Source organism: Gossypium hirsutum, chromosome A01 (genome assembly GCF_007990345.1).
Source record: "Gossypium hirsutum isolate 1008001.06 chromosome A01, Gossypium_hirsutum_v2.1, whole genome shotgun sequence".
NCBI classification, from domain to species: Eukaryota; Viridiplantae; Streptophyta; class Magnoliopsida; order Malvales; family Malvaceae; genus Gossypium; species Gossypium hirsutum.
In genome coordinates, this window is record NC_053424.1 from 33,947,078 (window position 1) to 34,019,166 (window position 72,089).

At 34.9% G+C, this 72,089-nt stretch overlaps 2 protein-coding genes and 2 long non-coding RNA genes across 12 annotated transcripts in view; all 4 read right to left on the reverse strand.

The window, feature by feature from the left end:
- The window catches only part of LOC107916983 (GATA transcription factor 24), a 4,725-nt gene extending 3,583 nt beyond the window's left edge, over positions 1-1,142 (reverse strand). The window contains exon 1 of one of the 2 annotated variants that reach the window (XM_016846371.2): positions 434-1,142. In XM_016846371.2, the coding sequence (XP_016701860.1) occupies positions 434-727 (294 nt within the window). In that variant the 5' untranslated portion in view covers positions 728-1,142. The remainder of the gene's footprint in view (positions 1-433) is intronic. The other variant, XM_016846370.2, reaches the window with a different exon arrangement.
- A 2,775-nt stretch (positions 1,143-3,917) lies between these two features.
- LOC107916559 (uncharacterized) lies at positions 3,918-4,861 on the reverse strand. Its single transcript, XR_001689504.2, has 2 exons — positions 4,567-4,861; positions 3,918-4,280 (listed from the first exon to the last, which is right to left on the reverse strand). It is a non-coding gene; the product is annotated as an uncharacterized lncRNA (long non-coding RNA).
- Positions 4,862-19,078: 14,217 nt separating this feature from the next.
- On the reverse strand, positions 19,079-19,996 carry LOC107917534 (uncharacterized). Its single transcript, XR_001689744.2, has 2 exons — positions 19,730-19,996; positions 19,079-19,445 (listed from the first exon to the last, which is right to left on the reverse strand). It is a non-coding gene; the product is annotated as an uncharacterized lncRNA (long non-coding RNA).
- Positions 19,997-27,344: 7,348 nt separating this feature from the next.
- LOC107916969 (glycine-rich RNA-binding protein 4, mitochondrial) lies at positions 27,345-29,475 on the reverse strand. Of its 8 annotated transcripts, none has more exons than XM_041105256.1 (6): positions 29,318-29,475; positions 28,946-29,148; positions 28,738-28,806; positions 28,553-28,659; positions 27,841-27,906; positions 27,345-27,641 (listed from the first exon to the last, which is right to left on the reverse strand). In XM_041105256.1, the coding sequence occupies exons 2-5, from the start codon at positions 29,040-29,042 to the stop codon at positions 27,856-27,858; spliced, it is 324 nt and encodes a 107-aa protein (XP_040961190.1). In that variant the 5' UTR covers positions 29,043-29,148; positions 29,318-29,475; the 3' UTR covers positions 27,345-27,641; positions 27,841-27,855. The 8 variants fall into 8 exon arrangements, with proteins under 8 accessions (XP_040961190.1, XP_040961109.1, XP_016701839.1 ...); XM_041105175.1 differs by having other exon boundaries at positions 28,553-28,662; XM_016846350.2 differs by having other exon boundaries at positions 28,553-28,662; positions 28,946-29,155; positions 29,318-29,452.
- Positions 29,476-72,089: the final 42,614 nt, after the last annotated feature.

Here is a 72,089-nt window from a genome sequence, read left to right on the forward strand (position 1 = left end):
CTATTTGATTATTTTGTCAGCGTTATACAAATGCATGATATTTTTAATAGAAAAAACTAATATACACCTTGAACAAAGATATAAAAATTAATTTACTCATTTTATAAGTAAAAAAAGCAAAACACAACCCAACTTTTAATCAAAACTTCTACATACTTTTACCAAATTTGGCGTCTCATTTTATCCTTCATATTCAATAAATTTTAGGAACATGGAAGTCTAATTTTTTTTTTTAGTCTTTTCAGTTAACTTGGTTTCATGTCAGACGTCAAAACATTACTTTAAAATACGAGAACCGAAACATAGAAATCTAAAGGCCCAATTTCAAATTTACTTTGCAATAAACAGGATGAATAGCAGGAAAATAAATTATTTTATTGCCAGAAATATTACCAAAGAGACTTTTATTTTTTTTGTGAAAAAGGATAAAAACCTTTTCAGATGTAACAGCAGGGAACACGTAAACTTCTCCTTCAAAGGAGAGAGTAAGCTCGCTAGTTCTCAACGCCCTAACAACGCCTCCACCAGCTGCGCCACCGCCACCAATAACTCGGCCTATTAGTCCCATTCCATGCTCCGCCACATTGACGGAGTTGATATTCGCGTCCTCCACGTCATCCATGGCGTCATCTTCATAGTCTCCATCGTCGTCGTCGATCTGCATCGTCCCTCGCGCGTGCTCCTCAAACGGACGAACCTGAAGTGGCCGTGGATTCGCAGCCGCCATATATAAACAAAGAAAGGCCGCAGGGTTCCAACTGTACCGAAAATGGAAGTCCCGAAGTAACGATTATGAGGTGTTTCATTGAAGAGCCATGCGATGCGTGTAGTCACTACTGGTAACACAAAATTGGCCTTTATTATCTGTTCTTTAATTATATAAGCCCTAACCCTGGATAAAGAATTTCTTAGCTTGAGCAATAATAAGATTTGCAGGGGCGAGAATGAAGTGGTGTTTCCTTGGACAAACTCAATTTTGGAACTTCGAAGATAAATACTTATTCGGATATAAGAAAAATGAAAAGAAAGGGGTGGATGTTGATTGGGTTGTATTTACGGGAGTACGGATGTTGAGGATAAGTTGGTTTGGGGGTAGAGTGGGGTACTATGGACTTTATATACGCTTTGTATCCCTCCAACTTACAATCACCATCTGAAATTTTTGAGTAAAAATATGTAAACGACACCAAAGGTGGCCGCCCCTTCTTTCTTTTTTTTTTTTTTCACGCAACAATCAAATTTTTTAATTTGGTCACCAAATTAATCGAGATTACTTTTTATTGATTCATTTCTATTAAGTGTCGCCAAATATTTGACGGGAAGGTGATGTGGCAATTAAGAAATTAATATAATAACAAATTTAGCCCTCAATTTTTACATATTGTATCGATTTAATCATAATTTTAAAAAATTAACCCTTAAAATTAACAAATGGTCTCAATTTGATACTCAAAATTTACCTTCCTCTTCCACTTCCTCCACCACCACTACTATCATTCCTCAATTTAAAAAATTAACTCTTACATTTATATCATTAGAATTCTAGAAACAAGTAAATTAGCATTTTGTGATAACCAAGTTCTTATGTCACAGGGCTAGAACTTTAGTCTGACAAATCGCGCAGCCTTAGGCGATTTTTTGGGTTTAAATTCGCCTAACTCAGCTTTACTTTTAAAAAATGAGAATTCTTGCAAAATTCTCTAAGGCACCAAAAACAAGACGAAAGTAAACTCGAAAGAGAAATAAGCCATGAACGAACAGAAAAATAGCGCACACCAAGTGTTTAAGTAAATGCTTTCAAATATATTCAAAACTATGAATGGAATAATTAGAAATGAGGGGAAGGCCTCTATTTATAGTTGAGCTCCCCCAAATCCAACGATACATATCGAATTATATCAACGGTTGAGATTAATATCTATCTACAATATGAGAGTCCTAAGGGATTTAAACTCTATAAAATCTTATTTCTTAGAATTTACAATATTTCACTTGATAACTCTAGTTTTACTGGAGTCTTTACTAGGCTAACAAAACTTCAAGTAAATGTGTTTTTCCATGTGTTCCACAAATCGAGCCAATTCAAGTGGGTTGAATAAGCCTCATTTAATCGATTGACCTCCATGGGACGCTCTTTACACATTCGTCAAAGGCTTCGATCAATAGCCCGTGCCAGTTACGCCTTGCGGTAAAAATTATCATTACTTTTGGGATCAAAGTTTGAATAAATTACTTATTTCAGTCTGTATTTTTTGAACTTGAAAGTTATAACTTTACTTAGTATTTGAATTTTGTAAATAGATGATACCCCTTTTGCATAAGGGTTCGAGAAGCATTGACTGAGCTGGATCTTTTTGTAGAGGTGAGAATTACTAGATATATTTTAAAAAATTTCATTGTTATTTCTTATAGAACTATATATTAACCAATGAGAATATATATGATATTATTTAATGATAAATTAGGTTTAAAAAGAAAGAAAAAAAAAGGAAGTTTTTTTTGGATAAAGGCGGAGGAGGTGGAAGCAACGATGGTAGTGGTGGTAGGGGAAGTAGAAGAGGAAGGTAAAATTTGAGGTTTTAATTGAGACCATCTTTAAATTTTGAGGGTTAATTTTTTTAAAATTATGACTAAATTGATATAATATGTAAAAATTGAAGGTTAAATTTGTTATTATATTGATTTTTTAATTGTCACGAAACTTAGAGATTTAACAACACTTAAGGAAAATGAATAAAAAAATAATTGTAGCACCCTATACCCGGCCCAATCGCAGAGCCCAAATATTAGGATGCCACACTACCGTCTCACATCACACATAATACAAATGAGCTCATTATTAAAGAAATGTCTTCCATTCTAACATACGCACAAGTTATGAGTCAATCTTACACTAATCATACTTAATACACGCTAAACATACATCAAATAATCTTATAAATACAACTAACATGCATAGGGTTCATTTAACAAAATTTCAAAACAAATCATGTAGGTATCGATACTAAAACAAAGGTATCGATATTTCCTTAAATGGTATCGATACCAATTGGAAAATCGGTACCAAAACATCATTCTATTCCTCGTCTAAAAATCAAATCCTAGAAAATACCAGTACATTTATTAAAGTACCTATTATTTTACCCCGAGTATCGATATTCGTGATAAGGTATCGATACCGAATTAAATTATTGTCTTCCTACACAACAAAATATCATAAAGGTATCGTTTTTAAAACTCGAATATCGATACCTCAGCTCCAGACACAAAAAAAATACAGCATAATAAGATAAATAATCCATCCCAATCATAAATCATTCAACATGTAACTAATACCTCATTAAATAAACATCAAAATGACCACAATAACAGTTCAATCATTAAAAACATGTTCAAGTAACCAAGCGCTGAAAATAACCCATAAATCCTAAAGCAAGTATAAAATTTGTTAATATCATGCTTAAACTCAGACCAACTCATAAACACTTCTAGTGGTGATGGACGATGAAAAAGGTAACATTTTCAAAACTATAAATATTTGATGCTCCCACTTTTCATAATTGGTTAAAATATGGTATTAATCATTGTAATTATTCAAAATATAAGATTTAGTCTATATACTTTAAAAGTAAAAGTTCCAATCCTCCTGCTTTTTTAATTTAAAAAATTCTAGTCCAATCATTATTGTTGTTTGTAGTTTTTTTGTCAAAATTTGTCAACTTAACATATTTATTTTTTGTCAATCATATGCAACATCATATGAGGGCAATCTAATCATGTTAATTTGGAAAATTTTTACAAAAAATACTAATAATGATTGGACTAAGATTTTCAAATTAGAAAAGTAAAATGACTTAATTTTTAACCTATGAAGTGTAAATGGGCAAATTTGCCCGGGCCCACTAGAAACCCAAATATACAACAATAAATAAATATATATATATTAAAAAAACAGTCCTTTTTTACAGTCCAGTACCCAAAACTAAATACAATGGGCCCGATGCCCCAAGTACCATATACAAACCCAAAACATAACCCCAGACCCAATTAAAATCTAATAACTAAAACCTAACCCAATACCCTAAATGACCCAAGACCCAAATACAGGCCCGGTAGGCCCAGAAAATTACAACCCCAGAACCCTAGAGTTCTTTTTCTCCTGCGCCGTAGCCTTCACCAGGTAGCCAAGCCCCAGCACCCACGTCAGCCACCTCCGTACCCTCGTGCACAGCCCCGTACGCCTCGCGCCAAAGGCCAACGCATGCCAGTGGACACCGTAACTGCGAAAGGAAACAAAAACAACAGCGAATGGAAACAAAGAACGTTTCTATATTTTTGATTTATTTTTCTTTCTTTTCGGCTATAAAAAGCCAAGCTTTTGATCCTTGTAAGGATTACGAACGCCTACACATTTTTACGCAAGATATACGAGCAATACAAAAAAAGCAACCAATATCGGAAGGTGATTTTCCGATCTAAATCTCCGGGCTTTCTTTCTTTGTGATTATTCTCTTGTTTTTTTTATTTTACTTTGAAAGCAAATAAAGTAAAGAGGAAAGGATCTACCTGCACATATGAGCCATTGGAGACCATCTCTTCTTCGTTGAGATCGAAGCTTAAGAGAGGTTTTCGGGCTAAAAATCTTACCTTTTGGGGCGGGGTTTAAAGTAGGAAAATGAAACGACTTCATGGCTAGCTATCTTCCATCGGTTTCAATGGTGGAATGTGGTAGTCAAATGGTCGAACAGAGGGTTACGGAAGTATCGAAATCGGCTGTGTTGAAACCCTAATAATTGGGTTCTCTACTTATGGCTAAAAGGGACAGCAAGCTGCCATTCAATGGCCTTTAATTTTAGGAATTAGACGAAACAGTGCCATTTGGGATATTGAAGGTCCGCGCGTCAACCCGGATAGCAACCCGGATCCGCGCCTTTTCATTCGGAATGGGAAATTTGCGTGCTGGGTCCTCTGTATTAGCGCAAGCCTTCGATTGCGCCTTATGCGCCTTGGTTTTTTTTATTATTTAGGCTTATAATTTGTGCTTTGTTGCAATCTGATCCGCGCCTAAACGCATCATTTTGGGTTCTGGTATATTGCCAGTTTTAGTCCCTTGCATTCGCGCGCGCGTCAAAACTTAGTCCTTTTCCTAATTTCAGCAACTGATTTTATTTATTAATGATCCTTTTAGTTTCATTTTTGTTTCAATTGAGTTTTTTTTTTGTTATTTTCAGCATTTTTATTCTTTGAAACCCTTCTATTTTTGAGACTTACTTATTATTCACCATTTAATATATTATTTTGGAATATTTTATCAAGTTTTGCATAGTTTGTTATTCGTACTTTTATTTATATGTAAATACATCTATACATGTAACTATATATATATGCATATATACATCTATCTATTTTCTTTTAAATTTGTTTGTTTAAACTCCTATATATATATACACTTTATAATAAGGTTACTTTTATTTTACGCATGTTATTAATCTTACATTATTCTATACATATAGTTTCTTTTAAATATATTCTCGTCTTTTATTATATAATCTCTTATAACATGGTTTTTAAATTATTATGGTGTATATATATATATATGTGTTTTTTATTAACACCTATGCTTAATCTATATATATATGTTACTAAATCTATGTATTTATACCCGTAGTTTTCTTTATATATATATATGAGCACGTTCGTAAAACTATTATGTAGTTTATAATAAAATTAATTTAGCCCTATACATAATATTTAAATGTTTTTGCATGTATTTGCCTTTAGATTTATATGTATGTATATGTATATATCTTATTATTAATCTCATGTTTTTTTTACAATAAACTTACGTATACACATATTTTATAAATTTATTTTGTGCATTATGTCTTGTCATATATCTCCACTATTCTTTTGTATTGTATATATTTTAAATTATCGCATACTTTTGTCAACTTTTTAAATAAATTTGTGTTGAAATCATTTTACATTCAATTTAATTCGAATTTTCATTTTCTAATATCTATTTCAATAATTATATATATATTCTTATTTTTATGCAAATCTGTCAATTCATACATTATGTGTTTTATAATATTCATTCTACGATATATATATATTTTAATGATTGCATGTGTCTATTAAGCTTGACATTATTTTACAATAATCTTATACCATGTTGCTTCTTTGAATTGCATTCTATTTTATGCCTCTAATAATTTTATTATGCCATGTATGCCGTCGTTGCATTTTATTCATTATTGCCATGATTAATTGTTCTCCATGCATAATTGAGGTTGAGTCATATTTTCAAGCTAATTATATTTAATTGCTCATTTTCTTGGTTGATCGATATTCTCATTCATCAAGTATGGTATCTCATATGCGCCTATTATCCCATCTCATCGTTTTCATTTGGTTTTTCGAAATGTGGTTTTATAAAATCCAATTTCTAAGATTAATGTCATCTTATTTCAAATCGAATTAATATGTTTTTAAGTATTCATCCAAAAATTCTTCAAAACGAAGACGAAATTTGATGTTCGGTGATTCGCGGAATCGTGCCCTAACGTGTTGGTTGCAATTTCGCATTTGCTCAAAATAATCGAATTTTCCTTTGAAATTTCATTCATATCTTTTAAAATCACTTAAATGAAGATGAGATTTGATGTTTGGCAATTCGCGGAATCATGCCCTAACGTGTTGGGTTGCAATTTCGCATTTGTTCAAAATAATCGAATATCACTTTAAAATTTTACTTGTGTCTTTTAAAATCTCTAAAACGAAGGCGATATGTGATATTTGGCAATTCGCAGGATCGTGCGCTAACGTGTTGGGTAGAAATTTCCTGATTGTTTAAAATAATCAAATATCCCTTCAAAATTTCACTCGGCTCTTCTAAAAATCCTTTAAAACGAAGGCAATACTTGGTGTTTGACGATTCGAGAATTATGCCCTATCGTGCTGGGTTGTGATTTCTCGTTTAGTCAAAACAATCGAATATTCCTTTAGGTTTTCACTCGCTTTTAGAAAACATTCTAAAACGAAGGTGATGTCCAATGTTTGGCGATCTGAGAATCGTGCCCTACTGTGCTGGGTTTCAGTTTTCCGTTGAACTAAATAGTGAACACCCTCTTAAGAGTTTCAAATAAAAATCTTTCGGATGCAAAAACAAGAGGATTTTTAGCAACTGACTTGGGTTGCTCAAACGTTATAAAAAAGAACTACATTTCAAAAAACCTTTTTTAGACATAAGGATAGTATTTGATCGATTCGGTACCAATTTTGGGCGTAGTGAGGGTGCTAATCCTTCCTTATGCGTAACAGACTCCCGAACTCGTTTTCTCAAAAGTTCGTAGACAAAAATCATTGTTTTAATAAACCAAAAATGTTTTATTAAACTAACCCTATTTTTAGGTGACTCGATCACACCAAAACAAAAGATCGGTGGTGACTCCATGCATTTGTTTTCCAAAAGTCGATTTCACCATTTTTCATTAAAATTAAAATTTTTTTAAATTGAGGGATGGTTTCGACAGCTTGGCGACTCCACTGGGGATACCAAGAACTTGAGGGTTGAGCCATAAAAATCGATTATTTATTGTCCTTTTGTTAAAAACGAAAATTTATTTTAAAAATCATGTATCTTTCGATTGCATTTGATTGTATGTTTGTTTTGGTGCGGGTTTTTATAGATTAGCACTGCATTTCATTGCATGACCACTGTGGTCACACCTTCTAAGTAGGAGTAAGAAGTTACGCTTTCGTGAGGTTTTCACCTCCGCATGGGCTAGTGGATTACTTCCGGGGTACATCCGTACCTATGATTTCGTGAGATTTTCATCTCCGCATAGTCATGGGGAAATGTATCCCCCCGAATCGAACTCGATCTATATGAGCCTATAATGGGTGAGGATTAAGGAATCTGCTGGTTCGGGTACCCTTTTTCCTAGAACTAAACCACATATAGTGAACCTTAGGAGCTATCCTTGGGTGAAGCCGCGTCGAGCCTTAGTACTTACCCGTATATGTGTTATGATATCGTTTATGTGCTTGCATTTTATCGCTATTATTTGATACTAACCGGTGTTTTGTTTTGATTATCTTTTTTGCATGACATTGCATATTAAAGGAGACGTTAATCCGCATTCAATTACTAAGTTAGAAAATTTGACATGGAGAATGAATTTCTTAGTAAAGTCGAGGATAATGCGGCCGTTCGTGCTTGGTCGAAGAGGCTATAATCTGAGAGGGGGGATAGCTTCGCAGAAGGGTATGTATCGGAGCTGCAGGATTTCACTCGCGTCAATGTAGTACAGAATGAGCTACAAGAGTTGAGAGACATTTGGCTAGTTGGGATGAAGGGATCAAGCAGTTGTTTTACCAAAACTACGGTGACATATCCTACCTGCTAGACATTAGAGTGGATAAGCATTTGTTCCGAGCCCTGGTGCAGTTTTGGAATTCCGCGTATAAGTGTTTCACTTTTAGAGAAGTGGATTTGGTACCTACTATGGAGGAATACACTACGCTGCTTAGGTGTCCAAAGATTCAGGTCCGGAAGACTTATGCCCGGGTTTTTAGTAATCAGGCTTTCGTGAAGAAACTGATGAGCATTTCTGGGATGAGCGAGCCTTGGGTCACCGCTCGGATTCAGCAAAAAGGAGATAAAAAATGTATCCCTTGGGAAAATTTACGAGATTTGATCTTGACGCATCCAGATGAAAGAAAGAGGGTCGATATATTTGCCTTAAGCATCTACGGATTAGTGATCTTTTCTAAGGTTTTGAGGCACGTGGACGAGGTGGTCATCGACTTGTTCGATCGCCTTGAAAAGGGAATCACACCGGTACCGGCAATATTGGTAGTTAGATGTGCTCCACTATTGATGGTATGGTTTCATGGGCACTTTTGGAATGTAGACAATGTTTCCTATCGAGTCTTTTCCGAAGGTTATTCCCCTTTGAAAGAAGAGGCATCTATACAGAGGAGAGAGGATATCTCGGAGGAGAAGTGGATGGATATTTTTCAGAACCTCAAGGAGGAAGACATCGAGTGGAGAGCTTATTGGATGGTCCCTGACGAGATCATGTACCGATGTGGTAACTTCGATTGGGTGCCGTTGTTAGGAATTTGGGGAGCTACTAGGTATACTCTATTAATAGCCTTGAGGTAATATAAGTCGAGGCATTTTGTACCCACGACCTACGGGCTTGCTCAGAGTGAATTCTCGTTTAAAGGTGCTCACTATAAGAAGAGAGTTCGGGAGTTATCGGATGCTTGGAAGCAAACTTGTTGGATGAAGAGGTTAGCCGTCGGTTCTATGGTAACACCTGAGTACAACGAGTGGTTTAAGAAGAGGATTAATGATAATATTCCTAGGCCAAGCTTCGAGAATGCTCAACCTATCAGGGAACAATTAGAAGTCGCCCCATCAGAATTGGAGATTATAAAGCAAGATTTCGAGAAGAAAAGTTTGGAGCTTGGGAAGAAAATCAAACAATTGGAGGAAGAGAAGATGCACCTAAGGTTAGAGGCTGATGTCTAGAGGTCAGAGGCTGAGAAGTGGAGAAAAGGAAAAACTAAGGCCGAAGAAGATCTAGACAATTAGAAAACGGACTACAAGAAGTTACGCCTATCTATAAGGACTGCGGGCTTAGGTAAGACTTCCGAACAATGGCGCCATGAAATTCGGGAAGAAAAGGCCAATACCGACCGGTGGGAAAGGAAATTTCGAGAAGCTCAAGCACGAAACAAAGATTTGGAGAAAAGTCTGTCAAAAAGTAGAAATGAGCGAGGGGAATTAAGGGCTAGAGTGGCAGAACTTGAGAAGTCCCTACATCAGTACCGGAACCGCAATACTGCGACAGAATTGAGGGCAAGTTTGAGCAAAATACAAGAAATGAAAGGAAGAATAGAAGAGTTAGAGGCGTCACTGCAAAATTGTGAGATGCGGATCCAGTTTTTCGAGGCAAACGAGGATCGTTGGAAGGAGCAGCTTCACCATGCGCAAGACCAAGTCAGAAACAGAGATTACCTTATGGGGGAAGCCATAACCCAGATTCGGGAGGTAGCGGACTACTTGCAAACTTTAGTGGTTCAGGCAGACACACTAAGCGTAAAATATGAGTTGGAGTCGGAGCGCGGGCAGGAGCTGGCCTCATTGCTTAGAAAAATTAGGACTTTGAGTATTAGAGCGAAATTTTATTTGTAACTCGACTTTATGTAAAAGATTTTATTTTCAAGTAAAATTTTCTAAGGGCAATTGAATCAAAATTGATGCCTTCTTTGTATTCATGCATTTGCATTACATCATATTATTATGCATTAAAGGCCATAAGAGTTTTCTAATTAATTAATTAAAAATTATTTCAGTAACCTGGAAACCAACGAAAACCAACGAACCACGCACCCCTACGATACAAGGAAAAAATCAATGGATAAAAGACTCGAAAAATTAGAGCAGATGCAAAAAGACATGCAAGAACAAATGCAGTCTTAGATGCAAGAGCAGCTAGCCAAGATTCAGCGAGAGATGAAAGAGCAAATGATGGAGTTCCAGAGGGAAATGATGAGTCAGTTATCCCAATTGCTATTGGGAGGAACGGATAAGGGAAAGGGCTCCATAGACAAAATTGAAGAAACTAACGAAGATCCTCAATACCCCTCTAGCTTCACTCCGACACATGTAACGATGAAGCTTGAGATTAACCTACCAAAACCATCTGTCACGATCATGCCCCAGCCGGTTTATGCTGGAGCTTCAATACCGATGAACCTCCAAACCGGCTCAGGCTCTAACTTTGTCAACAACTCGAACTATCTGCCTGTTCCCGACTTGGATGAAATTGCTGAAGAAGAAAAGGTGAGGATGGATTCGCAAAAACAATTGGAAGAACGGTGTAGATGGCTTGAGAAGAAATTCAAAGCCTTGGAAAGCGCGGATCATCATCAAGGGATTGATGCCAAGGACCTGAGTTTGGTCCCAGATTTAGTCCTTCCCCCCAAATTCAAAATGCCTAAGTTCGAGAAATACAATGGAACAAGTTGCCCTGAAGTTCATATCACTATGTTCTGCAGGCGAATGACGGGATATGTTAACAATGACCAGCTATTAATCCACTGCTTTCAAGATAGTCTGGTCGGGGCGGCGTCTAAGTGGTACAACCAATTAAGCCGCTCTAAGATTAACTCGTGGAAGGACCTGGCCCAGGCCTTTATGAAGCAATACAATCACGTGACAGACATGACCCCTGACAGAATCACTCTCCAGAAAATGGAGAAGAAATCGAATGAAAGCTTCAGGCAATACGCACAAAGATGGAGGGAGGTGGCCATACAAGTTCAGCCGCCACTTCTAGAAAAGGAGACAACGATGCTCTTTATAAATACCTTGAAGGCCCTTTTTATCACTCATATGTTGGGAAGTGCCACCAAGAGCTTCTCCGATATAGTGATGACGGGAGAAATGATCGAAAATGCCGTGAGAAGCGGCAAGATAGAAGCCGGAAAAAGTACCAGAAAGTCAGTCCCGAGGAAAAGAGACAATGAAGTGAACAACACGAGCACATCTAACAAAGGTTAGCCCAAGTCATTCACCGTAAATCAACCCAATGCGGTGACCACCAATCAGCAAAGCTCTGTAAGACAAGAATCCAACGCGATGGAGAACCCAGAAAGGCCACAATTCACCCCTATACCCATGACATATAGGGAGTTGTACCAGAACCTGTTCAACGCTCATGTGGTGTCCCCTTTCTACCTTAAGCCACTACAGCCCCTGTATCCCAAATGGTATGACACAAACGCCCAATGTGAATACCACGTGGGAATCACTGGGCACTCTATCGAAAACTGCGTTGAGTTTAAAAAATTAGTCGAAAGACTCATTAAGATGGGTATCGTGAGATTTGATGACCCAGCCACACCCAATGTAGCAGGAAACCCACTCCTCAATCATACCGATCAAGGAGTGAATGGGATAAGTGAATGCTTGAACAAGAAGACCAAGTATGAAGTGGCAGAAGTCAGAACCCCGTTGAGGCGGGTATGGAAGGAGATGGCCAAGAGAGGATTGATCGCGTTGGATTCGAAGGAAGAATCTGAAGAAGAGAGAAACTACTATGAGTTTCACGACGGGGTGGGGCATGAAATCCAAGATTGCGTGGAGTTCAGGGCCCTAGTACAAAACATGATGAACAATAAGGAAATAGAATTTTTTGAAGAGACCGAACACCCCGTAGAGGGAAATATATGTGCATCAGAGGGAGGATCAACAGCACAGAATCAAACGACCAATTATCCCGTAGATATCATATCGAGACCCAAAAATAACGAAGTCGGAGTACAAATGTCACCGAGGGTCATAATCCAAAGACCTGCAGTCTTCCCCTATAAAGACAGCAAAAGGTCTCATGAAATTATGATTGTAACGTGATGATACCGGGGAAGGAAAGCCTCGTGGATGCTTTAAAAGAGGGTCAAGACAAGGGCTCCTATACACGTAGCGGGAGACGTTACAATGCAGCAAATGAAGAGGTGCAACCCATAAAAGGAAAAGCCTCAATGACCGAAGAAACGAAAGAAAAAGCAACCAAACCTGTTAACGAGCCAGTTAACGAAGAGGAGGCCAAGGAGTTTTTAAAATTCCTAAAACATAGCGAATACAGCATGGTGGAACAGCTACGTAAACAACCAGCCCGTATCTCGGTGCTGGCCTTACTTCTAGGCTCGGAAGTTTATCGTAGCGCGCTAATGAAGGTCTTAAACGAGACATATGTTACCAACGATATCTCCGTTAACAAGCTAGACCATTTGGTGAGCAATATAAGTGCCGAAAATTATAACTTCTTTAATGATGACGAGATACCACCAGGGGGTATGGGGTCGACTAAAGCTCCGCATATCACCACACGCTGTAAAAGGTATACGCTGCCAGGTGTACTGATTGACAATGGATCGGCTTTGAATGTTCTGCCATTGACCATGCTGAATAGATTACCTATAGACAGCTCTCATATAAAGGAGTCCCAGAATATCGTGAAGGCATTCGATAGCACGGAAAGAAAGGTGATGGGCAGAATCGAGGTACCTCTTCAGATTGGGCCAAACACATATGAGGCGGATTTCCTCGTGATGGATATCAGGCCCTCATACAATTGCTTGTTAGGGAGGCCCTGGATACATTCAGCTGGGGCAGTGCCTTCCTCGTTGCATCAAAAGTTAAAGCTAGTATCGGAGGGGAGGTTGATAACGATCAAGGCTGAGGAGGATATTATTGCAACTGTGAGCAATAATGCACCCTATTTGGAGACAGATGACGAAGCAATCGAATGCTCATTTCGATCTTTGGAATTTGTTAATGCAACATTCATCGCCGAGGGGAGCAAAATTCTGACGCCGAAATTATCCAAAACCACGAGGATGAGCCTTCAACTGATATTTGGAAAAGGGGCCCTACCCGGAAGGGGACTTGGAAGACATCTACAAAGAAGGGTCGAAACGCCAACGCTGAAAGACAAGAGGGACCATTTCGGCTTAGGATTTAAGCCGGATGCGAAACAAAGGAGAGAGGAGCTGGAAAGAAAGCAAGAAAGAAGGAGAGCACGGTTAATGGGGGAGGAAGTCAAGTGGGAGCCAATGACATTCCCCCATATATCGAAAACATTTGTGTCCAGGGGAATCATTCATCCCGAGAGACACACCAATGACGAGAGCTATAGAAGAAAGGCTGGAAAGCTTGGACATCAACGTTATATGCAAAGAGGAGACTGGAAGAGGAAATTTGTTGGGTATTTGCCCCTACACGCCTGGAAGTGTTCTGGACAACTGGACTGCGGAAGAGATCCCTGTAGTTTTTAGAACGAATTCAGAGTAATGTCCCAAACACACTTAGTGCTCTAGGCCTAGGAGTAATAAGAATCTTTTGTGAAATAGGCCGATGTTTAAAAACGTTATTTCAATAAAATGCACGGTTATTATCATTTTTGAGCAAATGTTCTCTCGTCCTCTCAATTTCATTCATAACCATACAAATGATTACTTTCAGATTCTTTGATTCTTGAAACATTCTCCTAGATATTCTTTTATTCTTCATTCATAATCATACCACGGAAATAAATGTTTCAAATTCTTTTGATTCTTTGTACCTGCCTTCATCCTCATAACAGGTCCCCAGATATTAATGATACGAGTGACACTGTTAGCGACTCAGAATTTCCTTTCGAGCAAGATGTGTGTATGAATGATTCTCAGGATTTTGAAGATGACCAAGGCTGTAACCTATCTCCTAATTTGTTGAGGATGGTAGAACAAGACGAGAAACAAATCCTACCTTACAAAGAATTAGTTGAAACTGTGAGCTTAGGAGAAGGACAAGAGGTGAAGATCGGAACATGTATCACTACGGAGATAAAGCGAGACCTCATTGAATTACTTCAAGAATTCAAAGACGTCTTCGCATGGTCATACCAAGATATGTCCGGGTTGGACACTGACATCGTGGTACACCGGCTTCTCATAAAGGAATAATGTAAGCCAGTTCAGCAAAAACTCTGAAGAATGAGGCCCGATGTTTTGCTAAAAATAAAAGAAGAGGTTCGAAAGCAGTTCGACGCTGGATTTCTAAAGGTAGTAAAATACTCAGATTGGGTAGCCAACATCGTCCTCGTCCCTAAGAAAGATGGAAAAGTGCGAATGTGTGTGGACTACAGAGATTTGAATAAAGCCAGCCCAAAAGATAATTTCCCACTGTCTCATATCGACACCCTAGTGGACAACACGGCAGGACATTCACTGTTTTCATTCATGGACGGTTTTTCAGGATATAACCAGATCAAGATGCATCCTGAAGATATGGAGAAAACCACATTTGTAACCATGTGGGGCACGTTCTGTTACAAGGTGATGCCGTTTGGACTGAAGAATGCGGGGGCAACTTATCAAAGAGCCATGGTAACCCTTTTTCACGACATGATGCATAAAGAGATTGAGGTTTATGTCGATGACATGATCGCAAAGTCTCAAACATAGAAGGAGCGCATTCAAGTCTTGAGGAAATTGTTCTTGAGGTTGAGAAAGTTCCAACTAAAACTTAACCCAGCCAAATGTAATTTCGGAGCCAAATTTGGAAAGTTGCTCGGATTCGTGGTTAGTGAGAAAGCGATTGAGATTGATCCAGACAAAGTTAAAGCCATACAAGAGTTATCCCCGCCGCGCACTCAAAAAGAAGTTTGAGGCTTTCTAGGAAGATTAAATTACATTGCTCGGTTCATTTCACAACTGACCGAGAAATGTGACCCTGTCTTTCGCCTCCTCAAGAAACAAAACCCAGGTAAATGGGATGAAGAATGCCAAAGGGCTTTCGACAAGGTAAAACAGTACTTATCCAATGCCCCGGTGCTGATGCCACCTAACCCCGATAAGCCGTTGATACTGTATTTGGCAGTATTCGAAAACTCCATGAGATGCGTATTGGGTCAGCATGATGAGTCAGGAAGGAAAGAGAAAGCCATTTACTATCTTAGTAAAAAGTTTACGGAATGTGAGGCAAGGTATCCGCCGATAGAGAAGTTATGTTGTGCCCTAATTTGGACAACCCGAAGACTAAGGCAGTATATGTTGTATCACACCACTTGGCTCATATCAAAGTTGGACCCTTTAAAGTACATGATGGAGTCAACAGCCTTGAATGGAAGGATGGCCCAATGGCAGATTCTGCTTTTTGAATTCGACATAGTCTATGTGAACCAGAAAGCAGTAAAAGGAAATGCAATAGCAGACTTTCTAGCCAGTAGAACTTTGGAAGACTACGAGCCTTTGAACTTCGACTTCACGAATGAAAACCTAATGTGTGTTGCTACTACTGAAGAAAGTGCTCTGGAAGAACTTCCTTAGAAATTGAACTTCGATGGGGCATCAAATGCTGTGGGCAATGGAATCGGGGCCGTCTTGGTATCCCCAAACGGAGATCATTATCCATTCACTAGTAAATTGGGTTTTGATTGTACAAACAATATGGAAAAATACGAAGCGTGCATTATGGGTATCCGCGCAGCCATATAATGCAAGATTAAAGTGCTAGAGGTGTATGGGGATTCTGCGCTAGTGATTTATCAACTCAAAGGAGAATGGGAGACCAGAGACCCTAAGTTAATCGATTATCAGAAGCTGGACCTTGAATTGATCAAAGAGTTTGATGACATTGCCTTTCACTACCTTCCACGAGACGAAAATCAGATAGCTGATGCTTTGGCTACCTTAGCCTTCATGATCAAGGTGAACAAACAAGAAGATGTCAAACCCATCCGGATGAGCATTTATGAAGTTCCGGCCCACTGTTACAATATTGAAGAAGACGAAGAGAAAGATGATCACCCTTGGTATCACGATATATTGCAATACGTGAGGAATCGTGAATACCCGGACCAGGCAAGTGAGAATGACAAAAGAACGCTAAGAAGATTGGCCATCGACTATGTCCTAGATGGGGATATCCTGTACAAAAGAAGAAAGAATCAAGTGCTACTAAGATGTGTAGACGCTGTAGAGGCTAAGAAAATCTTGGAAGAAGTCCACGAAGGTGTCTGTGGGACACACGCTAATGGCTTTACAATGGCCAGACAAATTATGAGATTCGGGTACTATTGGTCCACCATGGAAGGAGACTGTGTCAACTATGCTAAGAGATGCCATAAGTGCCAAATCTACAGAGACAAAATTCATGTGCCTCATTCACCGCTGCATGTCATGGTTTCTCCATGGCCATTCTCTATGTGGGGCATGGATGTGATTGGACCAATATCGCCGAAAGCTTCCAATGGGCATCGGTTCATCTTTGTGGTTATCGACTATTGCACCAAATGGGTAAAAGCCGCTTCATATGCTAGCGTGACAAAATCGGCAGTGAGCAAGTTTCTGAAAAAGGAGATCATATGTCGATATGGAATACCGGAGAGGATCATATCTGAAAATGTATTAAACTTGAACAACAGTACGATAGCGGAAGTTTGCAGTCAATTCAAGATCAGACATCACAACTCGTCACCATATCGCCCAAAGATGAATGGGGCAGTGGAAGCAGCCAATAAAAATATTAAGAAGATTGTGGGGAAGATGACCGAGACATACAGAGATTGGCATGAGAAGTTACTATTTGCCCTCTTTGCTTATCGAACGTCAGTCAGAACCTCAACGGGGGCAATCCCTTTCTCTTTGGTCTACGGAATGGAAGCGGTGCTGCCGATCAAAGTGGAGATCCCGTCACTTTGAGTGTTGTCAGAGTTAAAGTTGGACGAAGTAGAGTAGGTCCAGTCTCGATATGACCAATTGAACCTAATTGAGGAAAAGAGGCTAAGAGCTATCCGTCATGGTCAGATGTACCAAAGGCGAATGATGCGGGCTTATGACAAAAAGGTTCGCTCTAGAGAATTCCACGAGGGAGACCTGGTTTTGAAAAAGATCTTTCCCATACAGAAGGATTTTCGAGGGAAATGGATGCCTAATTGGGAAGGGCTTACGTGGTGAAGAAAGCTTTCTCTGGAGGAGCATTGATCCTAGCCGAGATGGATAGTAGAAACTTACCCAATCCTGTAAACTTGGATTCGGTCAAGAAGTATTTTACCTGAAAGAAGAGGGGCCGGAGTGAAAACCTGCAAAGGGCACTTTGAGATTATCAAAAAAAAATGGAGAGGCCAAGGTGAAAACCCGCAAAGAGCACTTTGGAACCAAAGGGGCTTTTGAGTTGAAAACCCGAAAACAGGCAGCTCAAATTTTGAATATGGGGTATATGGTAGTCTTGTCCTTCCAAAATCAATAAGACAGAAGAACAGTACACCTTGGAGCATCAACGAAATATGCAGGATCTCCTGAATACACATTTGGTTCAAATGAGCCTTTGAGAAATAAGAATAGTGAAACTCGTACTGCGATATCTGGGGCACCTTTTTCTCATTTGTTGCACATTATCAGATTCGTTATCCTATGTATTCACATCAAATTTTGCTTAATAAAATTCCATATTGTCCATTATGATAATCTCTTTCGAGCATTTTTGTTGAAATCGTGATTTTTGGACATGTAATATTTACACAAAAGATGTTATGCATATTACTCTGGAAAAGTCTCTAAATGGTACAAGGACCTGAAACAGGGCCACTAGTCAGGACTAACCAGGTTTAAAGTTGGAAAACATTGAGAAAAGAGTAGTCCAAATTATGGCTATTTCTTCAAATTTTCTGTCAGAGATAACGGCTAAGCAAGAAGACGCGATAGCATATCAATAATAGAACCTGGGTGAATTATGAGCGATGATACCTTAAATGTCTAAAAAAGAATCACTCTCATAACATTTCTACATTTATGATCATTCATTTAGTTAGGAGCACTTGGTTCATTCTGATCATAGCATCCTAGTTACTTGACATAAACACCACGTATAGTCAGGGGCATTGGATTCATTTAGATCATGGCACCCTAATTATTTGGCATACACAGATATAGGGAACCCATTCTACACATCATGTCTTTAGAAGACAGTGTAGCGACATTGGCAAATCCCGCAGATCGCGGAGAGCAGATCGAGGATAGTAGATTTGGCATCTCTGTATTGGCGGAGAGCAGATCGAGGATAGCAGATTTGGCATCTCTGTATTGACGGAGAGTAGATCGAAGATAGCAGATTTGGCATCTCTGTATTGGCGGAGAGCAGATCGAAGATAGCAGATTTGGCATCTCTGTATTGGCAGAGAGCAGATCGAAAATAACAGATTTGGCATCTCTGTATTGGCGGAGAGCAGATCGAAGACGACAGATTTGACATCTCTGTATTGACAGAGAGCAGATTGAAAATAACAGATTGGTGTTCCCGAGTTTTCAAGAAGCAAGTTGAGGATAGCCAATTTGACACTCCTGAAGACATCAGAATACCTTTGGGGAAGATGAGGATCAAGATTTTGAGACTTAGCCAGACCAGGCAAATTTGATCCTTTTTATAGTCTTTGCTCTATTTTTGTTGCACGACAACGAGCAAAGAGGGGCAGCTGTAAATGGACAAATTTTCTTGGGCCCACTAGAAACCCAAATATACAACAATAAATAAATAAATATATATATATTAAAAAAACAGTCCTTTTTTACAGTCCAGTACCCAAAACTAAATACAATGGGCCCGATGCCCCAAGTACCATATACAAACCCAAAAACATAACCCAAGACCCAATTAAAATCTAATAGCTAAAAACTAACCCAATACCCTAAATGACCCAAGACCCAAATACAGGCCCGATAGGCCCAAAAAATTACAACCCCAGAACCTTAAGGTTCTTTTTCTCCTGCGCCGTAGCCTTCACCAGGTAGCCAAGCCCAGCACCCACGTCAGCCACCTCCGTACCCTCGTGCACAGCCCCGTACGCCTCGCGCCAAAGGCCAACGCATGCCAGTGGACACCGTACCTGCGAAAGGAAACAAAAACAGCAGCGAATAGAAACAAAGAACGTTTGTATATTTTTGATTTATTTTTCTTTCTTTTCGGCTATAAAAAGCCAAGCTTTTGATCCTTGTAAGGGTTACGAACGCCTACACATTTTTACGCAAGATATACGAGCAATACAAAAAAAACAACCAATATCGGAAGGTGATTTTCCGATCTAAATCTCCGGGCTTTCTTTCTTTGCGATTACTATCTTGTTTTTTTTTTTACTTTGAAAGCAAATAAAGTAAAGAGGAAAGGATCTACCTGCGCATATAAGCCATTGGAGACCATCTCTTCTTCGTTGAGATCGAAGCTTAAGAGAGGTTTTCGGGCTAAAAATCTTACCTTTTGGGGCGGGGTTTAAAGTAGGAAAATGAAATGACTTCATGGTGAGCTATCTTCCATCGGTTTCAATGGTGGAATATGGCAGTCAAATGGTCGAACAGAGGGTTAGGGAAGCATCGAAATCGGCTGTGTTAAAACCCTAATAATTGGGTTCTCTGCTTATGGCTAAAAGGGACAGCAAGCTGCCATTCAATAGCCTTTAATTTTAGGAATTAGACGAAACGGCGCCGTTTGGGATATTGAAGGTCCGCGCGTCAACCTGGATAGCAACCCGGATTCGCGCCTTTTCATTCGGAATGGGAAATTTGCGCGCTGGGTCCTCCATATTCGCGCGAGCCTTCGATTGCGCCTTATGCGCCTTACTTTTTTATTATTATTTAGGCTTATAATTTGTGCTTTGTTGCAATCTGATCCGCGCCTAAACGCATCATTTTGGGTTCTGGTATATTGCTAGTTTTAGTCCTTTGCATTCGCGCGCGCGTCAAAACTTAGTCCTTTTCCTAATTTCATTAACTGATTTTATTTATTAATGATCCTTTTAGTTTCATTTTTGTTTCAATTGAGTTTTTTTTTGTTATTTTCAGCATTTTTATTCTTTGAAACCCTTCTATTTTTGAGACTTACTTATTATTCACCATTTAATATATTATTTTGGAATATTTTATCAAGTTTTGCATAGTTTGTTATTCGTACTTTTATTTATATGTAAATACATCTATACATGTAACTATATATATATGCATATATACATCTATCTATTTTCTTTTAAATTTGTTTGTTTAAACTCCTATATATATATATACACTTTATAATAAGGTTACTTTTATTTTACGCATGTTATTAATCTTACATTATTCTATACATATAGTTTCTTTTAAATATATTCTCGTCTTTTATTATATAATCTCTTATAACATGGTTTTTAAATTATTATGGTGTATATATATATATGTGTTTTTTATTAACACCTATGCTTAATCTATATATATATGTTACTAAATCTATGTATTTATACCCGTAGTTTTCTTTATTATATATATGAGCACGTTCGTAAAACTATTATGTAGTTTATAATAAAATTAATTTAGCCCTATACATAATATTTAAATGTTTTTGCATGTATTTGCCTTTAGATTTATATGTATGTATATGTATATATCTTATTATTAATCTTATGTTTTTTTTACAATAAACTTATGTATACACATGTTTTATAAATTTATTTTGTGCATTATGTCTTGTCATATATCTCCACTATTCTTTTGTATTGTATATATTTTAAATTATCGCATACTTTTGTCAACTTTTTAAATAAATTTGTGCTGAAATCATTTTACATTCAATTTAATTCAAATTTTCATTTTCTAATATCTATTTCAATAATTATATATATATTCTTATTTTTATGCAAATCTGTCAATTCATACATTATGTGTTTTAAAATATTCATTCCACGATATATATATTTTAATGATTGCATGTGTCTATTAAGCTTGAACATTATTTTACAATAATACCATGTTGCTTCTTTGAATTGCATTCTATTTTATGCCTCTAATAATTTTATTATGTCATGTATGCCGTCGTTGCATTTTATTCATTATTGCCATGATTAATTGTTCTCCATGCATAATTGAGGTTGAGTCATATTTTCAAGCTAATTATATTTAATTGCTCATTTTCTTGGTTGATCGATATTCTCATTCATCAAGTATGATATCTCATATGCGCCTATTATCCCATCTCATCGTTTTCATTTGGTTTTTCGAAATGTGGTTTTATAAAATCCAATTTCTACGATTAATGTCGTCTTATTTCAAATCGAATTAATATGTTTTTAAGTATTCATCCAAAAATTCTTCAAAACGAAGACGAAATTTGATGTTCGGCGATTCACGGAATCGTGCCCTAACGTGTTGGGTTACAATTTCGCATTTGCTCAAAATAATCGAATTTTCCTTCGAAATTTCATTCATATCTTTTAAAATCCCTTAAATGAAGATGAGATTTGATGTTTGGCAATTCGCGGAATCTAGCCCTAACGTGTTGGGTTGCAATTTCGCATTTGTTCAAAATAATCGAATATCACTTTAAAATTTTGCTTGTGTCTTTTAAAATCTCTAAAACAAAGGCGATATGTGATATTTGGCAATTCTCGGGATCGTACCTTAACGTGTTGGGTAGCAATTTCCCGATTGTTTAAAATAATCAAATATCCTTTCAAAATTTCACTCGACTCTTCTAAAAATCTTTTAAAACGAAGGCAATACTCGGTGTTTGACGAGTCGGGAATCATGCCCTATCGTGCTGGGTTGTGATTTCTCATTTAGTCAAAACAATCGAATATTCCTTTAGGTTTTCACTCGCTTTTAGAAAACATTCTAAAACGAATGTGATGTCCAATGTCTGGCGATTTGAGAATCGTGCCCTACTGTGCTGGGTTTCGGTTTTTCGTTGAACTAAATAGTGAACACCCTCTTAAGAGTTTCAAATAAAAATCTTTCGGATGCAAAAACAAGAGGATTTTTAGCAACTGACTTGGGTTACTCAAACGTTATAAAAAAGAACTACATTTCAAAAAACCTGTTTTAGACATAAGGACAGTATTTGATCGATTCGATACCAATTTTGGGCGTAGTGAGGGTGCTAATCCTTCCTCATGTGTAACCGACTCCCGAACCCGTTTTCTCAAAAGTTCGTAGACCAAAATCATCGTTTTAATAAACCAAAAATGTTTTATTAAACTAACCCCATTTTTAGGTGACCCGATCACACCAAAACAAAAGATCGGTGGCGACTCCATGCATTTGTTTTCCAAAAGTCGATTTCACCATTTTTCATTAAAATTAAAATTTTTTTAAATCGAGGGATGGTTTCGACATGAAGTACATGAACTAAATTTCAAATTTTATCTAAGTACAAGGACTAACAACATATTTTAACTTTTATAACTTTATACATTACTAGTGTATCAAATGATGATGCTTCATGTAAAATAAACTGATTTTTTTTTTGAATAATGACAATTTTGGCTGTTGGACTGTACCACTTTACAATAGTTCGAAAGTCAAAAGACGAACGATTGTAAAGCTCCACATTTGTTGTCAGAGTAACACAAATGAATGTTCAAACAATCATATCTCACAAAATTTGAAAGTCAAAACATGTTAATTGATGCATTGAAGGCTTATATAATAACACGATGAAAATTGAACTCAAATGGACCCACATACAATGCTCCAAGGTTAAATATGGTCAAATACAGGGTTAGGTTACGAATCTTGAGCTAAAATATCAAAACAAGGCAAGTTATCTCAAGACATGGGGCCCATGTCTTGAGACTCGAGACTTCTAAAACCAAGTTTTGGCTACTGGCTTCCATTTCTCTGTTCACTAGGTCCATGTCTTGAGACTTTACCCTGTATGTCTCTAGACACCCATGATATGTCTCGAGACATGTACCCAAAAATTTCCCCTATGTACAAATTTGTTCATTTTGTCTCAAGACTTAAGGCTATTTTAATCATGGTGAGAGTGTTGAATCTTTGAACGAAATTCCAAAAGGATTCTCCATCTTCTAGAGAATGGACATGAGATAAGTTAGGGATTACTAAAGGGTTTTATTAGTCAAGAATCTACTCATGAACATGTTGGCTAACTATCAAATGTGTGAATTGACAATGATAAGTACCAAACTGAGTTGTATGGGTTAGGGTCATAGAGAATACCCTACACTTGACTTATTCCAAGGCACTCAAGATATTCATGTTGTTGTTGTAATGAGTCAAATGATCTTTAGAGTCTCCCTGACCCCATAAGATAATGTTAGCTTGATAACTCAACCAGATTAGCTAAGAAGAGGGTGAATTGGCCTTTTCTTTAAAAAATGTAGAAGCAAAGAGAAAATAATGGAACAATGAACATAAGGATTTATAGTGGTTCAAATCCAATTGCCTACTTCACTACCTTACCTTTCCATAACTAAGGATTTTCCCAAATTCACTAAGTCGATCAACCTTTGAGGAAATGTTTAACCTTACAACTTCTTTAATATTTTTACACAAATCTTAAGACACAAACCCTCTAAAAAAGAAACAAACAAGTAAACAAATAAATAATCCTTACAAGATTAGAGTGTTTGCCAATTAAGTACAAAGACAAAGAAAAACACTTAAATTGAATGAAAACAATTAATGCTCACAAGTGCATATACAAAACATATGAAAAATTTGAGCTATAAGGTTGATAGAATGGCACTTTAAGCTTTTTTATCTCTCTTCTTATTGTTGATCCTTTGAAAGCTGGTATTTATAGTCCCAAATTGATTTCCAACCGTTGTGGTTGTTGTGATATTGAATAAAGCAGTTGGGGATAAAAATACCAGTGCATTTGTCACCTGCAATATCAGGTATCGATAATTTTTTATAGGTATTGGTACTATTAGCATTTAATGCATGAATTTAGTGATCGTTAACCCTGTTTACATCGATACATGATGAAATTTATCGATACTTGATTCAAGGTATCGATAATCTTTTATAGGTATTGATACTAGGGTTAAGTCTCGATACTAGGGGAGGGTATTGAGAAATTTTTTATAAGTATCGATACTTAATATTTTTGCTCAAATTTTACCCCTAAGTCAGAATGTCAATTTTGTATCTATACTGAAAAAATGTATTGATACTTAATGAAAAGTATCGATACTTTTTGTTTGTTTTGAGCAATTTTCCCCTAGATTAAAAACAATTTCAAAAGTTTTTTAATTTCTCCAAAATATTTTCTAAGTGTTTAAAGTATTTGAAGTTTAAAAGGATTTTGAAATGGATTTTTACTTTAAAATTTGTCAATTCTTTGTTCAAAAAAACTTTATTTGTTATATCAAAATTTATCAAATAAAGCTTAATTTAACAAATACCTTGGGAAATTTGAAGGAAGAGGGAAAGTTATGTGTAATAGCCCGTTTTCAGTGAAATCGAAACAGTGGTTTCGGGACCACAAATCCGATGTGAAAATATTTATCTTATAATTATTTTAATGTCTACAGTATGTTAGCAAGGTAGTATAAAAATTTCGTTAAGAAATTTTGAAGTTTGCATGCTTAATTTAGTAAAAAGGACTAAATCGAAAAAGGTAAAAAAATAAAATTCTATAAGTTAAAGGCACTAAATGGCTATAGAACTTAAATGTATGAGTACTTGGATGGTATAGTGGACATTTATGGGATTGGTTTATTTGAAATTATTAATGTTTTTAAAGGTTATAATGGTAAATAAGTAATTAAGGTTAAGATTAATATAACAAAATCTAATTTCTTTCATCCATCTTAAACCTCCACCAAAATTTGAAGTAATGAAAGCGATAACTAGGGCTTGAAGCATTCAGTCTATTATCAAGCTTGCGTGTAAGTGAAATTTGTCCCATTTTTAATAATTTCTATGTTTTTGGAGTCGTTGTAACTTAATTTAGCTAGCCCAGGGACTAATTTGTGAAACTGTTAAAGTATTAGGGTTTTACCATTGATGAATGTGTATGTGTTTTGATGTTTGGTGGTAGAAAATAAATGGTTGTTGTTAGATAAACAAGTTTTGTAAAGTGATTTTGGTTGAAAATGTCAAATAGGGATTAAATTGAGAATTATTTTTTCTAAAAATTTCTTAAGTACTCGATTTAGTCCTAAACAACTTCTAATGTTTTTTTAAGCCCTGAGGGCTCGTGTTAGGGACTATACGATTGAATTTGAATGACTTTTGTTTGGATATGAGAAATGAATATGAAATGTATGATTGTTTATGAGATTAGTCTGGTAATGCTCCGTAACCCTATTCCGATGACGGATACGGGTTAAAGGTGTTACATTATATGCCAAAACTATTGTTGATAAGAGTTCATTGGCATAGTTTCATAAAGACTCACCAAGTTTAGCACTTTGAAATTCTTATTGTAACTCTCTTCTTAGTACCTGCATTTGTTCCTCCAAGGAATCATTTCGGCCACGAAGACCCTTGTTTTGGGAGTTTTTTGGATAGGGGTTATCTTAAGGTTAGTGCTGGGGGTTATTTGGTGATCGCTAGTTTTATTACCTTTGGAGAAAGGACTGGGTAGTTTCTTCCTCTTGCCCTGGTTAGTTAGGTCTAGTAGGGTCTTTACCAGCCCTAAGCTCCTCGATGATCTGCTCATTTGTTGCATTTTTTTATCCAACAAGCGTTGACATTCCTATTGTTTTCGATAGAGTCGTTGCTACTTTGGAAGTTAGTTTCAAGGAGGCTCATCTTCTTTTGCATCTCAATGAACTATTGTTTTGAAAGGTTGGCTAGTTGAGAGGAGTGTTGGTGTTATCATGGGGGGGTTAGGCAGAGTTGGGAAATGGTAATTTGGTGGATAAATGTGAGTATCACAAGAGAGAATGGAAGAGGTACGTAGTGAAGATTGAGATTGGTGTTGGGTGTTTTATTGTTGGTCAAGGTTGAGGAGTTGTTGCTGAGTAACCTATGCAGGTTGCTAAGTTTGTGTTTGGGTCGAAAGGAGCTCCAGGTTTTGGTTTGAAATGTTTTTAGTGACAACAGTGGAATAATGAGCCATTGTGGTTTGGTCCATGCTTACCACACTAATTTTGGATACAAAGTTTCAATAAGGGAGGAAATAAAGAGAAGGTGATAAAGATAGTAGGGAGGTTCACCTGTGACAAGTGGAAAGCCAGAGTAGGAGGCTGAAGAGGAGAAGGTTAGGGAAAGTAATTAGGTTTTTTTTGGAGGAAGAAGGGGGATCTTTTATCTCTTGAGGTTTGGGTTATATATAAGGATTGTCCCCTTGTCTTGTTGCGCTACGTAGTCGACAATATGAAGAGTAGACTTTCTCATGTGATTGACTAGGTGGCAAGGCCATTACAGGTCAATAGTCGCCATATCTGGTACTGTAAGGTCTTGCTCTAATATTCTGCTTATTGAAGTTGTACGAGGTTGTTGTGCCTTAGTGGTTCCTCAAAGGTCCCCAAAAAGGATCCGTAACAGATCATTTTAAAGGTAGTTAAAGTAGGATTCACAGAAGGTCAAGAATGTTTCTACCTAAGGGTCGTTACATGGCGTACTCAACTGAAGGTTACTTTTACAAACCATCCCCTATGGAGGATCCTCGTTAAGTCCCTTATCAAAGTGGGTATAAGAACTAGCATTTAAGTTTCCAGTATACATTGTTTCTTAGCTCTTCATCTTCTCATCTTTGTTTACGATTCCCCCATTGCAACCATTTTCTACATATATTTCTCTCAGCAAAAATTGGAAGCTGCTCTTTCGGTTTCTTTTCCCCCCTTTGATTTCTGCTTTATTTCTTTAATCCCTTTCTCTTTTGTTTTCTTTCAATTGAAAAAAAAGAAAAAAGAACTTAATTCTTGTTCATTTCGACTTTGAAAAAGGGAAAAGAAAACTCTCATTAATTTCTTCATCTACGTTCCAGTTCCTTTTGTTTTTGCTTGAGTTGAAGCTCCATTTATTTTAAAGAAAAAAAAAAGAAACGAAAGAAAAAGCACCAGCAGGTCTTAATTAATCTTGTGATTGAATCTATTTGAGATAAGTTTCGAGATACGAATCTGTTATTTATTCTCGTTAAGGAGTAAAATAGTTTCCAAAACACAGGAGGCATCATGTGATGGTTTTGAGCATGAGCTGGTGGAGGTTGGAATGTCGGAAGGCCAAAATTGTTGCTGGTTCGTCGGTGTTGGACCAGAATTGGACAAGCTCAGTGGTGGCATATGCACTTGCGTTTATTGTCAGATCCGAGATGTAGCAGAGCGCGTCAGTCAACCCGGAACCACTGTCACCGGCCATTGCCTACACTAAAACAATACATGAGCTATGTCTAGAACATCACAATGCAGTTAGATCATTCAAGCATTAACTAATTGGTCGAGAGATCTATTTCGTTTCTAAAGAGTTACAAGGATCTAAAAGTATAAAATGCAAATTTTCTCTAAAGATATTCGATTAAATTTAACAAATGAAAACCAACAACTATCGCCATGGAAGAAACCGAACCTCTAATGAGAAACATCAACAGTTCTTGCGTGCGAATTCAACTCGAATATTTCTACCATCCAGTTCCTAGAAACAACCATGATACGTAAAAAATACATCAAAACCCAATTGCTTCTTTATTACAAATATACGAGGTAATAGTTATAATACAGTTAATGGTTAAATTTTGCTATTATTCCCTGTATTCAGTAAAAGTTATGGATTTAATCCTTGTACTTTTTTTTGGTCCTTTTTTGTCCAATGTACTTTCCAAATTTTAAAATTTTGATCCTTACCAAATAATAATTGTTAAATTTAAGTTCCACTACTTTCAAAATATGATGTGCCAAACATATTATCATATCTGTAATATCACCTCAGCTTATTATTTCCATGTATTACTTACTAAAAACTTAGTTAATGGATTAACAACAGTCATTTGCGTTAAAGACCAAATTTTCAAAAATCGAAAAGTATAGGAACCTAAAATAATCCAATTGGAGAAAACAGACCAAACCTACAATTGTATAAATAGTACAGGACTAATAGTTGAATTTAACCAAACAAATTTCTGCTATTGTTGGGATCAAGATTAAAATTTCAAAATTTGAAAAGTACAGGACTAAAATTGATCAAATAAAAGTTCAGGGACTAAATCCATAGCTTTCACAAAGAACCGGCACTAATAGCAGAATTTAACCTAGAGTTAATGAATTAATTACTTGAAACACACCTTGGAATGCATTTCCTTAAAAGCTACATTGGCTGAAGCTTCAGAAGTGAATCGCACAAATCCAAACCCTCTCGATTTCCCACTCACGTGATGAGCGATGACTCGAACTGCTAAACCCCCAACATGTTCTTAATGTCGGAAAGCACAAATTCTTGTCAAAATAAACAAGTATCCAAGAAATTTACCTTCAATGATTTCACCATATTTTTCAAAAGCATTCTTCAAAGCAGTCTCATTGGTATCATATGAAAGCCCTGCAATTAATAAACTTATCGCAAATCAATTATATAATGGTAAAATAAGCTAATTTCTTGCGATAGTTCTCAACATAGACTCAAAAAAATATCGCAGGTTAAATACTAAGGAAAAAGAAAAGAGAAAGAATTTTGTGACCTCCAACGAATAATTTTGAGCAAGAATTGCGAGCCCAGAGTGATCTAGCTAATGGGTTTTTATGAAGAACACGAATCATCCCATTTATAGCCTGCATTACTTCATATGATTCAATCTGACGATGCGGTCGAGAGCTGACAAGTAGGAACTCAACGACCAAGTTGAGAATTAAACTTTCATAAGCATTCCATCAAATATCTGGCCTGCAAACTTATTATTACCAATTTTGAACATAAATGAGAAAGCCCAAAGGGGGAGGAAATGGATTGAAACGGAACATGACTCCAGTTCCCTAAAAAACCCACTTCATCCATCCTTCCAAACAAACAAGATTGATTTTATCTAGATTTCACCGCCAATAAAGATTGTTACCTGGAAGGAAAAATAGCTGCCGCGCGTGGATAGATAAGAAGGCGAGTTAAGGTTTGGACATGATTTTTATGACGGGCAGAGCGAAGAAGACGGATTGTTTCTAGGGCTGGTGCTGGGGAGACAGAAGCATGACAAAATAGCCCAATAAACTCAACATTATCTACATGGGCCGTGTAAGAGGCGTTGATGGGTCCTGCTTTGAAGCCTCTTTTTATATTGTATAAACTTGAGTTTTTTTTTCAACTAGGAATTTAGTGTATTTAATTAAGGGTGTTCACAGTTCGGTTGGAAGTCAGTTAATTATCTTTTAGAATTTCAGTTGTTGGCTAATTTCAATTTGAAACTAGGTAATTAATCGAATTAACCAATTAACCAATTAACCAAAATATTTATTGTTTTCATGACTTATGTAGTGTTTGGTTGTTAACTTTCAAAACTTATGTAGTGTTTCTAATATTTTATTTGTTGTTTTCACCTCCATTTAAAGTTCTTTGAACTATTAAATAAAAGAAAATGAACATTAGTAATGTATTTTTTTATATGTTTTATACTTATTTTAACTAAAAGATAAAAACATATAAATTTCGATTAATTCAGTTAACTTACCGAATTAACTGAAATACTTCAGTTCAGTTAATGTATTTGAAAAAAAAATTCGGTTCGGTTAACGATTAAATATTCTTACATTTTAGATAATTCGATTAATAGTAATTCGGTTCAGGTATTAATCGAATAAACTGTTTGAATACCCCTATATTTAATGTTTAACGAACAAGCTATGGGTGTAGTGATAAGATAAATTACACTCTTAAGGGGGATTGTAGATTCGAATATTGGAAATGTTATTATTAGAAGAAATAACAATAAACCTTGAATATAAACAATAAAATGGATATAAAGAATATAAATTGAGTATTAGCTTGATTGATATTGGCATTGTTACCATTGCAAATGATGTAAGTTCAAGTATGCTGAAGCGCATTATCCTCCTATTTAAGGGTTGGAAAGGACTATGGATAGTTTTAGATATTATATCAAAAAAAAAAAACAAATATGATAAGAACCATATAATTTATCTCGTTGATATGGTGATATAAAATTATTAAATTTTTTACTTACACGGTATTATAAAAATTTTAGAAAACTATAGTAAAATTATATAAATTACTAAAATTTTATAAAGAATTATAAAAATAATAAAAATTATAGATAAAATTTGAAATATAAAAAAAATTAAATTGCCGAAGTGGCTTCCTCCAATCTTCTCTCTTTATTTCCATTCCCTTTCTATGTTTTGTTGTGTCACCGATATGTATTTAAAAACATTGTACAACTATCAATCTAAGTTATTCATAGTATAATATTTAAAAAGAAATACAACGTTCAAATTCAATTAATAAGTTAAATCTTTATAAAAACTTACCTCAACTATAACAGTTGCAAAAACAGAGTCGACGACTACTTCGAAACCTTAACTTTTTCTTGATATATGTCCGTTTAAGTTGTTTCTTGATCTACATAAATATTCTTGTTTAATTAATCCAATTCTAGAAATTATATAATTAATTTATACTTATAAACCCTTTTTATTAATAATATACAAAATTATCCTAACCTTTTAACCTTTATACAATTTAGTCCCTAAACCTGAAACTCACGAATTAACCACAATCAATGAAAAACCAAGCTAGCCTATTTTTCCTTGGGTCCATTACAAACCATTTCTTTCATCAATTCAACCTATTTTCATTGAATTTCACTATTTTCTCAAATAGGTCCTTGAACATAAAATTATCAAAAATCACTTAACAAAATACTTATATTTAACTACCATCCTTAATAATCTATCAACTAAATTCACAACACTTACATTCATTCATGGAAAGTCCCTAAAATTTTAACAATTTTACAAACTGACCCCCAAGTTAGTTAGATTAAGCTAAAATGAGAACAAAAAATAAACATATTAAAAATGGAACTAAAAAACATGCCATGCAAAGAAAAACACCATAGCAGAAAGCTTTACTTCTCTACAATGGTTTTCGGTTTGTAAGACAAAAAGAAAAGGAAGAAGAAGATGATGGTACTATTTTTATATCTTTTAATTTAATTTCAAATTACTTATTTACTAACTTAACTTTTTAAAATCATTAAAATTACATCAAAACCAATCCATATTTATCCACCAACTAAAGACATGGTATTTTTGCCCATTAAGTCCGTTAATATTCTTTTCCATATCTATTTAACTCATTTAACTAATAAACATCAACTTTTGCATCTTTTATAATTTAGTTTTTTTTTACTTAATTAACTATTTAAACCTTAAAATTTCTTAACCAAATTTTAATATAACCTTAATAAATACTTAAAAATATTAAATAAATAATAGTTACAAACTTATTTATCAGAATTGTGGTCCCAAAACCATTGTTTCCGACACTACTGAAAACGAGCTGTTACAACTCCCCTTAAAGGAATTTTCGTCCCCGAAAATCTTACTAGAGAATAGGTTTAGATATTGCATTCTCATAGACTCTTCCGGTTCCCAGGTAGCTTCCTCAACTCCGTGACAGTGCCAAAGAACCTTAACTAATGCCCCACGTTTATTTCTTAACTCTTTAACTTCCCAAGCCAAAATTTTAATTGGTTCCTCACCATACAACATGTTAGGTTGTATCTCTACATCAACTGGAAAAAGCACATGTGAGGGAAAGGTCTGTACCATTTTAACATTCATACATGGAAATTATTATGAATTTTCTCTAATTCTGATGGTAACACCAAATGATAAGCTACCAACCCAATTCTCTCAATAACTTCATACAGACCAATGAAATGCGAACTAAGCTTTCCTTTTCAGCCAAAACGGAGAAGCCAATACTTTAAAAAATACTCTATCGCCAACTTGAAATTCGATGTCTTTTCTTTTCAAATCAATATATGATTTATGACGATCGAAAGCAGTTTTCAAACAATATCGTATCACTTTCACTTTTTCTTTGGTCTCACGGATTAAATCGATTCCCAAAAGCTTTTTCTCACTCAATTTGTCCAGTACAATAGTGTTTTACACCTCCGACCATACAAAGCTTTGTATGGGGCCATTTTAATACCTGTATGGTAATTGTTATTAGACGCGAATTCAACAAACAAAAGAAATTTTTCCAGGTACCTTCAAATTCAATAATACAACAACGGAGCATATTCTTGAGTATTTGAATCACTCGCTCTGACTAGTCATCTCTCTACAGGTGAAACGCTGTACTGAAACGTAATTTAGTTCCCAAAGCTTCATTTAATTTACTCTAAAATCTAGAAGTAAATCACTGATCCCGATCAGAGATAATCGACAATGGCACACCATGTAGTCTAACTATCTCGAAAACATATAACCCTGCCAACTTCTCAAATGAATAATCCGTACGTACCAAAATGAAATATGCAGATTTAGTCAAACGATCTACAATAACCCAAATGACATCTCTCTTTCTTGGAGATAACGATAACCCTGACATGAAATCCATGGTAACCGGTTCCCACTTCTACTATGGAATCATAACAGGTTGTAGCAATTTAAAAGGTATCAGATGCTCAACTTTAACTTGCTGACAAATTAAACATTTTGATATAGATTCTAAGATGTCTTGTTTCATACCTAGCCACCAGTACATCTGTTTTAAGTCACCGTACATTTTATTACTACCGAGATGAATTGAGTAACTACTACTATGAGCTTCTTGCAAAATCTTCTGTTTAACTTCAGAATTTTTTAAAACACATAACATGTTTCGAAAATATAAACTATCATTAGTATCAACATGAAATTTTGAATCCGATAACTTACTAATATGTTCTCATTTAGCAACCAAATCAGGATAATTTTTCTGAGCTTCGCGGATCTGTTGCAGGAGCATTGATTTAGCTTTTAATTCAACTAAAATGGAATTTTCATCAACAAATGTCAAACGAGTGTTCAAAGCTCTAAAAGTAAATAATGATTTTTGACTCAAAGCATCCACAACTACATTAGCATTTCCCAGGTGATAGTCGATAATCAAATCATAATCTTTTAACAACTCCAATCACCTATGATGTCGCAAATTCATTTCTTTTTGTGACATCAAATACTCCAAGCTTTTGTGATCCATAAAAATGTGACATTTTTCTCCGAATAAATAATGTCGCCAAATTATGAAAGCAAACATAATGGTTGCAAATTCCAAATTATGAGGCGAATAATTTCTCTCGTAAGGTTTCAACTGGCGGGAAGCATAAGCTACAACTTTGTCTTCTTGTATTAAAACACAACCTAAACCGCTAAGTGAAGCATCGCTATAAATCACAAATTCTTTGCCAGACTCAAGTTGAATTAACACAGGAGCTTTAGTTAACAACACTTTCAACTGTTTAAAACTTTATTGACATTTATCTGACCAGACAAACTTTACATCTTTCTGAAGTAACTTCGTCAACGGAGAAGCGATCATCGAAAAACTTTTAATGAAGCGTCTATAATACTCGACGAAACCCAAAAAAATTCTAATTTCAGTGACATTTTTTGGAGGCTTCCAGTCCAAAATAGTTGATATCTTACTTAGATCCACTCGTATTGCCATCTATCGATACCATGTGACCCAAAAATCTAACTTATCAAAGCCAAAACTCGCATTTGCTAAATTTTGCCAATAATTATTTATCGTGCAAAATCTAAAATATTATTCTCGAATGCTGGGCATGCTCAATCTCATATTACAAATAAATCAAAATATCATAGATAAAAACAAGAACAAGCTTGTCTAAATATGACCGAAGTATTCTGTTCATCAAGTCCATAGACACAACAGGTGCATTTGTTAAACCAAATGTCATAACTAAAAATTCATAATATCCATACCTAGTTCTAAAAGCTATTTTCGACACATCTAAATCCTTAACTCGCAACTGGTAATATACAAAACAGAGATCAATATTTGAAAATACTATTGCACCTTTCAACTGATCAAATAAATCATCAATACGAGGTAACATATACTTATTCTTGATTGTGACTTTATTAAGCTGCCAGTAATCAATACATAAACGCATCGATTCGTCCTTTTTCTTAACAAATAACATAGGCGCACCCCAAGGAGAAACACTAGGCCGAACAAAACCTCTATTTGTTAGCTCTTGCAACTGTGCATTTAATTCTTATAACTCCATCGATGCCATTCTATACAGAGCAATCAATATTGGAGAAGATCTTGGTACTAATTCAATAGCAAATTAAACTTCTCTAACTGGTAGTAACCCTGGCAATTCTTCTGGAAATACATCTGTGAAATCACAAACAGTCGAAACAGATTCCAACTTCGATTCTAAAGCTCTAGTACCTAGAATATATGTTAAATACGCCTCACACCTTTTCGAACAAAATTCTAAGCTATCAAAGCAGAAATAATATTGGTGACACTATCAAATCTATCTGATTCAACCCTGAATGTTTCACCATTCTGACATTTCAGAACAATCTGCTTTCGTCTACAGTTCACAACCGCATCATGTAAAGTCAACCAATCTATGCAGAGAATCACATCAAATTCATCAAAAAACAATAGCATCAAATCAGCTAGAAAGTTGCAATCCCGAATTTTCAGTGGACAAGTCCTACAAACTTTATCAACTAACACATACTGACCTAACAAATTATTTACTTTGGCTACAAACTCAGTTTACTCTACTGGTATTTTTTTATCTATTACTAATGTAGTGCATATGTACAAATGTGTTGACCCCAGGACACTCAAAGCATAAATGGTAACATCGAAAAAAGAAAAAGTACCATCAATCACATCAGATGTTGTAGCATCCTCCTGAGCGCGAATCACATAAGCCCTCGCTGGTGCTCATGCCACTGACCAAATAGCAGAGTCTTTTGTTCACTTCTACTAATTCTCGCATTTCCACTGCTCTTCGATAGTCTACCTTTAGATGGCGCATTCCCAGATCGAACATGTTGAGTTTTTCCTCTGTAACACCCCTAACCCGTATCCGTCACTCGACTAAGACTAAAGGCATTACCAGACAAAATCTGAACATTAGCATTCATTTCATAAGCATCGAAGTATTAAAGATCAATCATCAATATAGATTTCCTTATATAGATCATCGAGACTTTAAACATGTATTAGAAAGGGTTCGGGACTAAACCGAACACATACAAATTTTCTCCAAAATCTAAATATTTTTCAAACAAGTACAGGTCACACGCCCATGTGAGCAGGCCGTGTGCCTTAAGCGGTATTAGACATGCCCGTGTGTCTAGACTGTGTCAAAAAAGGCATACCTACTGACTTGCTCACATGGCCATAAGACACGCCTGTGTACATTGGCTGTGGTCGAATCTAACTTGGGCCACACGTCTAGCCACATGCTCGTGTGCCTTGGCCGAGCTCGAGCCTGACTTACAATTGTAGGGTACCCCAGGGGACACACGATTGTGCAACATAGCTGTGTGTCGCACACGGCTGAGACACACACCCATGTCTCTACCCGTGTGGACAAAAATAGGCCATTTGAATAGCCAACTTGCCACCCCAATTGGGTCAAACCTATAAGCACCAAACCAAACATATTTGCACAACATTTTATGACCAATTCACAACCAAGACATAATCCATTCATGATATAACATTGCCAACCAAATTTCTATCTCAATACATCAACCAAATCAATACAAATATAAAATCGTACCAAACATATGTATCAATTTTATGATCAAAACTTATGAATCACCATAGCTAACACATGCCAAAAGTTTACCAATCTTACCATTTCTTATATTCATACATAAACACACCAAATATATAATATTGCCTCATAATTTATATACTAAAACCATATCATAATCACATCCATACCAAGCCATATCACATGACTAAATATATATACAATCACAAAACATAATCTAAACACTTCTAGCCTATACATGCCATACTTTAATATATACATTTTCAAAGTACCAAAATGAGATTCGATAGTGTGGTGATGATCCTTGACGATCCCCGAGCTCACAGTAGCTTCAATATCTAAAAAACAATGCAAACACACATAAAGTAAGCTTCCAAAAGCTTAGTAAGCTCGTACCAAAAATCATCAACAGTATATAAAATATAAAACAACAACACATAAGTACTTATAAATTCTCAATTCATCTATCAATTTTATGCCAACACGATCCATATTTTCTTACCAATTCAATGAACTTTATAAGAATAATACCATCTACCACATAGGTATCATACGTACCTAAACCTTCCCAAATTCATTCATTTTCATTCTCACCTCTTGTTCGGAAATTTTAAGACTTTCTGAAGATTACCAATGCTTTAAACATCCGCACACTTAGCTGAAGCTATAATAATTCCGCACACTTAGTGCCATCTCAAATAACCAAAGCTATCTCGGTATCGCACACTTAGTGCCTCATATAGCTGAAGCTATTTTGAATCACACTCTTAGTGTTAAATACCATTAATTTATCATTGTGTTCAACCATAATCAATTATATATACAATCTGTGTATAATCCAAGCATCAAAAATATATTTGTAATATCATATGTTACGTACGAACTTACCTCGTACTGGGAATTGTCGACTCGAACTGTTTACTCTATAATCTTCGACTTCCCTCGGTCTAAGTTCGAATTCCATTTTCTTAATCTATTTGTATTCAAAATTAATCCTTTTATTCACTAAATCAGTCAAACCAATCCATATACGCACAAATAGGGCATTTTGCAAACTAACCATCACATTTTCACATTTCGACACTTTAGTCCCTAAATCACAAAATCACAAAATACACATAATTTGCTTGTACACAAGCTTAGCCGAATTCTCCTAGTACTCATACTAGTCCACACATTTCATTTATTTTACATTTTAGTCCCTTAATTTCTCATTTTCATAATTTAGTCCATTTTACTCAAAATCATTAAAAATCTAAAGACAAAACATGTAAACCCAACATCAAACTTTCATTTATCAATAACTAACTTTAAAAAGCTCATAATTTCATCAATAGAACATTTCAAAACCAACATGAAAATTAGAAATTGAGGCATGGGTTTGATAGTATTCGAAACAACAATTACAAAAACGTAAAAATTATAAAAAACCGATCAAAACACATACCTTAATCAAAGATCACAAATGCCGAACCCTAAGCAAACTTTTCTCTTTTCTTTTCTTATATTTCGGCCAAGGACGAACATAAAATGATCCATTTTCATGCATTTTTTTATTATTAACATATTAACTAAATTCTCATTTTACCCTTTGTTATAAAACTATTAAATCATTAAACATAAGGCCATTTATGTCTACTCATGCTTTCAATGGTCTATTAACATAATAAGGGCCTCATACTTAAAAGGCCAAATCAATCAGGCACTTTTAACATCTAGCACACATCTTTTATATTTTACGCGATTAGGTCCTTTTTATTAAATTAAGCATACAAACATTCGAATTTTCGTACGAGACTTTCACACATACTAATTCACACATCATAAACACAGGAAATAATATTTAAACATTTCTCTAACGTGGATTTGTGGTCCTGAAACCACTATTTCGACTAGGGTCTAAACCGGACTGTTACAATTCTCCCCCTTAGGGATTTTCATCCCCGAAAATGTTACCGTTAAACAGATTCGGATATTGCTATCTCATAGCATCTTCAGGCTCCCACGTGGCCTCTTCAATACCATGCCGATGCCACATCACTTTCACTAACAGAATTATCTTATTTATTAGTTCTTTAACTTCACGAGCTAAGATACGGATCGAGTTTTCTTCGTAAGTCATATTAGACTGAATTTCAATCTCAGACGGGGAAATTATATGCGATAGGTTAGATCTGTATCATCGAAGCATCGATACGTGAAACATATTATGATATTTTCTAACTCTGGTGGCAACAACAATCTATATGCTACCGGTCCAATGCGCTCGATAATCTTATACGGCCCGATGAATCTCAGACTCAATTTGCATTTTCTACCGAACTGAAATATTTTCTTCCACGGAGATACTTTCAAAAACACTTTGTCCTCCATTTTAAACTAAATGTCTTTTCTTTTCAAATCCGCATAAGATTTCTGACGATCGAAAGCTGTTTTCAGACTATCTAGGATCACTTTCACTTTCTATTCCATTTCTTTTATCAAATCAACCCCATGAATCTTATTTTCGCTGAGCTCCATCCAATACAAAGGTGTACGACATTTGCAACCATATAAAGCTTCGTACGGTGCCATTTTAATGCTCGACTAAAAACTATTATTATAAGCAAATTCAATCAAAGGCAAATACTATTCCCACGTACCTTCAAACTCAAAAATGCAACATCTTAACACATCCTCGAGTATCTGAATAATCTGCTTGGATTGACCATCCGTTTACAGGTGAAAATCAATACTGAAATGCAATTTAGTACCCAGAGCATCTTGCAACTTCTTCCAGAATCATGATGTAAATCTCGGATCTTTATCTGATACAATATATAATGACACATCGTGCAATCTCACAATATAAAAAATGTATAACTCAGCCAACTTATCTAGTGAGTAATCAAATCGTACCAGAATAAATTGGCTGATTTCGTCAATCGATCAACTATAACCCAAATAGCATCTTTCTTTCTCGGAGACAGGGGTAAACCCAAAACAAAATCCATTGTCACTCGGTCCCATTTCCATTCCGGAACAATAATCGGTTGTAACAAACCAGATGATACCTGATGTTCAGCTTTAACTTGCTGACAGATGAAACGTTTAGAAACAAAGTCAGAGATGTCTCTTTCCATTCCGGACCACCAGTAATGATGTTTTAGATTATTATACATTTTTGTCCTACTCGGATGCTCAGATAACCAGCTATTGTGAGCTTCACTCAAAATCATCTGAATTAATTTTGGACTTTTCGAAACACAAATTCGATCTCCGAATCTTAGACAATTATCTTTATCAACTCTGAATTTTGAATCAGACTCTAAGTCACACTGAGCTTTTTTAGCTAAAATCTCATTATCAATCTTCTGAGTTTCGATAATCCGCTATAAAAACAAAGGTCTTGCTTTCGATTCAGCTAAAACTAAACCATCATTGGACAGAACCAAACGAGCATTCATCGCACGCAAAGCAAAGAAATATTTTCTACTCAAGGCATCAGCAACAACATTTGCTTTTCCTGAATGATAATCAATCACAAGTTCATAGTCTTTTAACAGTTCTAACCATCTTCTTTGTTGCAGATTCAGATCTTTCTGAGTCATCAAATACTTTAAACTCTTATGATCAGAATATACATGACATTTCTCACCGAACAAGTAGTGACGCCAAATCTTTAGAGCAAACACAATCGCGACCAACTTAAGATCGTGTGTCAGATAGTTCTTTTTCGTGCAGCTTCAACTGTCTCGAAGCATAAGCAATGACTTTGCCCTCTTGCATTAAAACACATCCCAGACCAATCAACGAAGCATCACTATATATCACAAATTCTTTACCCGATTCGAGTTGTACCAATATTGGAGCTTCAATCAATAAATTTTTCAACTGATCGAAGCTGTTCCGACACTTTTCAGACCACACAAATTTCACATTTTTCTGAAGCAGTTTTGTCAACGGAGTCGCAATCATCGAAAAACACCAACTTCTCACAACTAGAATTCACATTTACTGAACTTCGCATACAACTGTTTATCTCGCAGAATCTGTAGCACTAATCTCAAATGCTCGGCATGTTCAGATTCATCATGTGAATAAATCAATATGTCACCGATGAATACAACAACAAATTGATCTAAATACGGTCTGAAAATTCTATTCATCAAATCCAAGAAAATAGCAGGTGTGTTAGTCAATCCGAAAGGCATAACTAAAAATTCATAGTGGCTGTACCTCATTCTGAAAGCAATTTTCGGAATGTTTGAGTCTTTCACTTGTAACTAATAATAGCCTGATCTCAAATCTATTTTCGAAAACACGGTAGCTCTTTTAAACTGATCAAACAAATCATCAATTCGAGGCAGATGATACTTATTCTTGATAGTTACTTTGTTCAACTGACGATAATCTATACACATTCTCATCATTCCGTCTTTTTTTTTTCACAAATAGAATTGGGGCACCCTAAGGTGAGAAACTCGGTCTAGCAAATCCTCTATCGGTCAATTCTTGCAACTAAGACTTCAGTTTTTTAAGTTTGGTCGGATCCATTCTATATGGAGCTATCAAAATCGGAGTAGTACCAGGTACCAATTCAATGCCAAATTCAACTTCTCTAACCGAAGGTAATCCCGGAAGTTCTTCAAGAAACACATCAGGGAACTCACAGACAAGAGGCACAGATTCAACTTTCTTCTCTGACACGACTTCTCTGACATTCTTGCAACTGAGACTTCAGTTTTTAAGTTTGTCGAGCCATTCTATACGGAGCTATCAAAATCGGAGTAGTACCAAGTACCAATCAATGCCAAATTAACATCTCTAGCTGAGGTAATCCAAGAAACACATCAAGGAACTCACAGACAACAGGCACAGATTCAACTTTCTTTTCTGACATTCTTGAATCAATCACATATGCAAAATAATTTTCACAACCCTTTCTCACTATACTCAAAGCTTTCATCAAAGATATTACAGCAGGCAATCTATTCAAATCACTAGATTCAATTCTGACTATTTCATCATTCTTGCATATCAAATCAATAGTTTTTCGTTTGCAGTTCACAACAGCATCATGCAAAGTTTACCAATTCTGGGTATAATTCATCAAAAGGTAACAGCATCAGATTAGCCGAAAAACAAGTGTCTTGAAACATTAACAGGCAATTCTTGCAGACTTTATCAACCAAAACACATTTTCCTAAGGGGTTCGAAACTCTAATTACAAATTTAGTAGACTCTACAGGCAAAGTCTTACTGTTCACTAAGTTCATGCATATATACGAATGTGTTCATCCAGGATCTATCAAAGCAATCACAAAAGTATCATAAAGAATGAATGTACTCGTAATCACATCTGGCGACGAAGCTTCTTCATGAGCTCGAATAGCATAGGCTCTAGTAGGTACACGAGCCTCTGATCTAACAGCTGTATCTTTTGTCCCTCTCTGACTGCTACTTACATTTCCCGTATTTCTAGGAGGATTACCACGAGAAACGTTGCCACTTGACCTCTGATTCAGAACATTATCTTTTTCAACAAAATCTGGACAATCTTTTATAAAATGATTTCGTGAACCACAATTGTAACAAGCTCGGTTATTACTCTTTCCCCAGCACTCTCTAAAATGTCTTCTTCCATATTGATCACACTCAGGTTTTTCATTCTTTGCATTACCAACACTGGCAACAGATGTAGCTGGAGCTTTAAAGCTCGATTGCGATCTAAAACGATCTTTATTCGAATGTCCCACACTAGTCTTTGAACGACTATTATCATCTCGAAATTTCTTTGTTGCAGGCTGAAATGGCTTGCCTGATATCTCTTTCGTACATCTCTAGCTTCAAAATCGGCTTTTCTTTTTTCTTTCTCAAGATCTTCAGCTTTATAGGCTCGTTCAACAAGCACAACAAATTCTTTGATCTCCAGAATCCTGACTAACAAACGGATATCTTCGTTTAGGCCATCCTCAAATCTTTTCCACATTATTGCCTCAGTAGTACACATTCACGAGCGTACTAACTCAGCCTCACAAATTCCCGCTCGTATTCAGTAATAGACATACAACCTTGTTTAAGTTTAAGAAACTCTTTACGTTTTTGGTTGATAAATCTCTGACTAATGTATTTCTTTCGGAATTCTGCTTGAAAGAAATCCCAGGTAACCTGCTCATTCAGAACTACCGATGTCAATGTCTTCCACCAATAGTACGCCGTACCTCTCAAAAGTGAAACGACACATTTTATGATTCTTCAGGATTTAATTATAATTCGTCAAACACTCTTATCGTATTCTCTAACCAAAACTCGACTTTTTCAGCATCATCGCTCATTCTAGCTTGGAACTCTTCAACCCCATATTTTCTCATCTTACCGACTAGTGGTCTACTTAACTGAACTGGATTCACTGATGGCATAACATGAGTTTGAGGAGAATTAATTGGGGGTGGAGGTTGTTGTACAGCCGGATTGGTTCTAATATATTGGGTGAACCAATCATTCATCATCTGATACAAGGCTTGTCTAGCCTCACAATTACTGCTACTCGTAGCTAGCCGCGAATCAAATGGCACCGTCTCTTGTGCGGGAGTAGGTGTCTTGCTTTCAACATCGTCCACTAAGGCTCTTTCGGGATCCATTTGCTATATAAAAGCACATTTCAATGTCAGGATTCATCACACTATTACAGTTCATAAATATAGCATGTATTGCTAGACTCACATACGCTATGGTAGTCGTAGAACCGACTAATCCATAGCTCTAATATCAATCAAATGTAACACCCCTAACCCGTATCCTTCGCGGGACTAAGATTAAAGGAATTACTAAACAAAATCTAAACATTCACATTCATTTCATAAGCATCGAAGTATTAAAGATCAATCATCAATATAGAGTCCCTTATATGAATCATCGAGACCTTAAACAAGTATTATAAAGGGGTCGGGACTAAACCGAACACATACAAATTTTCTCCAAAATCTAAACATTTTTCAAACAAGTACAGGTCACACGCCCATGTGAACAGGCCGTGTGCCTTAGACGATATTAGACATGCCCGTGTGTCTAGACCGTGTCAAAAAAGGCATACCTACTGACTTGCTCACATGGCCACAAGACACGCCCGTGTACATTGGCTGTGGTCGAATCTAACTTGGGCCACACGTCTAGCCACATGCTCGTGTGCCTTGGTCGAGCTCGAGCCTGACTTACAATTGTAGGGTACCCCAGGGGACACACGATTGTGCAACATAGCTGTGTGTCGCACACGACTGAGACACACACCCATGTCTCTACCCGTGTGGACAAAAATAGGCCATTTGAATAGCCAACTTGCCACCCCAATTGGGTCAAACCTATAAGCACCAAACCAAACATATTTGCACAACATTTTGATGACCAATTCACAACCAAAACATAATCCATTCATGATATAACATTGCCAACCAAATTTCTATCTCAATACATCAATCAAATCAATACAAATATAAAATCGTACCAAACATATGTATCAATTTTATGATCAAAACTTATGAATCACCATAGCTAACACATGCCAAAAGTTTACCAATCTTACCATTTCTTATATTCATACATAAACACACCAAATATATAATATTGCCTCATAATTTATATACCAAAACCATATCATAATCACATCCATATCAAGCCATATCACATGGCTAAATATATATACAATCACAAAACATAATCTAAACACTTCTAGCCTATACATGTCATACTTTAATATATACATTTTCGAAGTACCAAAATGAGATTCGATAGTGCAGATCCTTGACGATCCCCGAGCTCACAGTTGTTTCGATATCTAAAAACAATGCAAACACATACAAAGTAAGCTTCCAAAAGCTTAGTAAGCTCGTACCAAAAATCATCAACAGTATATAAAATATAAAACAACAACACATAAGTACTTATTAATTCTCAATTCATCTATCAATTTTATGCCAACACCATCCATATGTTCTTACGAATTCAATGAACTTTATAAGAATAATACCATCTACCACATAGGTATCATACGTACCTAAACCTTCCCGAATTCATTCATTTTCATTTTCACCTCTTATTCGGATATTTTATGACTTTCTGAAGATTACCAATGCTTTAAACATCCGCACACTTAGTGTTTTAAAGATTAGCCGAAGCTATAATAATTTCGCACACTTAGTGCCATCTCAATTAACCGAAGCTATCTCGGTATCGCAAACTGAGTGCCTCATATAGCCGAAGCTATTTTGAATCGCACACTTAGTGCTAAATACCATTAATTTATCATCGTGTTCAACCATAATCAATTATATATACAACCTATGATAATCCAAGCATCAAAAATATATTTGTAACATCATGTTTTATGTAGGAACTTACCTCGTACCCGAAATTGTCGACTCGGACTGTTTACTCTATAATCTTCGACTTCCCTTGGTCTAAGTCTAAATTCCTCTTTTCTTGATCTATATGTATTCAAAATTAATCCTTTTATTCACTAAATCATTCAAACCAATCCATATACACACAAATAGGGCATTTTGCAAACTAACCATCATATTTTCACATTTCGACACTTTAGTCCCTAAATCACAAAATCACAAAATACACACAATTTGCTTGTACACAAGCTTAGCCGAATTCTCCTAGAACTCATACTAGTCCACACATTTCATTTGTTTCACATTTTAGTCCCTTAATTTCTCATTTTCACTATTTAGTCCATTCTACTCAAAATCACTAAAAATCTAAAAATAGAACATGTAAACCCAACATCAAACTTTCATTTATCAACAACTAACTTTAAAAAGCTCATAATTTCATCAATAGCACATTTCAAAACCATCATGAAAATTAGAAATTGAGGCATGGGTTTGATAGTATTAGAAGCAACGATTACACAAACGTAAAAATTATCAAAAACCGATCAAAACACATACTTTAATCAAAGATCACAAATGCCGAACCCGAAGCAAACTTTTCTCTTTTCTTTTCTTGTATTTTTGGCCAAGGACGAACATAAAATGATCCATTTTCATGCATTTGTTTTATTATTATTAACATATTAACTAAATTCTCATTTTACCCTTTGTTATAAAACTATTAAATCATTAAATATAAGGCCATTTATGTCTACTCATGCTTTCAGTGGTCTATTAACATAATAAGGACCTCATACTTAAAAGGCCAAATCAATTAGGCACTTTTAACATCTAGCACACATCTTTTACATTTTACGGGATTAGGTCTTTTATATTAAATTAAGCACACAAACATTCAAAATTTTTGTACGAGACTTTCATACATGCTAATTCACACATCATAAACATAGGAAATAATATTTAAACATTCAATCGACACTCCCCAAAATGTCTTTTATTGCATTGCTGACATTTTGACTTGTTATTAAAGACACTACCCACACTAGCTACAGAGGTCTTGAACTAGCTTGTTTTCCTCAATCTTTTCTCGAAAATCCAGATGGAGCTGACATTCAACTATGTAATCCTTTCATTTTCTTTGAAGGAGAATAAAAAGATTTTACCATTGGTCTTTTCCTAGAGTCTTGGGCCTCAAAATCTACTGTTCTTTTTGCTTTGCTAAGTTCTTCTACTTTATGTGCTCGATTTACCAAGACAACGAATTCTTTCAACTCAAGTATTCCGACAAGTACTCGAATATATTCATTCAAACCCTTTTCAAACCGCGTACACATAATAGCCTCTGGTGGAATGCATTCCCAAGCATTTTTACTGAGCCGTATGAACTCTCTCTAATATTTCACTGCAGTTCTATGACCTTGTTTCAATTCAAGAAACTTTTTCCACTTTTTATCGAGATACCATTGACTAACGTATTTATTTCTGAACTCAATTTGAAATAAATCCTAATTCATTCGATCTTTCGGTACTATAGTTATCAATATACTCTACCACTGATATGCTTTATCTTTTAGCAAAGAAATTGCACATTTCAAATAGTCGTTGGGAGAACACGACAATTCATTGAAAAATCTTCTTGTATTCTCTAACTAAAATTCAACCTTTTCTGTATCATCTTCAACTTTACCATGAAATTCTTCAGCTCCATATTTACGAATTTTATCAATTGTAGGCTTATTTACACGTACATGCTCTGAACCTTAAGGAATATGAGCAATTGATTGGGGTACAGAAGAGGATGGAGGTCGTTGAGCCATTGGATTTGTTTTAATGCAGTTTGTAAACCATTTGGACATCATGTGGAAGAATTCTTCTCGTGCCTTACTTCCCCGACCCTCAGAAACAGGCCCACTATTAATTTCCCCTTGTATGGAGGCTTGAGCATTGCTTTCAGCTTCACCAAAATTAGCTTAGTTGGAAGACATCTTGTATCTAAAAGAGAAACAATATCAATTTTTGAGTTAGGAGACATAGCACTATCACAAGTTATAAAATAACATGTATTTCTAAACTCTACACATACTACGTTCAGTCTGAGAACCGACTAAATCATATCTCTGATACCACTAAATAAAAAAAATACATGTGTAGTCGGTTATGGAGTATCACAGTAAATAAAAAAATTATTAAATAACAAAATAATTAATAACTTGAAACTTCTCAATATTAATTTAAATATAAATAATCAAATCATTTATTAAATATGATGAACATACATTTAAAGACCTTAAATTAAGTTTAAAAGACTTAAATGTGAATTCCAAATACTTAATAGAATAAAATTTCAAAGTTTAAGTAATTAGTGAAAATTTATAGTTGGTATCACTACCTAAACGATACATTTATGAAAATCGATACCTAATTACTATATTGTTTTCATGACAATACCAAAGGTATCGATAATTAATTTTAGATATTGATATTTTATAAATAAGTATTGATACTTAATTAAAAATTGATACCATTTTGGCATTATGTTTTTCTCAAAACTTTTTCCTCAGGCCAGGTATCGATACCAGATGCCAAAATTTTGATGCCTCAGTTCAAAAAGGTAAAAATTTCAACTTTAAGAGTTCATTTCAAGCCAAACCATTTCTAGATACTATCACTCAATTAAAATACATTCAATGACACCAAAAACATGTCAAAATCATTCATCCTAAGTCTAACCAATATGCCATCAATAGGCACCACAATTTATACACCAAAACAACTCAAATTCAATATCACAAGATCACATATTAAGCATATACAAAACATACCAAATAACCAATTCATTAACATTCCATTCTACTATAGATTACCTAGTTTCAAAAGTGCATGCATAAATGTCAAACATCACATATTTACACCATCATTTACAAACCATCAACTAAGGACATTTAAACACAAATAAGCTTGGCACAAACTCAAAATAAACCAAGTTGCCAAGATAACATTCAAGCGCTATTACATGTCATTTATAACCATTTGCCAAAGTAACTAAAAACTACCAGAATGGCGGATGGATAGTGTGATTGAGCTCTTATAGAATTCCAACCGGTCGCTCTTTCTGATGATCTACAAGACAAACGAAACAACTAGATAAACAACTAGTGCTTAGTAAGCTCGTATAAAGGAAACTTAAACTTACCGACCATAATACAATTCATTCAAGCATAGTTTCATTAATTCATGAGCAAACTTTCTTTCCTAAACACATCACTTCACAAGGTTAGTATTGGTATAGATGAGCACATAAATTCAAGCTAAGCATGTAACATCTCTTAATAACTATTTCAAATACATGTTTTATGTATTAAGAACTTGTAAACATCTTTTTCAACTTAAATACATATACCAACATTTTCCGTATCATGTTATAACAACATAACCCTTTTCCTAAACCTACACACTTGGTTTAACCTTATTCACCCATTGAACCAAATAGAATGTCATCGGATACTCGGAAGAAGCTCACACGAGTTGTGACTATATCATGTAACCGTATATGATCACATGAGCTGTGAAATGGGTTTACTCACACAAGCTGTGGGTCGAAATGTTAAACTACATGATGCTGCTCACACGAGCTATAGAGAATTCGCAACAAATGTAGGACCTCAACCATTGGTACAACATCAAACACCAGCAACTGAAACCGTATAACCCCTAATGACATTTTATTTGTATTCTAAGTATTCACAAAGTTCAAACGTGACAATTTTACATATCCAAGTCTCTTATTTATGTTGCATTGTACTAGTCCATACAAGCTTCATGAAATACACATTTGTCAATGACAACATCCATTTTAATAGGTATCACAAATTGATCCATTACACAAAAACATTGTACAACTATCAATCTAAATTATTCATAGTATAATATTTAAAAAAAATACAACATTCAAAACTTTAATTAATAAGTTTAATCTTTATACAAACTTACCTTAACTACAACAATTGTAAAAACAGAGTCAACGACTACTTCGAAACCTTAGCTTTTCCTCGATTTATGTCTGTTTGAGTTGTTTCTTGATCTAGATAAATATTCTTGTTTAATTAATCCAAAAATTTTAATAATTTTACAAATTGACCCCCAAGTTAGCTAAATTAAGATAAAACGATAACAAAAACATAAAAATCATTACAAACGGAACTCAAAAACATACTATGTAAAGAAAAACACCGTAGCCGAAAGCTTCACTTCTCTACAATGGTTTTCAGTTTGTTAAAAAAGAAGAAGAAGATGACAATGATTTTATTTTTATCATCTTTTAATTTAATTCCAAATTACTTATTTACTAACTTAACCTTTTAAAATCATTAAAACTACATCAAAACTAATCCATATTTATCCACTAACTAAATACATGGTATTTTTGCCCATTAAGTCCATTAATTTTCCTTTCCATATCTATTTAACTCATTTAATAATGAAAATCAACTTTTGCATCTTTCACAATTTAGTCCTTTTTACTTAATTAATTGTTTAAACCTTAAACTTTCTAAATTTTAATATAATCTTAATAAATAATTGAAAATACTAAATAAATAATATTTACTTACTAGTTTTTAGAATTGTGGTCCCGAAACCACTGTTTTTGACATTATTAGAAATAGGCTGTTATATGTTGAATCAGCACTTTGAAGGTAATGCTCTTACTTATTTCAAGACCAACAGTCCTTATGTTTTCCCCCAATAACTTGGCATCGTCAATTAATGAAGTAGAAGAGATTTGATCACTTATATCATAAATCCTTTTTTTTTTCTTCTTTGAAAATGTGGAATCATCTTGGTTTGGCCTCAACGGTTGTGATTGTGTAGCTAAGACATTCATCTCATCTAAAGATACATCAACTTCACATCCATGGTAATTATTTCTTTTTTTTTAAGAATATTTGTAGTAGCTACATGCTCACATCTATTTCTTCAACAATATCAACGGTTGTTTGAGCATCTTTCTCAATGGCTCAATCTTTTGTGTAGATGGCAGTAAGTTGGTCACAATAAAGGAAACTACGATGTTTAAATTGACCAGCTTCTTTATGACTATAAAAAAAAAGGAATAATCCACATGAGATTAAGTTTGGTCAAAATAAGATAATAAAAATAGAAAACATTCTTACACTTATATATGAGTTCCACACAACATCTTCAGCAACAACAAGCTACTTATGCTCATCTCAACCAAAGTTACTATTGTCTTTTCTACTGAGCATGTAGTAAATGATTGTCCAATCCCTTTTCAATGTCCTAATCCTTTGATTCAAGATTAGGTTTAGCTTTCAACATAGCATGAGGTAAAAAATTTTCTAATATTCTTTCCAATTCATTTAAATAATCGGTCTTGAATCTCGTATCTACGTTAATGGTTCCAACATTTTGCAAGTTGACCATACAGGCAAATATAAATAATCAAGTCATTTATTAAATATGACGAACATACATTTAAAGACCTTAAATTAAGTTTAAAAGACTTAAATGTGAATTCCAAATGCTTAATAGAATAAAATTTCAAAGTTTAAGTAATTAGTGAAAATTTGTAGTTGGTATCACTACTGAAACGATACATTTATGAAAAACGATACCTAATTACTATATTGTTTTCATGACAATACCAAAGGTATCAATAATTAATTTTAGATATTGATATTTTATAAATAAGTATTGACACTAAATTAAAAATTGATACCATTTTGGCATTATGTTTTTCTCAAAACTTTTTCCTCAGGCCAAGTATCAATACCAGATGCCAAAATTTTGATACCTCTGTTCAAAAAGGTAAAAATTTCAACTTTAAGAGTTCATTTCAAGCCAAACCATTTCTAGATACTATCACTCAATTAAAATACATTCAAGGACACTAAAAACATGTCAAAATCATTCATCCTAAGTCTAACCAATATGCCATCAATAGGCACCACAATTTATACGCCAAAACAACTCAAATTCAATATCACAAGATCACATATTAAGAATATACCAAACATACCAAATAACCAATTCATTAACATTCCATTCTACTATAGATTACCTAGTTTCAAAAGTGCATGCATAAATGTCAAACATCACATATTTGTACCATCATTTACAAACCATCAACTAAGGACATTTAAACACAAATAAGCTTGGCACAAACTCAAAAAAAACCAAGTTGCCAAGATAGCATTCAAGCCCTATTACATGTCATTTATAACCATTTTCCAAAGTAACTAAAAACTACCAAAATGATGGATGGATAGTGTAATTGCCAAAGTAACTAAAACCTACGCAACATCTTATTCTGGAACCCATTTCCTTTTGTTTCCTCAAATATTTTGAGAAGAAGCACTTGATTGTCAAAAGCCTAACATAACTATTTTAAAAGAAAATAAAAATAAAAATTACATTTTGTAACGCCCCAAAAATTTAGGATCTTTATTTTTATAAGCTTTGACGTAAATATCATGTTTGCTTTATTGGCTAAGTGGTTTGGGTGTGTTTGGGAGTGTTTGAGAAGCCTGGGTTTAAGTCTGCGCTTTTGTAAAAATTTTAGTTTTTCCTCTTAGTTGAACCTTGGCTTTAGCTTGTAGGCCTTATAAATAATAGTGCTTGTATTGTGACACTAAGAGAGCGTGTGGTCTAGTGGCAAGGTAGCGTGTTGCTTCTGCTGGGGGACTTAAGTTCGAGTTTTGAGTTGCGTAATGGAGTAGTTATTTTGCTGCCTGAGTTGTGTAGGTAGTGGAGTTGGACCGAAACATAGCTAAGGGGAGTTTGAAGAGAGTTTGAATGGGATGTTGGAGTAGATCAATGAGGAAATTGTGGAGAAATTAGGGGAGTGGATTAAGGAGCTGGGGAAGTGGTTGTTGTTGGCCAAAAATAGGATTCTTTGGGTACCAATTTGGTCATAGGCATTTAGTACCGAAATGGTCTAGCTATTGCCTTTTTGTTTCGGTAGCTATTCTCCTTTTGTTTTTATCTCTTTTGGGTTCAAGCCTGTTTTGGAGCAGCCGTGTTGTGTTTTGACCATTCGAGTATTCTTCCTACTTTGGCATTCTTTTCCAGTTTTGCTTGTTCTTTTTAACGTGCTCGTTTCTTTTAACTTCTTTGAGCAGTAGTCGAATATTATTTTCTCTCCCCATTTCCATTCTTTCATTCCCTTCAAGCGTCTCTTTTCTTTTGCTAGTCGAACACCTTCTACTTTTCCTCATCTTTTTATTTCGGATTATATAGTTGTGGGTTTCTTCTTTAAGCCGATTGCTGTTCTTCTTCTCTTAATCTTCTTTCCAGTTACCCTATATTTTGGTTTGGCCGATTACTATTCTTCTCTATTATTTCGGCTTGCAAGGGTTCTGTCGAATCAATAAGTACTCATAGGTTCTCTCTGTTGTTTCTTTGTTATTACTATATGGGCTCAAATCCGTTCCTTCTGCCTTCCTCTAGAAGCTGAATACTTATTCTCTTAGTGTTCTGTGATTGCTGAATGGTGACTCCTTCCCCATGATGTGTGTTCGTTAGATTCTAGGTATTTTCGAGGAATGACAAGTGCAAGAGTTCTCAAGCTTTTGAAACCCTATCTCCTAGTATTCGATTAAGGTAATTTTGATAACTTATTTTTAAGGTATAGGCCGGTTACCCCAGTGTTCTATAGGGTAATATTTGGGATATAAGCCACATCTTTAGTTTATTCTTTCTAACAGGATCTACCTCTAGTGCAGTTAATCATCAAGGTGCGAGTGATTGATTTTGGTCGGCGTTCTAGGAGGGATATATCGCAGATCATCTGGTCGTGGTAGGTAATGATTACTTAATCGTGGATTAAGTGCTTATGAATGTTAATAATTGGGGAAACTAATTGAATACTTGGAATGAATGTAGGTCGGTGCTTTAGGGTTTTTCAAAAGTGCTTGCAATCAGGTGTGTAACTGTGCACCAAAATCTATTATTGTCAAAAAGCCGAAAAAGGTGTGTAACCATACCCTTCCTTATTGTAGATCAGTAAAAGCCAAAAAGCTGAAGTGTCGAAACTTCAGCATTTGAAGCTCACGAGCGTGCGATCGCTCGTGGGGTAGACCGAGCCCACAAATCATGGGTGATAGGCTGTAAAGGCCATTACGAGCGTTTTCGTGGACTTGGGCCATTATGGGCCACGTTGAGATGAAATGGGCCATGGGGGCTCAATGGGCTCGTGGGCCACACACAGATTAAATTCACGATAAGTGATAAATATTGGACTGGGCTATGTAGGTCACATAGTCGTAGCTGAATTTGAACTAAATGGGCTGCATGAGCGTGTGGGCCCACTTAGGCCTAGTAGCGGGCCTTTGGCCCATTTGCACCGTTATGATCCTTTAGGTTATCTGTGTCACTCAAGGAGACTGTAGACCTTTAGAGAGGTCATGGTCTGATCCGAAACAATAACATAGGTAAAATGACCATAATACCCCTGTGTGATAGAATGATGATTATGCCCTTATGCTCCGTATGACTGATGTACTTATGATTTACATATATGATTGTACTGAGTATGACTTTGCATACATATAATATTTATGACATGACATACTACATGGGGTTGGGGTCTGATTTGGAGGAAGTTCTATACTAGTGGTTTTGCCACGTGTTCTGATTCTAGTGGCTCCGCCACGTTTTCTATTATTAGCAGTTTCACTGCGTTATTGGTGTGTTGGCTGGTACAGGTGATGTGTTGGTTGGATTGGGTTGGGATACTCATTTGCTCTATATTGATTCTGTTTTGGGCTTGAGGCCACTCTGCTACTGTATAGGGCTAAAGCCCAGACTGATCTGTTACTGAATAAGGCTAAGGCCCAGACTATTTTGCATATTCTGTTTTCTGTTGTCTGTTAGGGGATTACATACTGAGTTTTCGTAAACTCACCTATCTCTTTTTAACTGTTCAGGTAATCCTTAGCCTTAGACGATTTGGTGCTGCGAGGGACTTGGAGGTGGCCAGACGACTGCTGTCTCTTATATTCGACTTTGTTTAATTTTAAATTTCACTTTTGGGTTTTTAATTCTGTAATAAGGCCATTTGTGGTTCCAATTTTTAATTGGGCTTTGGATTATATGCTTTATTTAAAATTACTAGTCTATGTAAAACGAGTTTTTAAAATAATTACTATTTTTCAAAACACGCATTTTAAACTTCAAAGTTTTCGAAATGCTTCCGCGGTTTAAGATGAGTTGATATACCAAAGGCAAATAATCTGAAAAACATTTGTGACGAGATAATTTGATAATGGTAATGAAAGGGTCTTTAATTTAAAAGTGGATATTTAACGATAAGTCTTGGTTTTCGAAAAGCACTTCGATGTGACACGCCAGATTCAGCTATAACGTCTAGGCCGGGTTTGGGGTGTTACAGATTTGATATTATGAATCAGAAGGTTAACACTTTATAAATTTATAACACGTGACAAATCAAAAGAAAATAAATTAAAGTTGTAATTCAACAAGTCTAGTATAATACATAAAGACAATTCAAATAACACAGAAGTTTTATAACCTAGATACTTGAAATAAAATAAACAAATTAACCTTTACTATATTTTAATAAACCTAACTAATTTCTAGATGCTTTCCATTCATAGAACATTTGATTAGCTAGTTCCATCCTCCAAGTATTCCATGCATTCGATGGATGAATATTAACAATATTCGGTTCATCATCATAAATCACATTAGTAGGTAATCCTGCTTCCAACTCCGCTTCAATTGATCAATACTCATATAAGTTCGAATAAAATTATAGAGCAAACAACATGCAATAATGATTCTACTATGCATCGTCACAAGATAGAATGATAGACTCCTAAGTATTCCTCATCTAAGTTTTAATAACCCAAAGCATCTTTCAATAACATTGTGTGCTGAAGCATGTCTCATACTAAAAAATTCTTCTAGAGTACTTGGTTGGTAACCTTGACACCACTAAATCAAATGATAAATTTTTCCTTTAAAAGGCGCAAGAAATCCCTCACAGTTTGTGTAACCAACATCAACTAGACAATAAGAACCTATACAAAAGAAAAAAAAACAAATTATTTATCATGGTTAACTTTCCCAAAAAGGTATGATCTTAATAATTAATTTAAATTCCTCTAATTCTGCACTTTATCATGAGGAACTTTTAGTCCATATCTCTTACTAATGACATCTCGAAGAACTTGTCCATCAGCAACAGAACCTTCCCAACTAGGAAGAACATAAACAAAATGCATATCGTGTGTACAAATACCTAACATATTTGTTTCTATTTCTCCTTTTTGTGTTTGATAACTAGGTTTATCAACTTTTCTGGGTTCCATCTAAAGCACATAAGTAATTCTACAAAATAGTTTAAAATCTTCAAGTTAGGATACTATATTTAAATCTAACTCAAGTGAATTATGTACAAGCTAGATATGAAACTCACTTCGATACCTTAAACCATTTCCACCTTGGATCTGTAGAATTAGTTGTAATTGGCTCTGCCTTTTTAAGGAACACATCTTGTAAGCATATGACAGAATTTAAAACATTGTGAAATGATTTGCTAAAATTTCCCCGGACCTATTAAAGTGATGCTTGATAACTCGATTTTTAAGATGATGAGAAAAAATAAGTAAGAACATTGCAACTTGCTCATCAACAAGCATGCTCCTCGACTTCAATCCTTCTATAGTTTGTAACATATCGCATAGTTTAAAAAAAAAGTAACTCTATTCATCCTAACTTGTTCAATATAGATCTAGTCACTAACAGGTACAAGCCTTTTCACATAGTCTCGTTGTGCATAACAATCTAAAATATAGGATCTAATCCTTAGCCTATAAGTATGTAGGCTAGAGAAAACACCTAATGTAACCAAGAACGAATTCGCAACTGCACAAATTTGCAACCATACTGTCAATGCAAGACCAATTCTTTTTCGCCTCTCATTTTGTACTATTAAAGGAAAATGAGCCATTACTGCAAGATATTAAAGTGTTAGATATCTTTAAATCATAGTATAAATTAATCTCAAAACAGAATGTGATGCATATATCTTTGAATGAGTATATATTAGTTGGTTTTCTTAATTAATAGGTTTATGACTTGATAAATTATTCTATATTGTACTTTAATGGATGTCTTTCAAATAATGCTTATATTCAGTTTAATTAAAGTTTACTTTGCATGCATTAGTGTTTTTATCATAATATGCTTGCTTATTTTATCTTCTAATATTCTTATGAGATTCATATGTAAATTTATAGGCAACAAAATTTGGGGAGAGTGAAAAATATGATTTAGAAAAACAAAATATGGGGGTAGCATAATGGAGCACATGTAAATGTCAGGAAATTTTTAATAATATGTTTAAATAATAAAACTTGGTTATGAAATTACTGGAAATGAGAAGAAATTTGGGTCATGTTTGGTTGGGTGGTTACACCCAAATGTCTAGTGTCAGCAAACTTTATGCATGTGGTAGTACTCCTTAAAACTTAATCCAGTTTCCTTCAAAAGGTAAAAAATGTATTGCTTGAGACATACCGGAAAATATATTTATGGTGTTCTTTATCATCCAGGAAACAAGAGTATTTATGTTGTTCTTTTGATTTTTAGTAGAAAAATCAAGTGGATAATACGGACATACCAAAAAATAGTAACCGATATCACTCAAATATATGAGAAAAAGATAGTTTAGTTGAGGAAGCAACTAGAAGTTGAGCGAGCCAAGTCTAAAAGTGCTGAAGAACAGTGTGAAATTAAATGGAGAATTCTAAATATCAGAAGGCTTTTCTCAGTGATCATGAAATGCAAATTCCATCAAATACTTTAATTGTGACAAATTCACAACAAGCTCAAAGTACATCATCATTCATTATCTTAGTTCTTGATCACTAAAACTAGCTTAAACAACCCAGGTCTTTAAAATGGATTTTGAGTTCAAATTTCATGAAAAATCTTAATAAAAAAAGGCAAACAAAAGCATCGATAAAAATCTGCATGCTATAAAAATATAAGATCAACTGAGAAGAAAACATATATAGACATCATTAGTACTTGATGATCCATCAATTGCCATAGAACTCAGAGTTATACATATGGTCACCAACAGGAGAATAAATTGAAACTGAAGCCTTATTTTTTTTTATTTCCTAAAAAGCTAGAATTCAATCTCAATAAAGTTCCATCTCTCACTCAGACCTCTTAGCCAACCATTAAAGCAAGAAAAATATAATAACAGAAACAAAGCAGTAAAAACTGAAACATGCTACAATTGTCACTAATTTATTATTATATTTTAACAAGGGAAAATGCTCTCTTGCAACAATTATCACCCAAATGTAAACTTAAATTATTAATAAGGAGATTGAAAAAAAATATATAAATAAAATGTTGGGGGTCAAAATTTTCTGAAATCCAGGAACAAGACTCATATAAGGAATTTTTCATTATTGTAATAACAAATATTCCTAAAAATTGAATCTTTTAACAAGGGAAAAATGAAGTTCCATTATAAAAAACTACTTTAAAAAATGAAATTTTAACATAAAAAAAATTGTCTACTAACACAAACACAAATTTTAACATAAAAACAAAGCTTATGTAAATTCATATTAATGAATATTTAACAATTAAATACATGACAAACCCCACTTTTTTAAAGTCTTTTTTTGCTCAGTTTCCCACAACAACACTTAGGGTGTATTTATTTTTAAGACATAAACTATATATCATATCATATACCCACCATTCCATTATCACCAGTCAATCACTACCTCTACCCACCATCATAATGTTTTCTTTGTTCTTTTAATATTCTGTCTAGAACTCTCCATTTTCTCTTTAATTTGTTGTCTTTGGTTTCTCTTTATTTTTTCTCTCTAAACCTTTGCATCATTATCAAGCATGTCTCTTTAAGACTTTTAAGTGTGACTAAACTCCAAAAATTTGAAGGCAAAACAATGATTTTGTTATTGCTAAGATCCAATGACTGAAGTTGAGCTAACTTTCCAATTGTGGTATCAAGAATCAAACTAGAAAGGTGTAAAAATAGAATGTCAGTAATGACAATATATCGCAAAGAAAAGAGAAATAAAAATAAAGAATACAGATTTTTACGTAGAAACCCTTTCGGGAAAAAATCACAGGCGGAGGAAAAGAAAATTCACTATGTCGAATACAAATGATTACAAGAGGAGTAGACTATATTTATTTATAGGTTTGTAAAATCATATTCTAATAGGAATGTAGTAAGATTGAAACACTTTATTCTAATCAATATCAAATAGATGGAGTTTAATAAGGTTTAAAAAACCCTTATTCTAAAATAAAATAAAAGAAGTGTAGTTCTGTATGGATTTTACTTTTATTTTATTTTACCATTGTATTTTATTTAAATAAGGATTTGGGTCACTCAATTCTAACAATCTCCACCTTGACACAAATTCTCAATAAATAAGTTCTTCATCGTGAACTCTTAAGAAATAAGTTCTTCGCTTCTTCCGTAAAACCCCTTAAGGGTTTAACTTTAACAATGAACACCAAGCAAGTCTAAGCAATGCTCAAACTTGGTTATAGAAATTGACTTAGTCATCATATCTACAGGATTTTCATGAGTACTAATTTTACTCACAACAATATCATCACAAGCAATAATATCAAGAACAAAATGATACTGAACATTAATCTGTTTTATTCTCTAATGAAACATTTGATATTTTGTAAGGAAGATGGCACTCTGACTGTCACAAAATACTGTACTGATTTAAAGCTTTTCATTGAGTTCACTAAAGAGTCCCTTCAACCAAATGACTTCTTTACAAGCAGTAATTGCCATGTACTCAGCTTTAGTGGTAGACAAAGCGACCGTAGTTCGCAAAGTAGCTTTCCAACTAATTGCACAACCTCCAATTGTAAAGACATAACCTGTGAGAGATCTTCTTCTATCAAGGTCTCTAGAAAAATCAGCATCAACATACTCAATGACTCCATCTCTAGTTCTTCCAAACTATAAGCAAACATCAGTAGTACCTCGTAATTATATTAAAATCCACTAAACTGCTTTCCAATGTTCTTTACTGGGATTTGCCATGTATCTGCTAACTGCACTGATTGCATATGATAAATCTGGACGTGAACAAACCATAGCATACATGAGAGACCCCACTGCACTAAAGCATGGAACATGTGACATGTACTCAATCTCATCATCTGATTATGGAGACAAACCCGATGAAAGTCTAAAATGGGCTGCTAAAGGAGTACTAACAAGCTTAGCATTCTACATATTGAATCTGCAAAGAACTTTCTCAATGTACCCCTTCTGACTTAGGTACAATTTACTTGCTTTTCTATTTCTGAGAATCTCCATACCAAGTATCTTCTTTGTTGGTCCCAAATATTTCATCTCAAATTCTTCATTTGGTTGGGCTTTGACCTTTCTTATCTCACATTTATCTTTTGTTGCTATCAACATGTCATCAACATGAATGAATAGATACATAAAAGAACCATTACTATTTTTCTTAAAGCAAACACAACTATCAAAGCTATTTCTTTTAAAATTATGAGAATTCATAAAAGAATCAAACCTCTTGTACCACTGTCTTAGTGACTGTTTCAAACCATAAAGGGACTTTTTAGCAAGCAAATATAGTCCTCTTTTTCTGAGACTGTAAAACCCTCTGGTTGTTGCATGTAAATATCCTCTTTAAGTTCTCCATGTAAAAATGAAATTTTTACATCTAACTGCTCAAGCTCTAAATCATTCATGGTCACAATACTAAGCAAAGCTCGAATAGAACTATGCTTCACAACTGGGGACAACACATCTATGAAGTCCACTCCTGGAATTTAACAGTAACCCTTTGCAACAAGCCTTGCTTTATATTTGGGTTCTACAACTCCTGGAGTTCCTTCTTTCTTTTTAAACACCCATTTACAACGAATAGCCTTTTTACCTTTAGGAAGTTTCACAAGATCCCATGTTTTGTTTTTATGGAGTGATTCCATCTCCTCTTGCATTGCAAACATAGACTTTTCTGAGTCTTCACAGCTAACTGCCTTAGAATAATTAGATAGCTCTTGGTTTGCATCTATATTGTAACACCCCTAACCCTTATCCGTCATTGGAATAGGGTTATAGAGTATTACCAGAGTTTACATTTCAGAATTATCAAAATTTTTAAAACATTTAATTTATATCATCAATCACAACAAAACCAATCAATAGCATACATATTGTTCCTTATACAAGCCCTCGAGGCCCTAAAAACACATTAGAAACAAATCGAGACTAAAAAAAACATATAAAAATTTCAGGGAAAAGATGAAAATTTACAAATTGCAGGGGTCACACACCCGTGTCTTAGGCCTTGTAAGCATTAAAAATAAGGACACACAGTCGTGTCTCAACCCTTGTCTGTGCCCATGTAACTCACTAACTTGGTCACACGGCCAAACCACACACCCTTGTGCCAGGCCGTGTACTCTTCTAAATAACCTCACACGCCCGTGTGTCAAGCCATGTAAAACCTGACTTGCAACCCTTTGAAAACTACAGGGGACACACGGCCTTGTTACCTAGCCGTGTGTCATACACAGCTGAGACACATGCTTGTGTCTCTGCCTGTGTGGACGAAAATAGGATATTTTACAAGCCATTTTTCTCACCCTTTTCAACATATACATATAATCCATTTTGCACATATACCTGAGTCCTCAAAAGGCACCAAAATCATGCATAATCAAGCCAAACACATATGGTATAATAACATCCAACCAATATGCCTAAAGGCACCTCAAATTACAACATTAAAACATGTATAACCATGTAATCAATTTAGCCAAAATAATTTATTAACTTCTAACTAAGTTTGCATCATTACACAACATGTAAATCACTTACCAAAACATACCATTTGGTACCAACTGTACCAAATAATCACTAGCATCAAAATATATATGCGCTTACTATGGCAAAACACCAATTCACAACAAGTTATATGTCATATCTAATATACACATTCAACTACTTTTCTATCTACCATTATTCAACCATTACAAGGCTACTTATATACACCTTATAATATATATCATTTTACCAACATAAGGCCAAAATGCAAACTAACCAAATGGTCACTTCCACAAACAAAACACATAGGCTAACATTAGCCAAAATACCTATACATGCCATTATAACCAAAATCAAAACATCTAAAAGTACCGATAGAACAGAAGGATAGTGTGATATAACTCTGACAAAATTTCCAACCCGATCGAGCTTCCGATAATCTAAAAAGTAAAAGAAAATAACTAAATAAGCAACGAATGCTTAGTAAGTTCGTATAAACTTTAATCATATCAATTCATTTCAAATATAAAATTTATACATATAAAAAATAATCCAATATTGATACCACAATACTCATGAAGCTATATTCATTAATTCATAAGGTGAATAAATTCACAATATCACTTATACACATTATTCCAAGCTTAATAGGATTTTATATAACTTTTACTCTTCCAAATTTCTTTATTTCATTTGCAATTCTTTACTTTCCACACTTATTCCATATGCCTGACACATAAGTCATAATCATATCATTCAACTATGGTAACCAGCTAGTGCCTTTAACCAAAGCCTTTTTCAAATTATTCACATGATAAGTTATTTCATAAGAAATTGCATAATTTAAGCCTTACCACTCTTTCATGAGCACTAGCATATTTTCACTTAAATATTTACCATTTTAATGCATCATATAAATAAACATATTAACATTCAACCAATAGCTTGGCATTTGCCTAAGTATCATGCAACAACACTGGTTAGCGTGCTTGCACATATTACATATAAATTCAACATTAATAAACTTATTTTCTTGACATGTTACACTTGAGTTTATTACTCGTCATAACATACATAATTTCCTTGTATCAACATATTAAAGATAATCACATATTTACAAGTCATGATACATATCATTCTCTTCTCGTTTCTTCATAAACATATATCACTCATTTCAGTATATCAAAATTTCATGTACCATTATTTCCATGTATTTTAGGTATATACCGGTAATAGTTCATTTCAAGCTCATGTTGCCGCATATTAGAAATTTTCCCATTGAATTATTTAAATATCGATGGATACACTTATTTCTAATCAATACTAATAATAACCATAAGTCTTTCAATATTAATTTCATATGTCACTTACCAAGTCTTTCCGAATCGGAGAACGGCTTATGGATATGATTACATCGTTTTCCTTGGGCCATAGTCCAACTATGGTCTTACACGTGCATTGCCATGGCCATGCCATGGTCTTACATTCCTAGTGTCATATCTCAGTTATGGTCTTATCATCAGAATGCCATAGCCCAGCTATGGTCTTACATATAAATACTGCAATAGTCCAACCATGGTCTTACGTTCAAGGTGCCATAACCCAATTATGGTCTTTTCGTTAAAATGACATAGCCCAGCTATGGTCTTACATATAAACATTTTCCATGGTCCAACCATGGTCTTATCCATCAATTCATCCTTTGTCATAAAATAATTGTACTCAATCCTGCGTTGTACTTATTTTGAACATTTAATTCAATTTCATAATTCAACAATAATTTTATTTTCAACAATAGATATGAATAAATACATAATATCATTTATCAATTTAATAAATAAACATTAAAGTTTAACTATACGAACTTACCTGGCTAAATTGCAGAAATACTAAGATTCAAGGGCATTTTAGTAATTTTCTATTTTCCTCTATTTTCCATCCAGTCTTGATCTAAATTAATAATTTCATTCGATATATTAATTTAGGCAATAAAAAAATTCATTTTATGCAATTTGGTCATTTTTGAATTTTTTACAAAATTGTCCCTAAAGTTTTACTTTTATTCAATTTAGTCCCTAAGCCCAAAAAATGCAAATCAACCATTATTAATGCAAAATCAAGCTACCCAAATGTTCATGATATTCAAAACATCTCATTTATGAAACAATTTCACATTAAATCCTTATACTTTTATTAATTTAACAATTTAGTCCCTAATCAAAAAAATCATCAAAATCACTTAACAAAATACTTTTAAATACAAATCAACATTTCAAATTCATCATCTAACATAAAAAACAACAAGATTCATCAATGGCAACATTCAAAATCTTTAACAGTTTCAAAATCGAAGGTACGGACTAGCTAGACCTAAACATAAAATTAAAAAAAAAACTGATAGTTTAAAGGCTTACATGCAAGGATTAAACATGGCTGAAATTTTCCAGCATCCATGGCTTCTTTTTCTTTGTATTTTTTGTTGGTGAAGAAATAATAAAGATAAAGCCATTTAATTTTTCTTTATTTATTCATTTAATACCTAATTTACTTTATTAACCTTTATAATATTTAAAAATTACAACATTGCCAAACCATTATCATTCACTAACACATTAATGGTCCAATTACCATATAGAGACCTCCACTTTAAATTTATAAAGCTATTTAATACCTTTAGTTACTAGAACTCAAATTTTGCATTTTACACGATTTAGTCCTTTTTATCAAATTAAGCATGTAAACATTAAAATTTCTTAACGAAACTTTAATACCAACTTAATAAAACTCCGTAAATATTTATAAAAATATTTATAGCTTGGTTTATAGAAACGAGGTCCCGATACCTCATTTTCTAAAACCACTTGAACTTAAAAAATTATTTATACAACAAAAATCACTATATCAAAAACCTTTTTAAAATCACAATTAACTTGTGAATATTAAATATAATATTTACAAACTTGTCAGATTTGGTGGCCCCGAAACCACTATTTCTGACACCACTTAAAAACGGGCTGTTACAATCTTCAGCGACATTTAAAGCATAAGTAACTAGATCAACCTCGGCATACTTCTTTGGAGGTTTAATTTCACTTCTAGTTCTATTTTTGGCGATAGAGTATTGTGGGGAAGAAGCAACTCTATTATGAATTTTTGTACTGACTTGAGGAGTCGACTCTGTTGTAGATTTTGGATTAATCTGATGCTCCACCTGCTTTTGATTTTCTTTATTGGAAGAGTCTTTAAGAGATAATTAGGTAGCGTAGCAGTTTCATAAAAAAACAACATCTCTACTAATCACAACTTTTCTATTTTCAGGGCACCATAACTTATACCCTTTTACACCAGTTTTATAACTAAGAAAAACACATTTAATGGATCTCGGTTCCAATTTGCCATTATCAACATGAGCATACACTGACACCCAAATCTCTTTAAATCAAAATAGTCAGTAGGATTATCAGACCATACCTCTTGTGGAGTCTTTTTCTCAATGGTAACGGATGGAGATCGGTTGATCAAAAAAATGCAGTAAAGGCTGCTTTGGCCCAAATTGACTTTGGTAAGTTGGCATTTGACAACATACATCAAACCTTCTCCATGATCGTTCTGTTCATTCGTTCAGTAACACTGTTTTTCTATGAAGTATGACGAACTGTCAAGTGTCTCATGATCTCTTCTAACTTGCACAGTTTATTAAACTCATCAGAATAGAACTCTAAGTCATTGTCTGTATGGAGGTATTTTATTTATTTTCCCATTTGTTTTTCAATCATCGTTTTCCAGTATTTAAATGCAGAAAACAAATTGCTTTTCTGCTTCAGGAAGAATGCCCAAACTTTTCTGGAAAAATCATCAATAAAAGTTAGCATATAATTAGCTCCACCTCTCAAAGACACTCTAGATGACCCTCATAGATGTAACACCCCTTACCCGTACCCGAGACTGGGACAAGGTACGGGGCATTACCAAAAAATACGAGCTATAAAATTTTATTTTAATTTAAAATCGATCAAATAGAATCGTGTTGTCCTAATTATGGACCTACGAGGTCCAAAACATGCATTAAAAGTGATCTGGGATAAACCGAAAACTTTAGAAAACTTTAGGGAATTTCAAGGTTTAAACCTCACACGCCCGTTTGGAGGCAATGCACATGCCTGTGTGCATTGGGGCACGCCCGTGTCCCTTACTCGTGTTGAATTATTGGAATTTATCTTTCATTTTGAACCTACAGAGGTTTTCAAATGGCCAAGCACACACCCGTGTCTTTGGTCCGTGTCCCTCACCCTACCTAAACACACCTGTGTCATCGCCCGTGTCCAAAAACCTAGACATTTTGTTTATGACGTCATCATTCATTTAGGGGCACACGGCTGAGGCACACGCCCGTGTATTAGACCGTGTCCTACACACGGTTGAGACACACGGCCGTGTCTCTACCCGTGTGTTTACTACCATGCAAGTTGACCTAAAATTTTAGGTGCAGAGGACACACGGCCGTATAATACGCCCATGGGGCTGACCGTGTGTCACACACGGGCTAGACATTCTCGTGTGTCTACTCGTGTGGGCCTTTTTGTAGGCTATATTCCAAGCCTTTGGTCACCCTTAAACATCCATACACACAAATATGTTTCTTGGACATCTATCATGGTATAAATGTACCTTTAAAACCTTCTTAGCCAAGGTCATGCATGGTGCCTCATGTTTCTTCTTAACTTATATTGATAGTACCTTCTTTGTTTTAGGGTTACCATTTTACAAACCAAATTATATACTTAGCTCATTTTATAAATCATTCCAATTATGACCTAAACCATCTTCAAGTGATTTGGCCACATTACACATATCCATTCGTGGTATACCACATTAATCATCTCATGAAACATTCAAGCATATACATGCGCAATTAGTAGGTTTACAACCTACATCAATATGGACCATATGTCATGGCCATATACAAAATGAATAAGCATATCATTTAAGCCCTTACATTGGCTAGCCAAAAGACACATATAATAGAATGACCAAGAATCTTATACATGCCATTATAATAAAATAAAAGTTTCTATATACCAAAGCAAGACAAGTTGATAGTGTGATCGATGCTCCAACTGTCTTTCAATCTTCACGAGTCCGCGAGCTCTGTGAGACAAGGGAAAAGAGAGAGGGTAAGCATTTACATGCTTAGTAAGCCTGGATAACAGAAAGGTAAACTTACCGATTACTTAGCATACATCCATAAAAGATATTCATGCCAAACATGCATAGTATAGTTTCCCTAACACATACGTTCAACCATCAAGTTAGTCTCAGGCAAATATATTATAACATTAGTCTTAGATGAGCTCATCAATTCAAGCAATTCTATTTTCGTTTCTCATTTGAAACCCGTTGAATTTCTTGGGATCTCGATGGATATCTCATTTACCGTCAAATCATGCAAGTGATCATTTTAAATGCACACTCCCTTGAACCTCGCTCTTACGGCGGGATTACCAGTCCAGGCTAAATCTCCCATAATAAAAACTCACAGAGCAATGTTAGGTTTACCAATCCAGGCTAAATCCCTTACAATGACATAGACTCCTATGAGTTCGGATCTGAATTACCAGTCCAGGTTAAATTCAGATCCTAATCGGATTACCCGTCTGGGCTAAATCTATTTTAGCACGCATATTCTTCAGAAGGCTAGATCCTTTCTACCATTAATTCATTTTCGAGAAATCCATCAGATATCTTTTTTATTCAATCGGGACATTTCATTAGAACATCAATTTTTCATGAATTATCGTATTTTGCATATCAATATTATAATTTATACATGAACTTACATCTTTAATGTATTTAAAGTAGTTTACATTCGAGTTACGCGAACTTACCTGGTAATTGCTTCGGGTTTGTATATCGGTTATTCCGAAACCTTTCGTTTTCCACAGTCGACCTCCGAAATTGGTTCCTCGGGGTCTATATTAGTAAAAATAAATTATTAATATTGTTCAATTTAGACCTAAATTTCACCCCCGGGCAAAATGACCATTTTGCCTCTAACCTTTCACACTTTTACAATTTAGTCCCTAGGCTCGTATAATCAAATGCATGAAGTTTCTAGGTTATCCAAGCCTAGATGAATATTTTTCTTGCTTAAAGCAGCCCACATTTTCTTTCATTTCACATTTTTCTACCCATTTTCACAACTTTTACAAAATGGTCCCTTAAGCCATTCTCATGAAAAACTACTTAGTAAAAGTTGTTTACCATCCTATAAACTCTCATATTCCTCCACAAATCATCAAAACACAAGCATCTCATGCATGGGTAAATTTCTAAACATGAACCCTAGCTTGAAATATGGGTAGAAATAGAGAGAGCATGTTACGAGGATTTCAAAAATACGAAGAATGTTAAAAACGGGGCTAGGGAGCACTTACTATAGAGCTTGAAAATGTTGAAAACCCTAGCTATGGGGAGAAGAAAAATGACTGATTTTTGCTTTCATTTTCCTTTTTTATTTAGTTTATTACTACATGACCAAAATGTCCTTCGTTAATAACCTTTTAAAATTTTGCATGCATGCCCATTTTTGTCTAAAAACTTAGAAATTGGGTAAATTACTCTTTAAGACCTTCTAATTAATAATTCAAAGCAATTTCATACAAATTGCTTTTAGAACCAAAATTTTACAACCTATTCAATTTGGTCCCTAATTACCAATTGGGCACCTTATACTTAGAACTTCTTCATGAAACTTTAACACATGCTTATTTTCATATCCTAAACCTCATAATAATCATAAAAAAATTTTAATGTTGGATTTGTGGTCCTGAAACCACTATTCCGAGTAGGCACAATTTTGGGATGTTACAATAGATCAGTGATAATACTCTAGAATGACATATTTTTATGTATTAATTATATGTTTATTTTGAGTATGATCTTACTAATTTGAGCTTTTTTATGGATTTTTATCTTATAGGGACTAAATTGAAGACAAAAGGAAATTTAAGGGCTTAAAGTTAAATTGGGCCAACATGCGAAGTAGGAGAGAAGTGTTGCCAAAAATGCAAAGTATGGAAGATTTTGGGAGTAAAAATGCAAAAGAAGAGATTTTATAGCACAAGACTCTATTTAATTTTTAATTATATTAGGATAATTATTAAGGATTATTATTTAGATTTAATTTTAGCTTTTATTTAATTATCTTTATTTATTTGTATTTATCTTTTAGAATTTAATTAGGAATAGACTATGTTTTCTAGTACTATAAATAGGGGATGGAGTGACACAAATTTCACTCATCTTTTTCTGTAAACACTCTCCCCATAAAGTTTAGCCCTTTTAATATTTTTTTCAATAAAAATTCTCTTTCCATTATATTTATTTGTTTTTCCCCAAAAATCATGAGCCACTAAATCTATCTAGCCAAAGGTTGTCAAAAAAATCCCTAAAAAGGTTCATGAGGCTTAGAATCCGTACTTAGCCTTTTCAATGAATATTCATCGTTTCTCCGCATTACGGGGCTGATGCTTCTATCCATGTCCCTTAAAAAGTGATCTTTTCAATGTGTGCAAAGGCGGCCACTTTGTATGTTTTGGCAATGTTGCACAGTCGGTTCGTTAGCTTACCGCGTCAGAGATTGGCGAGCCTAATAGACAAAATGGCGTTGTTAGCTAGAGTCAGGTTCCGCTAAATTGTAAGTCTAAATTCTTGGAGCTGGTGGTCGTAGGCGTCCTCTTCCACTATAACTAGCTTATTCTATTTGAGAAGGATCACCTAAAAGCCTAGGATTGAACCCACGGCGGATCGAGACAACAGGAGGTTGGAACCTCTCTATAAGAACACATTTTCCTCAACTCTATTTATTTATATTATTTTTAATTTTTGAAATTTCAATCAAAACTTTTAGTTCTATTTTTATTTTATTTTTTCTAGATCAAAACTTTTAATTTTATTTTTTTTTATTTTTTTCCAAGTAAGCAAGTTTTCTTGGGCACGATTCTAACCAACATTTTGAGGAACAAGCAATTGTGCAAATTCGGTCCTTGAGGATTTGACCCTACTTCCCTTATACTATTATTTTTATTATTTTTAATATTTTAGGGATAGGATATTTTTGGTGCTCTCAACGACCGCATCAATCAGAATGAATATATTCCAACATTCCCTTTGTGTTATGAATTCCTTTGGTGAAGCGAACTCTGTTTTGCTTCCCAAAAATGCAGTGCTCACAGAACTTCAGTTTGCAAATTCCTTGCCCATCAAGAAGTTGTCTTTTGCTCAATTTTTCCATACCATTCTCACTCATATGCCCTAGTCGTATATGCCAAAATTTAGTAATATCATCATCTGACAAGGAAGAGGAAACGACAACTGCATCACCAGTAACAGTAGAACCCTGCAGAACAGATAACTTGGCAGTCTTTCTCTGCCCTTTCATCACAACGAGGGAACCTTTGGAAATCTTCAAAACCCCACTTTCAACTGTGTATTTGTACCTTTTTGAATCAAAAGTACTCAACAAAATTAAATTTCTCTTCAATTCTGGAACATGTCGTACGTTACTAAGTGTTCTGACAACTCTATCAAATATCTTAACTTTAATTGTTCCGACACCTGCGATTTTGCACAAAGCATTATTTCTCATAAAAAAAACACCTTCAGAAACTGTTTCGTAAGTTGTAAACCAATCCTGATTGGGACTTATGTGGAAGGTGCAGCCTGAATCAAGGATCTACTCCTTGCTCATTTTAGAATTATTGACAGAAGCGACTAGAAGTTCACCATCGCTGTAGTCTTCTACAGCATCAGCTTCACCAGAACTTTTTGGTTGTTTTCCCTTTTGATTCACAGCCTCCCTTTTGATCTTGTTTTATAGTTTATAACATTCGAATTTAGTGTGTCCTTTCATCTTGCAGAAGTTACAAGTTTTACCTCTGTTTGAAGACTTCTATCTACCATTAGATTTACCGCGAGGATTTTGTTCCTATGTCCTTCCACGATCGTCATTAGCATTCCAATCTTGTCTTACAGAGAAAATGAGACCTTCTTTCTGATAGTCGATTTTAACCACAAGATGCTTCATATTATCATACAAGGTCAAAGAATCATAAACCTCATCAACTGTGAGAGACTCAGTGCTATATAAAATCGTGTCTCTAAAGGTTGAATAAGACGGGGGCAACGAACAAAGTAGAATCAACCCTAGATCTTTCTTATCATACTGAACTTGCATGGCCTCCATGTCTAATAGAATTTCTTTAAACAATGTTAAGTGTTCGTGCACAGATGCACCTTTCTTCAAACGATGAGCATAAAGACGCTACTTCATATGCAGCTTGCTGGTTAGAGTTTTTGACATACATATTTGTTCCAGCCTCTTCCATAATCCAGCGACAGTCTTCTCATTCATCACATCCTACAAACTTTTATTAGAAAAATACAGATGTAATTGTGTCAACGCCTTGCGATCCTTGCACTTCTTCTCTTCCTCTGTAATAGCCCGATTTTAGCTAAATCAGAACAGTGGTTTTGGAATCACAAATCCGAGGTCAAAAATTATTTTAATATTATTTTTGGTGTTTACAACATGATAGCATGTATATATGAAAATTTCGTGAGCTAATTTTATTATTTAATAGCTTAATTTAAGAAAGATTTGTGAGCTTATATGTGCTTACTATAGTTTGCTTATGGATGGAAATGATGTATTTCATGTGCTAATTTTATTTGTCTATGGCTTACTAAGCTTTTAAAGTTTACTTTGTGTGTTCTTTCCCTATTTTATAGATAATTGAGGCCAGTTTGGACTCGAGGATCTTTAGGAACACTGTCACACTATCGATCAACTTGTTGGTACTTTTGATGCTATGTAAATATGGTATATGGCATGTATAGGCTAGTGATATGATGATATGTTTAGAGTTATGATATTAGCCATGAGATTTGGCTTATAAATGATGAAAATGTGGGTGTGTATTTGGCCATTTGGGTTGGCTTAATTTATGAATTTGGTAAGTGATATATGATGTATATATGGCCTTGTGTTTTGGCATGTTTGGTATGGTTGTTGTGATGGCTAAGTGGTTAATTGTTTTGATTAATTACCAATGATATATTATGGTTGATTTGGTATGATATAGGGATGATGAATTGGTATAATTTTGTGGCATGAATTAGTTGATAAAATGATGAGAAAAATGCATAAGAAAGATAGGTGAAATTATTGGTAATGACATATTGTTTTGGTATGTTTATGGTTATGATTTGAGTAGTGAAATGGTTGAAGATGAAATGGCATGATTTGTATATGAATTGGCATGTTTTGGTTGCCTATAAGTGTATTGAAATGGCATGAAATATTGTGGTTTAGGTATGCTTGAAGTAGGTGAGAAACATGGCTTAAATCAAGCCTAATTTCACCCCCACACGGTTGAGCACACGGGCGTGTGGCTCGATTGTGTGCCTGCTGTAGCTTAGTTGAACAAGTCAGTGAGTTACACGGCTTAGACACACAGGCTGGCACATGGGCGTGTGGTCGGCCGTGTGACCCAAGTCAGTATACCCTTCAGATTTCACACAGCCAAGGCACACGGGCGTGTGATTCAAGTCAGTATGTATGCCCTATTTTCACACGACTTATGACACGGGAGTGTCTGGTGGTCGTGTGAGGCACACGGCTTATTCACATGGGCGCGTGATCCCTGTATGCAAGAAAATTTTATAAGTTTCCTAAAGTTTTCAAATGTTATCGGTTTAGTCCTGAATCTCTTTTAGGCATGTTTTAAGGTCTCGTAAAGCCTTATAAGGGACAATGTTACTGTGTTAGATTGATGTTTAGGTATTAATGGATTCTTGGATGAGAAATGTATGTTGTATGTTGTGATGTAATAGATAATGCCTTGTAACCTTATTTCAGCGACAGATATAGGTTAGGGGTGTTACATTCTCCGTCAATGTCGAAGGCATCTTATCTACCCCTAGCAGGACTTCCTCTAAGTCCATCTGTGTAAGAACTACCTGCATATTTATCTGCCACAATGTGAATCTGGTGTTGTGATCCAACAGCAAAATTTCATACTTCAAAGACTCCATTACCGTGATTGAGATGAACAACCCGGAAGCTCGGATGCCAATTTGTAAAAATAGAATGTCTGTAATGACAATATATCGCAAAAAAAAAAGAGAAATAAAAATAAAGAACATACATATTTTTACGTGGAAACCCTTTCGGGAAAAAACCACGGATAGAGGAGAAGAAAATTCACTATGTCAAATTCGAATGATTACAAGAGGAGTAGACTATGTTTATTTATAGGCTTGTAAAATCATATTCTAATAGGAGTGTAGTAAGATTGAAACACCTTATTCTAATCAATATCAAATAAATGGAGTTTCATAAGGTTTAGAAAAACCTTATTCTAAAATAAAATAAAAGAAGTATAGTTCTATATAGATTTTACTTTTGTTTTATTTTACCACTGTATTTTATTTAAATAAGGATTTGGGTCACTCAATTCTAACAAAAGGCCTAAACCTGAAGCCTTCGATGCAATAATATTCTCATTGGTACTATCACACGTCACCCCCACCCATAAACAAACAGAACCAGGGAAGTTGTAAGACAAAGAAGAGTTTGAACCCATTTTGTTCAAGAAGTTAAAGACATAAAACCTATCAATGTTGGGTAGTTGACAAGTAAAATGCTTGAAGAAGTGTGATAGAATCAGTAAAGGACTAAAGAAACCAAAACCCATTCTAGTAGGTCAAAACTTAAAAGCAACAACAAAAT

Excerpts from the sequence above, each read along its gene's own strand:
- LOC107916969 (XM_016846347.2), bottom strand. The coding sequence starts at position 29,042 with ATGCAGGCTATAAATGGGATGATTCGTGTTCTTCATAAAAACCCATTA. Across the intron at positions 28,663-28,737 it reads ATATGGTGAAATCATTGAAG|CAGTTCGAGTCATCGCTCAT; the intron begins GTAAATTTCTTG and ends TTGGGGGTTTAG. Across the intron at positions 27,637-28,552 it reads TTAAGGAAATGCATTCCAAG|GCAATGGCCGGTGACAGTGG; the intron begins GTGTGTTTCAAG and ends GTTTTAGTGTAG.